The sequence below is a fragment of the Rhinopithecus roxellana genome, chromosome 7 (genome assembly GCF_007565055.1).
Source record: "Rhinopithecus roxellana isolate Shanxi Qingling chromosome 7, ASM756505v1, whole genome shotgun sequence".
In the NCBI taxonomy this organism is placed as follows: domain Eukaryota; kingdom Metazoa; phylum Chordata; class Mammalia; order Primates; family Cercopithecidae; genus Rhinopithecus; species Rhinopithecus roxellana.
In genome coordinates, this window is record NC_044555.1 from 108,120,946 (window position 1) to 108,193,034 (window position 72,089).

A 72,089-nucleotide genomic window follows, 5' to 3' on the forward strand; every position below is an offset into this window, starting at 1 on the left:
AGATTGTGCATCCAGTCCCCAAATTTTTACACTTAACTCCATTTGTATATGTATTGTGATAGTTAATATTGAATGTCAACTTGATTGGATTGAAGGATGCAAAATATTGTTTCTGGGTGTGTCTGTGTGGGTGTTGACAAAGGAGATTAACATTTGTGTCAGTGGACTGGGAGAGGCAGACCCACCCTTATACTGGCTAAAGGGTAAGCACCATCTTATCAGCTGCCACCACAGTTATAATAAAGCGGGCAGGAGAAGATGGAAGAGAAGACTTACTGAGTCTTCTGGCCTTTCATCTTTCTCCCATGCCGAATGCTTCCTGGCTTTGAACATCAGACTCTAATTTCTTCAGCTTTTGCACTCTTGGACTTACACCAGTGGTTTGTCAAGGGCTCTGAGGCCTTTGGCCACAGACTGAAGGCTGAAGGCTGCACTGTCGGCTTCCCTGATTTTGAGGTTTTGGGATTGGGACCGATCCACCGCTGGCTTCCTTGCTCCTCAACTTGCAGACAGCCTATAGTGGGACTTTACCTTGTGATCATGTAAGTCAATTCTCCTTAGTAAATTCTCCTTCATATAGACATATCTCCTATTTGTTCTGCTCCTCTAGAGAACCCTGATTAATACATGTATATATGTGAAAATGTTTGTGTTTCCGGAACTGGCCTTTTGAGGATTAATTCCCCAATTTAGTATTCAACTTGCCAGATAACACTTACTATGTGATGTCTATTTTATAATAATAATTATGCAAGAGTCAAAGTTTCTTTCAGAGAACAGTAAATTATTAATGTGTTTCTCAATAGTCCAGTGTATAAATATGCAGATTGTAGTCTGTTGAATTACTTTATTTCATAGTTTTTTCTTTGGTGACAAGCTGCTCTTACTAGAGAAATTTCTTTCTTTTGAGATAAAAAGAGCAATTGTTTTTTCAAGCCAATAGTAAAGAAAGCCTGTCCCCTTTCAAAATGTGTTTAATATATTTGCCATTTATATCTTGATGCAATGTATAATATATATTATAGCTGTACTCCCGAGCTTAGGTATTGGCATTAAATGGAAATAGCAATTGTATTAAGTAATGCTGTGGTCAACATCAGATTAGGTGAGCAAAAAGGAATGAAGCAATGAAATATTTTCAGCTATAATACTGACAAGGGTTTGAAGTCAATCTCTTCATATTAGTTAGATACAGTTTTCTTGTTTAATTTTCTTCTTGCCCCTTGAGCAATTACTGTATATTCCACAGGAGATAAATATCATAAACTGAGCTATGTGATGTGTAGCTATGGTGATGTGACATTTGAGATATAAATTAAAGGTGGAATTAATTGCTTAAATCAAGATTGTGTGCTTCTTCCACATTCCTCCTGGTCTCCTTCCCTAATCCACATTTGTTCACTGTTAACAAGATATTCTTTTTATGTTTATGGAAAAGCAGTAGGGCCTGATAGATATTGTTTTTCAGAAGTTTCAGAATGGAAATGACAAATTTGGCAAAGGAAAAGATCCAGAATTAACTGACAACATAGAAAAAGATCTGCATGTTTTATTCTCTAACTTCAAATAAGCTATCACAGAAGTGGTCATTTCAATTGCTAGTTGTGTAGAGCAGAGTTTCTCAACTTTATTATGCAAATGACTTACTTAAGTATTTATTTAAATGCAGATTTCTATTCAGTAGATCAGAAATAGGGCCTGAGATTCTGCATTTTTAACAAGCTCTGGGAGTGCTGATGCTGGTGGTCTATGGACCACACTTTAAGTAGTTTATAGCAGTGTATGATATCAGTTCCTTTTTATTTGTTGAGATTTGTTTTATGGCTCATAATATAATCTATCTTTGTGCATATCCTGTGGGCCCTTAAATAAAATGGGTATTCTGCTGTTGTTTGGTGGAGTGTTCTGTAAATTTCAATTAGATCTTGTGATGATGCTATTCAATTTTTCTATATTAATGGTAATCTTATGTCTAATTGTTCTATCAACTGTTGAGAGAGAGTTTTTAAGTCACCAATTATAATTATGTAGTTGCCTATTTTTCCTTCCAGTTCTATCAGTTTTTGCTTCAGATGTTTGGAGCTCTGTTTTTTGGTTCGTACTCTGAACCCCTAAAATCTGACACAGGTCTCAGTTAATTTAGAAAGTTTATTTTACCAAGGTTGAGGACACGCTGGTGACACAGCCTCAGGAGGTCCTGATGACATGTACTAAAGGTGGTAGGGACACAGCTTGGTTTTACATATTTTACTGAGACACGAGACATCAATCAGTATGTATAAGATAAACATTGGTTCAGTCTGGAAAGGTGGGACAACTCAAAGTCGGGGGAGGGGGCTTTCAGATCATAGTTAGATAAGAGACAAATGGTTGCATTCTTTTGGGCTTCTGATTAGCCTCTCCAAATGAGGCAATCAGATATGCATTTATCTCAGTGAGCAGAGGGGTGACTTTGAATAGAACGGGAGGCAGGTTTGCCCAAAGCAGTTCTCAGCTTGGCTTTTCCCCTTAGTTTAATGATTTTGGGGCCCCAAGATTTATTTTCCTTTCAGAGTAAAAACTTAGGATTGCTATTTCTTGTGGGATTGATCCTTTTATCATTGTATAGTGTTACCCTCTATCTCTGGTAATTTTCTTTGCTCTGAAATCTACTTTACATGATGTTAATGTATCCACATTATTTTCTTTTGATTAATGTTTGCATTATATACATTTTTCCATTATTTCACATGAAACTTGACAATATCATCATATTTGAAGTGAGTTTCTTGCAGACAGCATATGCAGTAGTTGGGTCAGAATTTTTAAACCCTTATGTCAATCTTTGTGTTTTAATTGGTGTATTCAAACCATTAGCATTTAAAGCAATTATTGATCCATTTATTCTTTGTTTTCAGTTTTTTTTCCTCTTTTTGGCTTCTTCATTTCCTTTTTCCAACTTCCTGTAAGTTTCTGTAACTTTTTTTTTAACAATTTTATTTTAACTTACTTATACTGTTTCCACATGAATCATTTTGTGTAATATTTTTAGTGGTTGCTCTAGATAATACATTATATATACACAACTTTTCAGTCTGCTGGTATCATAATTTTTCCAGTTTGAATGAAGTGTAGAAACTTCATCTCCTTTTACTATTCCCCATTTATAATTCAATAGCCTTAAATATTTTCTGTATATATATTTAGAGCCACACCATACAATGTTATAATTTCTTCAACATTTCATCATAATTTAGAAAACTCAAAAGAAGAAAAGTGTATTGTATTTACTTGTTTCCATTTGGTTCTGTATAAATTCTACTTATTTGATAAAATTTCTTGTTTTCATTTAAGGTCATTAATTATTGCTTGTTGAAGCACGGTTACAATGGCTGCTTTAATGTCTTCATCAGATAGCTAACCTCTCTGTAACCTCAGTGTTGGTGTTGTGGGAATCACAGGACAGGAGAGACCAATGGGTGGGACAGGAGGATTTTATTAGGTGACCACTGGCTCAGCAGATTAACATCCAAAGGCTAAGCCCTGAACAAAGACAGGGCCTGACTTTTATAATGCAATTGAAGGGGGTTAGCCAGTTAGTGGCACAAAGCCTGCAGGGCAGGCAAGCAAACTTACATATGAAGAACAAAGGCAGTTTATCAAACAGTGACAGGTGTTGCAACTCAGGAATGTCTTGTGACCTTTGCCATACTGCACAGATGGGAAAACAGGAACTTATAAAATCCTTACAAACTTGCAGAAATCGTTACAAAAATAGTTATGAGAGCAGAACAAAGAATAATAGTATGGGGAAATAATTCAAAAGGGGGAAACTGATAAGAATAACTTGTTTTTCTCATCCCTACTCCTGGAGCCCATTCCTTCCGGCCCCCAGCTCTGCTGATAGTGTTATCAAAGCCCCAACAGAGCCCTGCCTTGGAGTGAGTCAGCCCAGGATAGAAAACTTGTTTTCTTACTTGTTTTATTTTACATCTCCTGCTTCATTGGCATATATTGGTTTTATTTTTTTCATTTATTTCAAGATTCTTCTGTTCTTCAAATGCATGATTTTATCTTCAGACATTTACAATTTTGTACTGTGAGACTCTGGGCCTTTTTGAAATACTCTGCTTGCCTGGCTTTCACTAACACCTCTCCAGCAGAGAAAGGGAGTGTAACAGTGCAGTAAGGGAGTGCTTGTTACACCCTAGTGGGGTTGAAAGTCCTAGTTCTCTACTCAGTCTTCTCTGACATGATATGGTAGGAAGATTGTGGTGATTTGTTACACCCTGGTGAAGGTAATCTTTTTGCTTCGCCACTAGGTGTTTGTTGTCATGGATAATGTTGAGGTCACAGTTTCTTCCATGGTGTTTAGCTAAAGTGGAGCCATTGTGGCCAAAGAGTTTCTGGTCCTTCTGGGCTGCCTCTATCATAGCCTGTTGACCACAGAGAGCGGGGTTTTATCTTTGTTTTTTGTCTGCACTCATTGGCATGTCCAGATTGCTGGCTTCTTCAACTACACATCTACAATATACATGATGAAACTGAATTGCTGTATACAGAAGAATGAAACTGGACCTATATCTGTCACCATATACAAAAGTAAACTAAAGATAGATTAAATACTTACTTGTAAGACTTGAGACTATAAAAGTAAAAAAGGAAAAACCTAAGGAAATCTCTTCTGGGCATTGGTTTAGGCAAAATAATTCATGACTGAGACCTCAAAATCACAGGCAGCAAAAACCAAAAACCAAAAAAAAAAAAAAAAAAAAAAAAAAAAACAGGACTTAATTCTACTGAAAATCTTCTTGCGCAGCAAAATAAATAATCAACACAGTGGATAGATAACTTGCAGAATGGGAGGTATCTGACAGGCCACTAATATCCAGAATTAACAAAGAACTCAAACAACGCAAAAAAAATTCAAATAATCCCATTAAAAAGTACACAAAAGACATGAATGTACACTTTTCAAAAGAAGATATAGAAATGACCAACAGGCATATGAAAATATGCTCAACATTACTAATCATCAGAGAAATGCCAAATAAAGCCATGATGAAATATCGTGTTATGCCAGTCACAATGGCTGCTATTTAAAAGCAAAAAAAAAAAAAAAAAAAAAAAAACTGATGTTGGTGAGGATGAGGAAAAAATGGCATGCATATGCACCATTGGAGGGAATGTAAATAAGTACAACTTCTATGGAAAAGAGTATGGCGACTTCCCAAAGAACTAAAAATATAACTACCATCAGATCCAGCAATCACACTACTAGATATCTTCCCAAAGGAAGATAAATCATTATATCAAAAAGATACATGCACTCACATGTTTATCACAGCATTATTCACAATAGCAAATATATAGAATCAACTTAAGTGTTCATCAAGAGATGATTGCATAAAGAAAATGTGATACACAAACACACACACACAATTGTACACTCTTCAGTCATAGCAAAGAGTAAAATCATGTCTTTTGCATCAACATGGCTGAAACCGGAGGCATTTGTTTTCAGTGAAACAGCTCAGTTACAGAAGACAAATATTGCATCGTTCTCTCTTATAAGTAGGAGCTAAATAATGGGTCCAAATGGACATAGTTTGGAATGACAAACAACAGAGACTCAGAAGGGTACAGGGATAGGAGGCGGTTCATGATGAGAAATTACCTAATGGATACAGTGTACATGATTTGGGTGATGGAGTGATGGATAACCCTAAAAGCCCTAACTTTACTACTATGCAGTTCATGCATTAAAAACATTATATTTGTGTCCCATAAATATACACAATTAAAATTAAAAAAAAGAGAAAATCCAAATAACTTACCACTGTGTTCGCTGTATTGTTCTTTGGGTCCTGAAGTTTCTAACTGGTTTCTTCTCTTCACTTATGGGTTTTCTTATGTTTGCTAGATAGATGTGTGTGTGTGTGTGTGTGTGTGTGTGTGTGTGTGTGTGTGTGTGTTATATATATTATATGTCTTATGTATGTATTTATGTATGTATTATATATAATTTCTAGGATTGTTGTACTTAGCGCTTGAACTTAGGGAGGACTAGGGGAAAATTATTTTGGAAGTATAAATCCCTATTGTCCAATTTTATAGATGATGAAACAGAGACTAAGATAAGGTCAACAACTTCCCCAAGATCATATTGCAAAATAAGCAGAAGGGCTAGGCTTCTCTCCTTTTAATTTAGCTTAATCTATCTTCCTCAAACATTGTTATAAATATGTTATAATGCTTTACTTCTCTCTTAGGTTCTTCAGTTTTATCATCAATGAAAAATTTAGAAATAATATGTGTTGTCACACTTGCTTTTAGAACTACATGGGCTGCTTTTAAATGTCCAATTAGCCATGGATTGATTATTGCTGATTTAGAAAATTATAGTTTAAAAGTCTTGAAAGTTAATTTAATTTGATTTTGTGCAGTTCAATCAAACGTCAGGCTGAGTGCTGGTGTTTTAAACACTTTTTTAATCATTTTACTTTAATCATTAATTTTATGCATTGAATATTTTTATTTGCTATGGTTTCAAAGTAGAGATTCTTTAAGTAACTTCCACTAGTATATTTAAATTATGATTCTATTTATAAACTACACAGAACATTTTTTTGGAACAGGTACTACCTAATGGTGAGTTAATAACACCATTTTTCAAGCATGAAAGACAAGTCATTGTGCATTTCTCTTTGTGTGATGTGAAAGCCACTAAGGTGAGTATGATCTGTCATTTTCCAAATCAGTCCCACAAAGGAATTTTCCTCTACTTCCTTCTCAAAATACAGTTTGGATCCATTAATGTTTTAGATTTATAAACCTTATTTCTTGTCCTGCAGAGTAAAGAGTGAACTGTCATGTACCTGCAGAGAAAAGTATTTTGTGTAATAAAGTAGAAAGAACTGACCCTCAGTAGACTCGTCATTTCCCCATTCTCCACACTAAAGTTCCCTCACCTTTTAAGCAGCTATTTTAAGAATACATCAGACTATAACAACATTACCTAAGTACTAGTGAAGCTCAAAGTTATAAATAGGCTTAAGTAAAAATGTATATAAGATCATGGTAACTAGTGTATTATGAAAGGGTTATAATAAGAATGATATATTGAACCTCTCAGCCTTATAGTGGCCTTATAGGGCCTGGGATAGTCAAAGGCCCTAAACCGGTGACAATCTGGCTATAAGTGTCTGCATGTACCATGATGAAATAAAGCTTGGGAAGAACTGATTTAGATACATTCACAGAGGCCTCATACATTTATTTATTCATTTAACTTAGTTAATAAGCAAACTCTGAGGTAAGCAGTCAAATCTTATTTTAATATCTAAGGAGAAACTAGAGCACTTGAAGTAGGATACTAATATTTAAGGTTGTTGCCACGTTTTCATAACATATTGCTTAGTACCACTTTTACAGACAAACTAAAACACTAGAGGGGCAATATATAGTATTGGATAAACCAATATATAGTATTGGATAAACCTAGGGCTCTGGAGTAAGGCAGAGCTGGGATTAAGTTCTACCTTGGCCATTTACTAGCAGAATATAGTCTTTGAAGTTGTCTGTGTGATCTATGGTAAGTGATTCAACCTTGTTATGTCTCATCTACTAATCTCAAAGTGGTACTAATGGTAATAACACATATCACAGGTCACTTTAAGACTAAAGGAGTAATATGTGGTGAGCAATATGAATAGAACCCGGCACTTAATAAGTGTTCAATAAGTATTGCTAATAAATGAAACTATGATTTTAATTATTAGCTCAATTAGATAGAATATAAGGTAACTAACTGACCAATTTTATGGTTAGATGAGTAAACCCAGTCATTGTATTCTTTCAAAAAGCATGGCTTTTGTCATTAAGTGAGTGGAGTTGTGTGTTTGTGTTTTGGAAGTGGGTAGTAGAGGAGGGAGGTAACAATCACATCCCTTAACTCCTTTAAATTTTAACCAATTACATAGACACAAGGAGCCAGATTGATAAAAAAAAATTCCTTTTACAGAAAGCTGGATTGAATTCTACATTCAAGATCCTATGCATAAGTAACAAGTTTAGAATTGTTACAATTTCTATGTGGAACCAAGTTTAGTAAATTGGCTTTATATATTTATTATTAAAGTATATTCAACTGGAGGTGTTCTGTCATGGCTTATTAAATATCAGTTCCACTCAAAGGAAACAATTGCCACCTCAATATGAAAATGACATCCTTGGTTACATCTTGAAATCTTATCTTGAACAGGGCAAGGTAAAGATAAAGGAATAACCAACAACTACCCCCAATACTGTGACTTATTATTAAGTGTTTGCTCTGTTAATCTTGTGAGCTTGTGTTATTATCTGAATCTCCAAGAGTGAGCTTATTCAGTAATGTCTAACTCGTGGATACTTTACTTTAGAGAAATACAACTTTATACTGAGTTCAAGTTGGCCCTCTGTGTGGGTACCTCAACTCTCCTTAAATTCACTGTGTTGATTAAGCTTTCTCTAGGAAATAGTTGTATCTTTAGATGCTATGTCCCAGAGAGATTCCCTAATAAGAAAGACTGTATTTGGAAGACAATTGAATATAAGAAAGAACACATTTTTATGCACTGGCACCAAATCATAATAATCAGAACCCATGTGTACAAAGGGCAACTGTACATAGACAAATGCAGAATAATGTAATACTGTATTGGTGGTACATAAATCACATTTAGTTTTAGTGTACATAGTAAAAGACAAAAGTATTAAGAATAATTATAAACAAAAAAATTATGGATGGATATATACTATAAAAATAAGCAAATTCTGAGATGAATAACAGATTTTATGGGGGAAGAAGTAAAAGTGTAGAGTTTTGTATGCAGTTGAAGTTAAATTGTTATCACCCTAAAACAGACTGTTATAAGAAGTTTTATGGAAGCCTCATGGAAACCACAAAGAAGAAAAAAGAAACTATAGAAGATACAAATCAGATAAAGAGAAAGGAATAAAAGTATATCACTACAGAATATCATCAAGTCACAAAGAAAGACAGCAAGAAAGGAACAAAGGTGACAAAGCAGACATAAAATAACAAAATGCCAATAGTAAGTCCTTACCTATCAATAATTACTTTAAATGAAATGAACTAAACTCACTAATCAAAGGCATAAAGTTGCTGGATGGATATATAAAACAAGATTCAACTATATGATGTATAGAAGAGACTAACTTTAGATATAAAGACACATATCATGAAAATGAAGATATGGAAGATATTCCATGCAAATTATAACTGAAAGAGAGCATAAGTGGCTACATTTCTATGAGAAAAGAATTAGTCTTTGAATAAAAAACTGTCACAAAATACAAGAAAGTCATTACTTAATGATACAAGGGTCAATTCATCAGGAAGATAAAAGCAATTATAAATATATATGTACACAACATAAGAACACACACACACATATATATATAGCAAAAATTTACAGATCTGAGGATGTAAATAGCAGTATAATAATAGTAGGAGACTTCAATACCTCACTTTCAATAATGGATAGATCATATAGATAGAAAATCAATAAGAAAGCAGCATATTTGAACAACACTATAGGCCAAATGAACCTAAAAGACATATAAAAACATTCCACTAAACAACAGCAGAATGTACATTCTTCTTAAACGCACATAGACCTTTCTCCCAGATAAAAATCATATTTGGTCTCAAAACAACACTTAAAAATTTATGACAATTGAAATCATACCCTGTTTTTTTACAGTCACAATGGAATGAAACAATCAATAACAAAATAAAAATGAGATAGTTCACAACTACATAGAGATAAACAGCACACTCTTGAACAAGCATTGAGTCAAAGTAGAAATCAAAGAGAAATTAGAAAATATCATAGGCAGGGCGTGGTGGCTTATGCCTGTTATCCCAGCATTTTGGTAGGCGGAGGCAGGCGGCTCGCTTGAGCTCAGGATTTTCAGACTAGCCTGGGCAACATCTGTCCCCAAAATACAAAAATATTAGCCGGGCATGGTGGCAGGTGCCTGTGGTGTCATTTACTCAGAAGGGTGAAGTGGGAGGATCTCTTGAGCCTGGGAGGCAGAGGTTGCAGTGAGCGGCGATAGCACCACTGCACTCCAGCTTGGTTGACAGAGAGAGACGCTTTCCTAGTAAGAAACAGAAAAAAGAAAAAAATATATATATCTTTAACTAAATGTAAATGAAAACACAACATGCCTAAACTTATGATATTCAACAAAAGCAGTAATAACAGGGAAGTTTATAGCAACAAACACCCACATAAAAAAAAAGAAAAAAGATCCCAAATAAACAGCTTACATTTTAACCTCAAGCAACCAGAAAAACAAGTAAAAACTAAGCCCAAAGTCAATAGAAGGAAGAAAATAATTAAGATTAGCATAGAAATAAATTGAGAATGGAAAAATAATAGAAAAAAAATCAACAAAAATAGGAGTTCTTTTCATAAAAAGATAAGCAAAATCAAGAAACCCCTAGGTATGTTAGTAAGATAAACAGAGAAAACTCAAATATACAAAACCAGAAATGAAAGAGGAGATATTGCTAATGATATCACAGATAAAACAAAGATCATAGAGGACTTTTCTGAACAATTACATGCCTACCAATCAAGCGACCAATTCTTTAAGTTCTTAGATGCATACACATCATGAAGATTGAATTGAATTAAGAATAATGGAAAGTCTGAGCAAACAAATAACAAGGAGAAACAGTAATGAGAATCCTCCCAATAAAGAAAAGTCCAGGAGCAGATAGCTTAACAGGTGAATTCTACCAAATATTTAAAGAAGAATTAATACTAATCCTAAACTCTTCACAAAAATAGAATACATAACGCTTCCAAACTCATTTAACAAGGCCAGCATCACCCCAATACCAAACTAAGACAAAAACACCACAACAAAATGAACCAAAAATAGGCCAATAGACCTGATAAGCATGGATGCCAAAATTCTTAACAAAATAACACACCACATGCAACAGCACATTAAAAGAATCTCACAGTATGACCAAGTGGAATTTATCACTGGGATGCAAGGGTGCTTCAACACCTGCAAATTAATCAGTGTGACATATCACATCAACAGAATGAATGAGAAAATTACATGATCATATTAATAGGTGCAGAAAAAGCATTTGACAAAATTTAACAATTTTTATGAGAAAAACTCTGAGTCAACAAAGTATGCATGGAACTTAGCACAATACAAATTATTTATAAAAAACAAACAGCTAATATAATACTCATCAGTGAAAAGCTGAACACTTTCCCTCTAAGATCTGGATGAAGGAAAAGATGCCCATTCTCATCACTTCTAGTCTCATCACTTCTATAAGACTGGAAATCCTAGCCAGAGCAATTAGAGGAAAAAAGACATAAAAGATATCAAAACAGGAAAAGAATTAAAATTATTTCTTTACAGATGACATGATCTCATATGTAGAAAACCCTATAGAACCCACAGAGGGGAAAAATGTTAGAATTAATAAATTTGATTAAGTTTCAGAATATAAAATCAACATAAAAGTCATTTGCATTTGAATACACTAAAAACAAACTAAAAAGAAAATTGAGAAAACAATTCAATTTATTATACAATAGCATTAATAAGAATAATATGCTTAGAAAAATAACTAACCAAGGTGGTGAAAGACTTTTGCACTGAGAACTATAAAACATGAATGAAAGAAGTAAAACATAGCACAACTAAATAGATATACCATGCTCATAGATTGGAAGAATTGATGCTGTTAAAATGTTTATATAACTCAGCATATTCAGCAATCCCTCTTCTGGGTATATATCAAAAGAAAATGAAGTCAGCACTTCATATGTGTACACATGTATATAATGTTATATTTTTCAGCCTTAAGAATGAATTAGATCCTACCATTAAGAACAATGCTCTTGGAGGACATTATACTAAGTGAAATAAGCTGGAGACAGAAATAAAATTGCTGCATGATCTAACTTATATTTGGAATCTAAAACAAAGGGTAGAATAGTGGTTACCAGGGATAGGAGATAGGATAGGGAGATGCAGATGAAAGAGTAAAAAGTTGATATTATGTAAGATGAATAAATTTAGAGATATAATGTGCAACATGAGGAGTATAGTTAGTAATATTTTATTGTATCCTGGAAATTTGCTGATAAATTTGCTGTGTTTTTACCACACACAGAAAAATGGTAACTATGTGTGATGATAGATAATTTTATTGACTATATTTAATCATTTTACTTTGTATATGTATATCAAACTTACACATTGTATATTTAAATACATATACATCTATGTATATATACTTTAAAAGCATATATACTACCCAACTAATGTACAGAGTCGATGTAATCACAATCAAAATCCAAACAGCAAATTTCCTAATGTAGTAAAACAATTTTATCATTCATATGGAACCACATAAAAGATCCTGAACTGCCAAACCATCTTTGAAGAAGAAGGACAAAACTGGAGGCATCAAACTTCCCAATTTTGAAATATCATACACAGATACAGTGATAAAAAAAAAAGTATGGCTAGCATCAAAGCAAACATATAGATCAATAAAAAAATAGAGATATTAGAAATAGGCCTACTCACATGATAAACTAATTTTTGACAAGGGTGCCAGGAATATACACAATATGAAAAATGTAATATTGACAATAAATAGTGTTGGGAAAACTAGATATCCAGATGCAAAGGAATGAAATTGGGTCCTTATCTTACAGCATACACAAAAATTAACTCAAAACAGATTATATAATTAAATGTAAGACCCGTAAATAAAAAACATTTAGAAGTAAGCATAGGGAAAAGCTTCTTGTAATTGGCCTTATCAGTGATTTTTTGGATATGATCTTGTATACACCAAAGCACAAGAAAAAGAAGTAAAAATAAACAAGTGCAACTACATTAAAATAAAAATCTTCTGCACAGCCAAGAATATGATCAACAAAGTGAAAAGGTAACCTTTGAAATGGGAGAGAACATTTGCAAACCATATATCTGTTAAGGGGTTAATATCCAAAATACGTAAAAAACTTCTACAAGTTAACAACAATAAAACAAATAACCTGATTTAAAAATGTACAAAGGATTTGAATAAATACTTCTTTTAAAAAGACATACAAATGGCCAGCAAGTATATGAAAAGGTCATCAGAATGGTCAATTACCAGAGAAATGAAAACCAAAACCACAATGAAATATCACCTTACATCTGTTAGGATGGCTTTTATCCAAAAAATAAAAACATAAAAGATAAGTGTCGGCAAGGATATGAAGGAAAATGAACACTTGTACACAGTAAATGAGCATTTAAACTGGTACAGCCACTATGAAAAACAGTATGGAGTTTCCTCAAAAAATGAGAAATATAACCACTCTATGATCCAGCAATCCCACTTCTGGATAAATATCCAAAGAAACTGTAATTAGTATGTCAAAGGGACATAGGTACTCCCATGTTCACTGCAGCATTATTCACAATAGTCAAGACATAGAAGCAAGTAAAATATCTGTTAATGTGGATGAATAAAAAATGTGTTAAAGTACATAAACCTTTTAAAATACATCCTACAGCTCGATAATAGGAAGAAATTCCAGTGTTCTATAGCACTGTAGGATGACTATAGTTAACAATAATATGTTATAATTCAAATAGCTAGGAAGAAGGTATTAAATATTTCCAACAAAAATAAATAATAAAAGTTTGAAATGATGGGTACACTAATTGCTCTGATCTGATCACTAAACTTGTATGTATTGAAAAATTACTATGTACCTCATAAATATGTACAAGTGTTATGTATCAATTTAAAAACATATAAAATATTTTAAAATGTAGTATATACATAAAATGGAATGGTATTCTGTCTTTAAAAATAGAAAATTCTGGGGCTGGGCGCAGTGGCTCATGCCTGGAATCCCAGCACTTTTGGAGGCCGAGGCAGGTGGATCACCTAAGGTCAAGAGTTCGGGACCAGCCTGACCAACATGGAGAAAACCCGTCTCTACTAAAAAAAAAAAAAAAAAAAAAAAAAAAAAAAAAAAAATTAGCTGGCCATGGTGGCACATGCCTGTAATCCCAGCTACTCAGGAGGCTAGGGCAGGAGAATCGCTTGAACGCTGGAGGCAGAGGTTATGGTGAGATGGCGCCTTTGCACTCCAGTCTGGGCAACAAGAGCGAAATTCCATCTCAAAAAAAAAAATAATAAAAATAATAATGAATAAAAATTCTGCCATTTGCAAAAACATAGCTGAACCTGAAAGGCATTATGCTAAGTGAAATAAAAGGACACAAAAGGACAGATATGGACACAAAAGGACAGATATGACATAATACTACATATGCAGTTATTTCTGTTTGACTATAACCTATTTTATAAGTATCTTAATTTATTAGATTACCAATTGCTTTTTTACGTTTACTATATTTTTTAATCTCCCCTAGTCATTATCGTTTGCTGTGGTCTGCATTATCTCTGTCTTCGTTCCTTTATTATACTTACAAAAGTTTACGTATTTTATCGCCTCTTTTTACAGAAAAATACTTGAGTTTATTTATGGTGCCATATTTTTCTAGTTTGTAATACAATAATATCTCTAATTATTTCATTACTATTCTCTCCTACTCCCCAAAAAGTGATATCGCTATTTTCTAATTTATTGATTGAATAAGTACTTTATTTTTGATTTTCTTATTTTATAATAAAGGCATTTAGAATTATTTATTTTTCATTTGTCAGTAGCTATGGGCCAAATATAAGTTTACAAGTTTTGTAGTAATCATTTTCATTTATGTTTTTTATTTATAACTATTTCAAATATGTGGACAGTCACAGAGAGAATACAATAGTAAACACAATGGTTTATAAAATCTTCTTGTTATTCCATATTTATTTCAAATAGATTTTGCTTAAGAACTATGACCTTAGAGTTCAGCTGAGGTCCCATGCCTACCCTTGCCTAAGCTTAATTTTCATCCATGTATTTTCTTAATATAAATTTTATGTTTATCTTTCACATGTATGGCATCATACATTTACTATATGCTTAAATAGCTACACACAATATATAATGTTTTATACGTTTTTATAACTTTATATATTGTATCATTTTGTAAGTTTAGCAACTTTTTTCAGTTTATCTTTATTGATACATATGACTAATTTTTTCATTTTAGTGGAGATATACTATATTTTCATTAATGTACCACATTACAGTGGAGATACATTACATTTACATTAATGTACTTTTCATTTTAGAAATAACATCAATCAATAAAATTGAAATGGAATGAAAATTTTAGAAATAAGAACATCAATCAATAAAATTGATGTTCTTATTTCTAAAATGAAAATTCTTATTTATACTCCATATACACCTGTATAATAATTTCTTTAGGGTATATTTCTATACATGTAATTGAAGATTCCTAAGGTAAAATCATGATGAACTTCATGCAACTTTTACAAATTATTGTGATAACATATACTCTTACGAAAAGTGTATGAAAATTCTCATTTCTTATTTCTTCACATCCCTGTACCAAAGTCATGGTGCAGGGAGTATATTAAAATACTTTGCCAAGCTATGGATGTGAAATAATATTTCATTCTCTTGTATTTTGCATTCTCTTTGCTATTAATGAAGTTATCCACTATTTGTATGTTTATAGGCCATACAGCTTCTTCTGTGAATTACCTGTTCATACCTGTTTGCCTATTCTCTCTCTCTCCCTACAACAAACTAACCATTTCCATTGTACTTATTTTATAATGAAAATAAATAAGTGCTGGTGAAACAACCTCATCAAAAATGGGGCAAAGGACATGAACAGACACTTTTCCAAAGAAGACATACATGCAGCCAACAAGAATATGAAAAAATGCTCAATATTACTAATTATTAGAGAACTGCAAATCAAAACCACAAGGAGATACCATCTCACACCAGTCAGAATTACTATTACTAAAAAGTCAAATAATGACAGATGCTGACGAGGTTGTGGAGGAAAAAATACTTATACACTACTGGTGGGAATGTAAATTATTTCAGCCATTGCGGAAAGCAGTGTGGCAATTTTTCAAAGAACTCAAAGCAGAATTACGTTTGACCCAGCAATCTTATTAATGGGTATATTTGCAAAGTACTATAGATCATTCTGCCATAAAGACACATGCATGTATATGTTCATCATAGCTGTATTAACAATATCAAAGGCATGGAATAAACCTAAATGTCCATCAATTGTAGACTGGATAAAGAAAATGTGGTACATATACTTCATGGAATAGTATACAACCATGACAAAGAATAAGATCATGTCCTTTGCAGCAACATGGGTGGAGCTAGAGGCCGTTATTCTAAGCGAAGTAACACAGGAACGGAAAACCAAATACCACATGTTCTTATAAGTGGGAACTAAACAATGAGTACATATGGACACAAAGCAGAGAACAGCAGATGCTGGGGCCTACTTGAGGGTGAAGGGAGGGAAGAGGGTGAGTATTGGAAAACTATTTGGTACTCTGCTTTCCACCTGGATGATGGAATAATCTGTACATCGAACCCTCATGACACAAAATTTACCTGCATAACAAACCTGCACATGTATCCCTGAACCTAAAATATAAGTTATAAAAAGAAAAAAAAGTTTATTATGAAAGTTTCAGACAACATAAAAGTTTGTATGGAAAAGCATGAAAAATTCACTCAAGTCTGTACTATACAACTACTCTTGTGTTTAGTGACCTCTGGCTACTCCAAAGTGACTTGGTAGTCCATACCTGATTGTCTACCTCTACGATGGCTACCTGTTTTTCTCATACTCTGTCAAAAGTGAGACAGTTCATGTATTTCATCTCTCTTTGGTGAGACTTGTCACTTTGGAATTTTATTTTTATGGATGGTTGCCTTGTAAATCCAGGTCTCTGAAGGGCTCAGGAAAACTGAGAAATTCAAAGCTTATTTGGCTTTTTATCATTATTATTGGGGAACAATAATCTATCCAGTTTTTTATGCTCTAAATGAAAGCAGAAGTACTAATTGTCATTATTTTGGTTATGCCTTTATTGAGATAGCATTCACATATCTAAAATTCTCATTTAAAAGTGTGTCATTCCGTGTGTTTTAATATATTCACAGATTCATGCAGCCATCACTACCTTCGAATTCCAGAATATTTCTATCACCCCAAAAAGAAGCCCCCTACTCATTACCAGTTAGTCTCTATTGTCTGATAGCCCCATTGCTCTGGGAACCACTAATCTGTTGTTTATCTTTATAGATTTGCCTATTCTAGACATTTTACATAAATGGAATTATACAATGTGATATTTTGTGTTTGACTTCTTTCAACTAACATGTTTCCAAACATGTTTCCAAGGTTTATCTATTTTTTAGTATATATCAATACGTCATTCCGTTTTATGGCCAAATAATGTTCCATTATATAGATATACTACATTGTGTTTATACATTGATCAGGGATGAACATTCGTGCTGTTCCCATCTTTTGGCTTTTATAAATAATTCTGCTAAGAATATTTGTTTACAAGTTTTTGTGTGGACATATGTTTCCATTTCTCCTGGGTATGTACCTAGGAGTAGAATTGCCAGGTCAAGTAATAACTATGTATTTAACTTGCTTTGAAGATATTCCAGACTGGCTTTTGAAGTAGTTGCCCAACCTTTATTTTGGAGGATATTTTTTCATTTTATAAAGATCTAGGATGACAGCCTTTTTTTATCTTTTAACATTTTAGAGTTGCTCTTCCTTCTTTTGGTTACTATCAACTTACAGTATAATTTGAAGTTGGGTAATGTGATGCCTCCAGATTTTTTCTTTTTGCTTGGAATTGCTTTGGCCATTCCGGCCATTTTATGGTTCCATATGCAGTTTGAGAATTTTTTTTCCTAATTTTGTGCAAAATTATGTTGGCATTTTGAGGAATTGCATTGAATTTGTAGATTGGCTTGTACAGTATGGTCATTCTCTTGATATTGATTCTTCCAATCCATGCACACAGCATGTGTTTCTATTTGTTTGTGTCATCTGTAATTTCTTTCAGCTCCTTTGTTATGGAGAACTATACTTCCTTGGTAATTGCTTTCAGCAGTGTTTTGTAGTTCTCTTTGTGGAGAACTTCACCTCCTCGGTTAAGTATATTCCTAGGTATTTTATTCTTTTTTTTTTTTTTTAAGCTATTGAAAAGGGGATTGACTTATTGATTTGATTTGCAGCTTTGTTTTTGGTGGTGTGCAGCACTGCTACTGACATGTATGTATGTATGTATGTATGTATGTCTGTATTTATTTATTTATTTATTTATCATTTCAATACGGGTACAAGTGGTTTTAGATTACGTGGATTAATTTTATAGTGGTATTTGTCTGGGCTTTTAATGTACCCATCATCTGAATATTGTACATTGTACCCAATAGGTGAATTTTTAAATTTCTCACCCACTTTCCTCTCTTCTGAGTCTCTAATGCCTCTGAATGCCTTTGCATACTCATAGCTTAACTTCCACTTGTAAGTGCGAATATGCAGTATTTCATTTCTGTTCCTGCATTACTTCTCTTAAGATAATAGCCTCCAGTTCCACCCAAGATGCTGCAAAAGACAATTTTTTTTTTCAGTCTGAGTAGTATTCCATGGTATATATGTACCATACTTTCTTTACCCACTTGTTGGTTGGTCCACACTTAAATTGATTCCATATTTTGCAAGTTGTGAATTATGCTGTGGTAAACACATGAGTGCAGGTATATTTTTGATATAATGACTTATTTTCTTTTGGGTATATATCCAGTAATGGGATTGCTAGATTGAATGGTAGATATACATTTAGTTCATTGAGAAATCCCCATACTGTTTTCCATAGAGGTTATACTAATTTATATTCCCATCAACAGTGTGTTAAGTATTCCCTTTTCAGTGCATCTACACTAACATCTATTGTTTTTTGACTTTTTATTAATGGCCATTGTGAGTGGGGCAAGGTGGTATCCCATTGTGGTTTTAATTTGCAGTTCTTTGATTCTCAGTGATGAAAAGCTGTGTGTGTGTGTGTGTGTGTGTGTGTGTGTGTGTGTGTGTGTGTATATATATATGCACCAATTTTATATGTTCTTTGCAGTGCTTTGATTCTTAGTGATGAAGAGCTGTATATGTGTGTGTGTGTGTGTGTGTATATATATATATAGGCCAATTTTATATGTTCTTTTGAGAAATGTCTGTTTGTGTCACTTCCTCATTTTTAAATAAAATTATTATTTTCTTGCTTATTCATTTGAGTTCCTTGTATATTCTGAATATTAGTTCTTTGTCGGATGTATAGTTTGCAAGTATTTTCTTCCATTTTTTTAGATTGTCTATTTACTTGCTTATTTCTTTTGCTGTGCAGAAGCTTTATATTTTTATTTTTATTTTTATTTTGTTTTATTTTATTTTATTTTATTTATTTATTTATTTGAGATGGAGTCTAGCTCTGTCACCCAGGCTGGAGTGCCATGGCACAATCTTGGCTCACTGCAACCTCGGCTTCCTGGGTTCAAGTGATTCTCCTGCCTCAGCCTCCTGAGTACAGCTGGGATTACAGGCCCATGCCACCATGCCTGGCTAATTTTTGTATTTTTAGTAGAGACAGGATTGAACCATATTTATCAGGCTGGTCTCGAACTCCTGACCTTGTGATCCACCTGCCTCAGCCTCCCAAAGTGTTGGTATTACAGGCGTGAGCCATCGTGTCTGACCTTATTTGTTTTTTAATAATATCTTAACAGGTGTGAGATAATATCTCATTGTGGTTTTGATTTTTATTTCACGATGATTAGTGAGGTTGAGCATCTTTTCATATACTTGTTGGCCATTTGTATCTCATCTTTGAGAAAGTGTCCACTCAAATTTTTGCCCATTTTTAAATAAGGGTTGTTGGTTTTGTTGTTGAGTTATGAGTTCTTTATATACTCTGATTCTTAACCCCTAATCCAATACACTGTTTGCAAATATTTTCCTTTCTGCAGGTTGTCTTTTTACTTGATTGTTTCTTTTTCTGCACTGAAGTTTTTAAGTTAGAGTTATTCCCTTGTGTATATTTTTGCTTTTGTTACTCTGCATTTTTTTGTCATATTGAAGAAGTCATTGCCCATTCCAATGTCATAAGTCATAAGTCTTTTCCTTATGTTTTGTTTGTTTGTTTGTTTGTTTGTTTGTTTGTTTTTAGCATTATAGTTTTGGTACTTATACCTAGGTCTTTAATCTATTTTGAGTTAGTTTTTATATAATGTAAGAAAAGGGTTCAATTTCATTCTTTTGTATGTGGATATAGATTTCCCAATGCTATTTGTTGAAGAGACTATCCTTTCCTCATTGTGTATTCTTGGCATCTTTGTTGAAGATTAGTTGCTCATATATATTTGAGTTTATTTCTAAGCTCGCTATTTTATGGTATTGATTTTTATGTTTGTCTTCATGCTAGTACCACACTCACATTACTGTAGCTTTGTAATGTACTTTGAAATAAGGAAGTGTGAAACCTCCAGCTTTGTTCTTCTTTCTCAAGATTGTTTTGGTTATTTTGGATCATTAGAGAATGCATACACATTTTAGGATGATTTTTTTCTATTTCTGCAAAAGAAAAAGACCTTTGTGATTTTACACAGATTGCATAAATTTGTAGATTGCTTTAGTTAAGATGAATATTTTAACAATATTAAGACATCTAATCCATGAAAATAGTATGTATTTTTATTTATTGGTGTCTTCTTTAAATTAGTTTAGCAATGTTTTGTAGTTTATGATGTACAAATCTTTTGCTTCTTTGGTTATGTTTATTCCTAAATACAGGTGTTTTTTTTTTTTTTTTTGATGCCATTGTAAATGGAATTATTGCTGAATTTTCCATTTCTATTGTTCATTGTTAGTATAGAGAAACACAACGGATTTTTCAATGTCGATATTGTATCCTGTGACTTTGCTGAATTTGCTTATTAGCTCTAGCGAGTATTTTGTGAAATACTTAGGTTTTCTGCACATAAGAGCATGTCATATGCAAAAACAGATAAATTTATTTCTCCTTTTCCAATTTGTATTCCTTTTATTTCTCTTTGCTTCATAATTACTCTTGCTGTGAGTTCCAGTATTATGTTGAATGGAAGTTGTAAGAGAAAATATCATTGCCTTGTTTCACATCTTGGAGAAAAAGCTTTTAGTTTTTCACCATTGAGTATAATGTTAACTGTAGGCTTTTTGTATATGACTTTTATTATGTTGAGGTAATTTTTTTCTATTCCTAGCTTGTTGTGTTTTTCTTTTAACATGAAGAAGTGTCAAATTTTTTGAATGCTTTTTCTGCATCAATTGAGATGATCACATATTTTTCCTTTATTCTGTTAAAGTGGTGTATTACATTGATTGATTTTCGTATGTTAAAACATCCTTGTATCTCAGGGGTAAATCTCATTTGGTCACAATATATAATCCTTTTAATATGCAGTTGAATTTAATTTGATAACATTTTGCTGAGGATTTTGGCATCAATATTCATCAGGGATATTGGTCTGAAACTATTTTTCAATTTTTAAAATTCTATTTATAATTGGCAAATGATAATTATGTATTTATGAAGTAAAATATGATGTTTTGATGTATGTATACATTATAGAAAGATCCAATCAAGCTAATTAATATATCCATCACCTCACTAATTTTTCATTTTTTTGTGATGAGAACATTAAAATTCAATTCTAGCCACTTTGAAATGTACAATACAGTCCTGTAGTATCTTTGTCTGGCTTTGATGTTGGTAATGTTGGTCTCATAAAATGAGTTTGAAACTATGATTTCCACTTAAATATTTCGGAAGAGTTTAAAGGTTTGGCATTAATTTGTTTTTAGAATGTTTTTGTTTCAATAGCATTAGCGATACAAGGGATTTTTGGTTTCAGGGATGAATTGCACAGTGGTGAAGTCTGGGATTTTAGTGCACCCATCTTTACCTGTGTAGTGTACATTGTACCTAGTAGGTAGTTTTTCATCCCTCACCATCCTGCCTCTTTCCCCACTTCTGAGTCTTCTGTCTCCATTATACCACTCTATGATTTTTCATACCATATCTTAGTTCCCACTTATAAATAAGAACATGAGGTATTTGGATTTTCATTCCTCAGTTGCTCCACTTAGAATAAGGCCTCTGGTTCCATCCAAGTTGCTGAAAAAGACATTATTTTATTCTTTTTTATGGCTGAGTAGTATTTCATCGTGTATGGTGGGCATGCAAGTTGATTCTATATCTTTGCAATAGTGAATTGTGCTGTAATAAACATATGCTTGTAGGTGTCTTTTTCATATAATGACTTTTTTTGTGGAGGAGGTAGATAACCGGTAGTGGGCTTGCTTGATCAAATGGTAGATCTACTTTTAGTTTTTTGAGAAATCTCCATACTGTTTTCCACAGAGGTTATACTAATTTACATTCCCACCAGCAGTGTATAAGTGTTCCTTTTTCACCATATCCAGGCCAACACCTATTATTTTTTGACATTTTAATAATGGCCATTCTGGCTCAGGTATTGTCTCATTGTAGTTTCAATTTGCATTTTTCTGATGATTAGTGATATGGAGCATTTTTTCATATGTTCGTTGGCTGTTTGTATGTATTCTTTTGAGAAATGTCTACTCATTATTTGGAAACTTTTTAATAAGATTATTTGTTTTATTCTTGCTGATTCATTGAGCTTGTAGACTCAGGATATTAGTCCTTTATCAGATAATAACTGGCAAATATTTTCTCCCTTTCTGTGGGTTGTCTGTTTACTCTAATGAATATTTCTTTTGCTGTGCAGAAGGATTTTAGTTTAATTAGGTCCCATTTACTTATTTTTGCTTTTGTTGCATTTGCTTTTGAGGACTTTGTCATAAATTATTTGCCTAGGACAGTGTCCAGAAGAGTTTTTCCTAGGTTTTCTTCTAGAGTTTTTAGGGTTTTAGGTCTTAGATTTAAGTCTTTGATCCATCACGATTTAATTTTTGTATATAATGAGTTTAGGGTACCAATTTCATTCTTCTACATATGTCTATTGAGTTTTCCCAGCATTATTTGTTAAATAGGGTGTATTCCCCAATTTATGTTTTGTATGCTTTGTCAAAGATCAGTTGGTTGTAAGCATTCAGCTTTATTCCTGGGTTCTCTATCCTGTTCCTTTGGTCCATTAATCTACTTTTACACCAGAACCATGCTCTTTTGGTTACTATCGACTTGTAGTATAATTTGAAGTTGGGTAATGTGATGCCTCCAGATTTTTTTCTTTTTGCTTGGAATTGCTTTGGCCATTCCGGCCATTTTATGGTTCCATATGCAGTTTGAGAATGCTTTTTTCCTAATTTTGTGCAAAATTATGTTGGCATTTTGAGGAATTGCATTGAATTTGTAGATTGACTTGAGCAGTATGGTCATTTTCTTGATATTGATTCTTCCAATCCATGCACACAGCATGTGTTTCTATTTGTTTGTGTCATCTGTAATTTCTTTTCAGCTCCTTTGTTATGGAGAACTACCCATAACTACCTTGGTAATTGCTTTCAGCAGTGTTTTGTGGTTCTCTTTGTAGAGAACGTCACCTCCTTGGTTAAGTATATTCCTAGGTATTTTATTTTATTTTTTTTTAGCTATTGAAAAGGGGATTGAGTTATTGATTTGATTTGCAGCTTTGTTTTTGGTGGTGTATAGCACCGCTACTGGTTTGTGTACATTGTCTTTGTAACCTGAGACTTTACTGAATTCATTTATAAGACATAAGAGTCTCTTGTAGGAATCTTTAGGGTTTGCTAGGTATAAGACTATATCACTGGCAAACATAGTTTGACTTCCTCTTTTCCAATTTGGATGCCCTTTACTTCTTTTTCTTGCCTGGTTACTTTGAGTGGGACTTCCAGTATTATATTGAATAAAAGTGGAGAAAGTCAACATAATTGTCTTGCTCCAATTCTTAGGGGGAATACTTTTAACTTTCCACCATTAACTATGTTGTTGGCTGCCAGTTTGTCATATATGGCTTTTATAATTTATTTTATTTATTTATTTATTTTGAGACAGAGTCTCGCTCTGTCATCCAGGCTGGAGTGCAGTGGCACGATCTCGGCTCACTGCAACATCTGCCTCCCGAGTTAAAGTGATTCTCCTGCCTCAGCCTCCCGAGTAGCTGGGATTACAGGCACATGCCACTATGCCCGGCTAATTTTTGTATTTTTAGTAGAGACGGCGTTTCACCATGTTGGTCACTCGGGTCTCAAACTCCTGACCTCGTATTCCACACGCCTCAGTCTCCCAAAGTGCTAGGATTTACAGGTGTGAGCCACTGTGCCCAGCTGGCTTTTATAATTTTGAGATATATTGTTCTATGACCAGTTTGTTGAAGATTTTTATCATAAAGAGATGCCAGATTGTATTGAATGTTTTTCTTTGTGTATTGAGATTATCATATGGTTTTTGTTTTTAATTTTGTTTTCTGATGAATCACACTTATTGACTTTTATATGTTGAAACATCCCAGCATCCATGGGATAAACCTACTTGATCATGGTGAATTATATTTTGATATGCAGTTGAATTTGGTTTCCTAGTATTTTGTTGAGTATTTTTGCATCTATATTCGTCAGGAATATTGGTCTGTAGTTTTCTTTTTCTTTTTCTTTTTTTATTGTTGTTATGTTCTTTCCTGGCTTTATATCAAGGGAATACTGGCTTCATAGAATGAGTTACAGAGGAGTTTCTCCTTCTGAGTCTTTGGGAATATTTTCAGTAGAATTTGTACCCATTCTTGTTTGAATGTCTGGTAGAATGTGACTGAGAATCCATTTGGCCCTGGGTATTTTTTGTTGGAAGTTTATCTATGATGGATTCAATCTTGCTGCTTGTTATCAGTGTGTTCAGGATTTCTGTTTCTTCCTGATTCAAGTTAGGGGGTTGCATGTTTCCAGAAATTTACCTATTTTCTCTAGATTTTCTAGTTTGTGTGCATAGAGGGATTCATAGTAGTCTGGAATGATCCTTCATATTTCTGTGTGTCATGTGTAGTGTCATATATTTCTGTGTGTCAGGTGTAACTCTGTGTGTCAGGTGTAATGTCTCCATTTTCATTTCTAATTGAGTTTATTTGAATCTTCTTTCTACTTTTCTTGGTCAATCTAGCTAGTAGTGTATCAATTTTGTTTATTCAAATAACTACTTTTTGTTTTATTGATCTTTTTTATGTCTTGTATTAATTTCATGTAGTTCTGTTCTGACCTCTGTTATTTCTTTTCTTCTGCCAGCTTTGGGTTTGGTTTCTTCTTGTTTCACAAGTTCCTTGAGGTATAATGTTAGGTTTTCAATTTGTGATCTCAGACTTTTTGATGTAGGCACTTGACACTAAACTTTCCTCTTAGCATTGCTTTTTCCATGTCCCAGAAGTTTTGATACCTTGTGTCACAGTTATTATTCATTTTGAATTTTTTTTTCAAGTACTATTTTGATTTCATTGTTAACCCCAAAATCCTTCAGGAGCAGATTGTGTAATTTCCATGCATTTGTATAGTTTTGAGGTTCCTTTTGTATTTTATTTCTAGTTGTATTACACTGTGGTTTGAGAAATTACTTCATATATTTTTAATTTTTTAACTTATTGAGACTTGTTTTGTGGCTTATCATATGGCCTATCTTGGAGAACATTCTATGTGCTGATGAGAAGAATGTCTATTCTGGAGTTTTTGGGCAGAATGTTCTATAAATACCTGTTAGGTACATTTGTTCTAGGGTGATGTTTAAGTCTGGAGTTTCTTTGTTGGTTTTCTGCCTTGATAATTTGTCAAGTCCTGTCAGTAGAGTGTTGAATTCCCCCACTATTATTGTGTTGCTGTCTATTTCTTTTCTTAAGTCTTGCTTTACAAATCTGGTAGTAATTGCTTTACAAATCTGGGAACTCTGGAACTAGGTGCATATATATTTAAGATTGTTATACCTTCTTGTTAAATTTATCCTTTATCATTATATGATGACCGTCTTTGTCTTTTTGTTACTGTTAAAGTCTTTCTTATCTAAGAATAGCTACCTGTCCTTGCTTTTGATTTCCATTTGTGTGAAATATCTTTTTCTACCCTTTTACCTTGAGTCTACAAGAATCCTTATGAGTTGGGTGTATCTCCTGGAGATATAAGGTATTTGGTTTGCATTTTTTAAATCCATTCTTCCAATCTATTTTCTTTTAAGTGAAGAATCAACATTGATATTGAGATGTGAAGTACTATTCCAGTCATCATGTTGAATGTTACCTGGTGAGTTTGTTTTATTCATTGTGTTATTGTTTTGCAGGCCCTGTGAATTTTATGCTTTCAGGAGTTTCTATTCTAGTATGCCTTGACCTTTTATTTCAACATTTAGAACTCCTTTTGTATTTCTTGTAGGGCTGATGGGTAATGACAAATTTCCTCAGCATTTGCTTGTCTGAAATAGATTTTGTTTATCCTTCATTTATGAAGAGTAGTTTTGCTGAAAACAAAATTATTAGCTGGCAGTTGTTTTGTTTAAGGAAACTAAAGATAGGACCCTGCTCCCTTCAGGCTTGTAAGGTTTCTGCTGAGAAGTCTGCTGTTACTATGACACATTTTCATTTATAGGTTACTGGATTCCTTTGTCTCACTGCTCTTAAAATTATTTTCCTCAGATTGACTTTAGATAACCTAATGACTATATGCCTTGGCAGTGCCCTTTGTGCAGTGCATCTCCCAAGAGTTGCTTAAACTTCTTGAATTTGAATATCTAAATCTCTAGCAAGGCCATGGAAGTTTTCCAAAATTATTTCCTCAAATAGGTTTTCCAAACTTTTTGCTTTCTCTTCTCCTTCAGAAACCACTATAATCCTTAGGTTTGGCCATTTTACACTAACACATATTTCTTAGAAACTGTTATTTCCTTTAATTCTTTTTATTATTATTTTTTTATCTGGTTGGGTTCATTTGAAAGCCTTGTCTTCAAGCTCTAAAATTCTTTCTTGGTCTAATCTATTGTGAAAACTTTCCACTGCATTTTATAGTTTGCTAAATGTGTCTTTCATTTCTATAAGTTTTGATTGTTTTTCCTATTGTGAAAACTTTCCACTGCATTTTATAGTTCGTTAAATGTGTCTTTCATTTGTATAAGTTTTGATTGTTTTTCCTTCAAAATATCTATCTCTTTAGAAAATGTCTTATTTATATTCTGAATTTAAAAATTTTTTAGGTTGCTTTTCATGTTTCTATTGTATCTCCCTGAGTAGCTTAATAATCAACATTTTGAATTATTTATCTGGTATTTCAAAGGTTTCATCTTGGTTTGGGTATACTGATAGAGAATTAGAGTGATGTTTTTGGGGTGTTTTAGAACTATGCTTTTTCATATTGCCAGAATTATTAATCTGGTTTATTCTCACTTGGGTAGACTATTTCTTTTAATAAGTTTTAGATTTACTTTTAATTTACTATGTTTTGTTATTTTTTTGTTTTTGTCCTGCTTGAGGATATGACTTAAGTGTTTATAGTTTAATGTCACCTAGTTTCAGCTCTGGGTGCTTTCAGTGGCAAAGATTCTGTATGGGTTCCTTGGTTATAGAGAGTCATTGTGTGATAGCTTTCTCAGATGCTAGTTTTAGTAGCCATGTGCTGGATGTGTGTGCAGGTTCGCTTTCTCCTATGGGGCCTGTGACCACTGCCTGAGTTACCTGGCAGACTTCTTTGTGGTCCTTTCTAAGGTAGAATCAGAAAAGTCTTCCCTCCATCCCCACTGGAGACTGGGAGCACAGGTGAAGCATGTCCTGAGGTTTCTCCTTCTCATATATTTCCTTTAAGGCAGCGGTTTTCCTTCTGGCCCAGGGTGTGTCTGCTTTTTGTTTCTTATGAAGGTGCTTTTTCTGTGTAGGTAGTTGTTAATTTGGTGTCTTTGCAGAGAAAACAATCAGTGGAGCTTTCTCTTCCACCATTATGCTTCACCTCTAATCGAGTGTCCTTTTTTACATACCCTTTCTTACCTGGAGTTTTTGCATTTTTCTTTTTCTTTTTTTTTTTTAAAGACACCATATCACTGTAGCGTCCAAGCTGGAGTGCAGGGCCATGATCACTGCATTCTTTTTAATCTCTGTCGTTCCTATATGCAAAAGTCCTATTAGTTGTTTATAATGACTAATGCAACATACCTCATAATATGTATATTCAACATTTTGTATTTCTTCTTTTGTAAGTGACCATGCTTGCAAAAATGGTGTCTTTATTTTTTCTTAAGATTAATAATAGTAGGCTTGTTGTTTGACATATACATTGCATTTTTCCTACTTTGTTGGCCGTCTTTCATATATATGTGTGTATATATATATGCGTGTATATATATTAGATTGTTTTATTTAAAATTATTATTTAAAAAATTTTTGTGGATATTTAAGGTGTATATATTTATGGAGTACATTAGATGTTTTGATACATGAATGCAATGTAAAATAATCACATCACAGGGAATGGGATAGCTGTTCCCTCAAGCATTTATCCTTTGAGTTACCACAATCCAATTACATTCTTTAAGTTATTTTTAAATATATAATTTAGTTATTATTAACTATAGTTACCCTGTTGTGCTATCAAACAGTAGATCTTATTTATTCTTTCTTTTTTTTTCTATCCATTAACCTTGCCCACCTCCCTCCCAGGCCCTACTACCCTTCCCAGCCTCTGGTAACCATAAATCTATTCTCTATGTCCATGAGTTCAATTGTTTTGATTTTTAGATCCCACAAGTAAGTGAGAACATGCAATGTGTGTCTTTCTGTGCCTAGCTTACTTCACTTAATGTAATGATCTGTAGTTCCACCCATGTTGTTGCAAATTACTGGATCTCACTTTTTTTTTTTTATGGCTGAATAGTACTTTGTTGTGTATAGGTATCACATTTTCGTTATTTCTTGATGGATACTTAGGTTGCTTCTAAATCTTAGCTATTATAAACAGTGCTACAACAAAAACAGGAGTGCAGATATCTCTTTGATATACTTATTTCCTTTCTTCTGGGTATATACCCAGCAGTGAGATTGCAGGATCATATGGTAGCTCATTTTTTAGTTTTTTGAGGAACCTCCAAACTGTTCTCCATAGTGGTTGTACTAATTTAAATTCCCACCAAGAGTGTATAAGTGTTCCCTTTTCTCCACATCCTCACCAGCATTTGTTATTGCCTGTCTTTTGGATATAAGATATTTTAACTGGGGTGAGATAGTTTCTCATTGTAGTTTTGATTTCTATTTTTATGATGATCAGGATACTAAACACCTTTTTATATGTCTGTTTGCCATTTGTATGTCTTTTTTTTGAGAAACCTCTATTCAACATTTTGCTCATTTTTTATCAGATTATTAGATTTTTTCTTAAAGAGTTGTTTGAGCTACTTATATATTCTCGTTATTAATCCCTTGTTAGATGGGTAATTTGCAAATATTTTCTCTCATTCTGTGCATTGTCTCTTCACTTTGTTCATTGTTCCCTTTGCTGTGCAGGCACTTTTTAACTTGATGTAATTCCATTTGTACATGATTGCTTTGTTTGCCTGTGCTTGTGGGGTATTGCTCAACAAATCTTTGCCCAGATCAATGTCCTGGATGTTTTCCCCATTGTTTTCTTGTAATAGTTTCATAGTCTGAGGTCTTAGATTTAAGTCTTTATTCCATTTTGATTTGATTTTTGTATATGGTGCGAGATATGAGTGGGGTTTTATTCTTTTGCATATGGCTATCAGTTTTCCCAGCACAATTTATTGAAGAGAATGTCTTTTCCCCAGTGTATGTTCTTGGCACCTTTGTCAAATATGAGCTTGCTATAGGTGTTTGAATTTGTTTTGGGGTTCTCTATTTTGTTTCCTTGGTCTATGTGTCTGTTTTTATGCTAGTACCATGCCATTTTGGATACTATAGCTCTGTAGTATAATTTGAAGTCAGGTAATGTGATTTCTTCAGTTTTGTTCTTTTTTCACTAAGATAGCTTTGGCTATTCCGTATCTTTTGTGGTTACATATAAATTTTAGGATTTTTTTTTTTTATCTGTGAAAAATGTCAATGGTGTTTTAATAAGGATTGCATTTAATCTGTAGATTACTTTTGGTTGTATGGACATTTTAACAATATTGATTCTTCTAACCCATGAAGGTAAAATATTTTTCCTATTTTTTGCTATCCTCTTCAATTTCTTTCATCCAGTACTTTATAGTTTTCATTATAGAGCTATTTCATCTCTTTGGTTAATTCCTAATATTTAATTTCATGTGTGTCTACTGTAAATGGGATTACATTTTTATTTCTTTTTTTTTGATTGTTGACCATTGGCATATAGAAATACTACTAATTTTTGTATGTTAATTTTGTGTGCTGCAACTTTACTGAATGCATTCATCAGTTCTAGTAGTTTTCTTGTGGAGTCTTTAGGTTTTTCCAAATACAAGATCATATTATCAGCAAATGAAGATAATTTGACTTCTTCCTTTCCAAATTGTGTGGTCTTTATATCTTTTTCTTGTCTGATTGCTCTAGCTAGGATTTCCAGTACTATGGTGAATAACAGTGGTGACAGTGGGCATCCTTGTCATGTTTCAGATCTTAGAGGAAAGGGTTTCAGACTTCTGTATGCATCACCGCTATAATTGCACTGGGTTATACCTGAAGCCAGCACAGCACTGTGTCTCACTCAAGGCCTGCTATAACCACTCCCTGGCTATTGCCTACATTTCCTGAAGGCCCTGGAGCTCCATAATTAGCAGGTGATAAAGCCAGCCATGCCTGTTTCCTTCCCTTCAGGGTGGTGAGGTCCCACAAGCCTGGGCAGGATCAGAAGTGCTATCCAGGAATCAGAGACTAGAATCAAAAACCTTAGAAGTCTACCGGGTATTCTGTTGTATTGTGACTTAGCTGGCACTCAAACCACAAGACACAGTTCTTCCCACTCTTGGTTCTCCTTTCCAAAGGCAGGGGAGTCTCACCCATAGCCACTGCAACCTCTGGCCATGAGGAGGACTGCCAGATTATTGCCAATATTTATTTAAGGCCCAAATGGCTCTTAAGTCAGCTTGTAGTGAACACCGCCTGCAGTGGGACTTACCCTTCAGGGCAATGGGGTCCCCTCTGGCCCACAGCTGGTCCAGAAATGCCATCCAAGAGTCATGTCCTAGAATCAGGGACCTCAAAAACTTGCTTGGCACCATAACCAACACCCCTGGGGTGGTATTGGTTCCTAACATGCAAGACAACACCCTTTTTTACTTTTCCCTCTGCTTTTCTAACCGGAAGAGGTTTTGCTTTGTAGTTACCACAGCTGGTAAAGTGCTGAGTCTCATCTGAAGGCAGCATGTCTCAGTGGCTCACCAAGGCCCTTGATGTAATACTTGAGTATTACTGCTGGTTATTTAGGGCCCAAGGGCTCTTCAGTTAATGGGTATTGAAGGCTGGCAGGATTGGGTCTTTTTCTTTAAGGAATCAGCTTCTCTTTTGGCCCAGGGTGTGTCAAGAAATGTCATCTGGGAGCTAGCGCTGGGAACGTGGGCCTGGTAACTCTGACCAGTGCCCTTTCTTTCTGTGGCTGAGCTGGTATCCAAGATGCAAGACAAAGTCCTCCCCACTCCTCCCTCTCCTCTCCTCAAGCAGAAGGAAGTAATCTCTTTTGGAGCCATGAACTGTACAGCCTGAAATTAGGGGAGTGCTGATTCCAGCCCTCCCTTGGCTGCCTCATCTGGTACCTCAGTATGTCACATGTTCCCCCAGTCCACTGTCTTTAGGCCTAGTTCAACATTAGGAGTTGCCTGAGGGTTGCAGTCCTTATGGCCTACACTGTCTTTCAAGTTTACTTAGAGGCCAAGAGCACTTTGACTCTTGGTGGAGAGGTTTGCAAGCATTCGGATTCTGACCTCTGGTATCAGCAATTCCCCTCTGGCTGTGACTGGTTTCAATGCTCCCTTTCTGGGAGGGCATCAGCTGAATTTGGTCTGGTTTTCCTTTCTGCTCGAATGAGACAGTACTGAGTTCAATGCCTCACAATTACTGTGCTCTCCCTCCCCCATCACCCAGAGATATTCTCTGCTTCATGCCACTGCTTCCAGGAAGTGGGGGAGGGATGGCGTTGGTGATTCAGTACTGGCTTTTCTACTTCTTTAGTGCCTTTTTCAGCAATATGAAGTTCAAACCAGGTACTGTGAGTGCTCATCTGATTTTTAGTTTTCATGAAGGTATTTTTTTCTGTGTAGAGAGTTGTTTACTTGGTGTACTTGTGGGGGTGGGGAACCAACGATTGACTTTTCTATTCACCCATCTTGCTCCACTTCTTCTGATTGTATTTTTCCTACATATTCTTAACATTTCTTTTTAGTCCAATTTATCAATCATTACCAGTTATTTCTGATTTTAATATATTTCATATTTACAAGTGACTCTCTCAAATCATATCAGAAAGATCACCTAATTTTTTTCTAGCGTGTTTATGTTTTATTTTGTATTGAAATCTTTGAATGTTCTGGAGGTTGTTTTCATAGTAAGGATAGAAGCATTTCCTGTTTGTTGCTACATGACTACTTTTCTCCCTCAAAATCATTTGTTGCATACATTTATTTTTCTTTGTTGATTTGAAATTCTACAATTAACATACATAAACGTTTGGCATATCCTTAATTTTATTTCAAAAGCCTATACTGTTCTATTGATGTGTCTGTTCTCATACCAGTAATAATTTGTTTCAAGTAATGTCACTAAATAATACATTTTGATATTTGTCAGGACCAGTAGTTTTCTACTTTTCTCATTTGTTATCTGTTTTTTTTTGTTTTGTTTTTTTTTTTTTTTTTTATTATACTTTAAGTTCTAGGGTACATGTGCATAACATGCAGGTTTGTTACATATGTATATTTGTGTCATGTTGGTGTGCTGCACCCATCAACTCGTCAGCACCCATCAATTCATCATTTATATCATGTATAACTCCCCAGTGCAATCCCTCCCCTCCCACCTCCCCATGATAGGCCCCAGCGTGTGATGTTCCCCTTCCCGAGTCCAAGTGATCTCATTGTTCAGTTCCCACCTATGAGTGAGAACATGCGGTGTTTGGTTTTCTGTTCTTGTGATAGTTTGCTAAGAATGATGGTTTCCAGCTGCATCCATGTCCCTATAAAGGACGCAAACTCATCCTTTTTTATGGCTGCATAGTATTCCATGGTGTATATGTGCCACATTTTCTTTTTTTTTTTTTTTTTGCAATTAAGAGTGTAATTTATTGCTTGTGTCCTGTTTGTAGTTGTTGTTTTAGCCTTCCCCCATGTATTGTATCTTCTTACATTATTATTATTATTATTATTATTATTATTATTATTATTATTTTATTATACTTTAAGTTCTAGGGTACATGTGCATAACGTGCAGGTTTGTTACATATGTATACTTATGCCATGTTGGTGTGCTGCACCCATCAACTCGTCAGCACCCATCAATTCATCATTTATATCATGTATAACTCCCCAATGCAATCCCTCCCTCCTTCCCCCCCCCCACAATAGGCCCCAGTGTGTGATGTTCCCCTTCCCGAGTCCAAGTGATCTCATTGTTCAGTTCCCACCTATGAGTGAGAACATGCGGTGTTTGGTTTTCTCTTCTTGTGATAGTTTGCTAAGAATGATGGTTTCCAGCTGCATCCATGTCCCTACAAAGGACGCAAACTCATCCTTTTTTATGGCTGCATAGTATTCCATGGTGTATATGTGCCACATTTTCTTAATCCAGTCTGTCACAGATGGACATTTGGGTTGATTCCAAGTCTTTGCTATTCTGAATAGTGCTGCAATAAACATACGTGTGCATGTGTCTTTGTAGTAGAATAATTTATAATCCTTTGGGTATATACCTAGTAGTGGGATGGCTGGGTCATATGGTACATCTAGTTCTAGATCCTTGAGGAATTGCCATACTGTTTTCCATAATGGTTGAACTAGTTTACAATCCCACCAACAGTGTAAAAGTGTTCCTATTTCTCCACATCCTCTCCAACAACTGTTGTTTCCTGATTTTTTAATGATTGCCATTCTAACTGGTGTGAGATGGTATCTCATTGTGGTTTTGATTTGCATTTCTCTGATGGCAAGTGATGATGAGCATTTTTTCATGTGTCTGTTGGCTGTATGAATGTCTTCTTTTGAGAAATGTCTGTTCATATCCTTTGCCCACTTTTTGATGGGGTTGTTTGTTTTTTTCTTGTATATTTGTTTGAGTTCTTTGTAGATTCTGGATATTAGCCCTTTGTCAGATGAGTAGATTGCAAAAATTTTCTCCCATTCTGTAGGTTGGCTGGTCACTCTGATGGTAGTTTCTTTTGCTGTGCAGAAGCTCCTTAGTTTAATTAGATCCCCTTTGTCAATTTTGGCTTTTGCTGCCGTTGCTTTTGGTGTTTTAGACATGAAGTCCTTGCCCATGCCTATGTCCTGAATGGTACTACCTAGATTTTCTTCTAGGGTTTTTATGGTATTAGGTCTAACATTGAAGTCTCTAATCCATCTTGAATTAATCTTCGTATAAGGAGTAAGGAAAGGATCCAGTTTCAGCTTTCTCCTTATGGCTAGCCAATTTTCCCAGCACCATTTATTAAATAGGGAATCCTTTCCCCATTTCTTATTTCTCTCAGGTTTGTCAAAGATCACATGGCTGTAGATGTGTGGTATTATTTCTGAGGACTCTGTTCTGTTCCATTGGTCTATATCTCTGTTTTGGTACCAGTACCATGCTGTTTTGGTTACTGTAGCCTTGTAGTATAGTTTGAAGTCAGGTAGCGTGACGCCTCCAGCTTTGTCCTTTTGACTTAGGATTGTCTTGGCAATGCGGGCTCTTTTTTGGTTCCACATGAACTTTAAAGCATTTTTTTCCAATTCTGTGAAGAAACTCATTGGTAGCTTGATGGAGATGGCATTGAATCTATAAATAACCATGGGCAGTATGGCCATTTTCACGATATTGATTCTTCCTATCCATGAGCATGGTATGTTCTTCCATTTGTTTGTGTCCTCTTTGATTTCACTGAGCAGTGGTTTGTAGTTCTCCTTGAAGAGGTCCTTTACATCCCTTGTAAGTTGCATTCCTAGGTATTTTATTCTCTTTGAAGCAATTGTGAATGGAAGTTCATTCCTGATTTGGCTCTCTGCTTGTCTGTTACTGGTGTATAAGAATGCTTGTGATTTTTGCACATTAATTTTGTATCCTGAGACTTTGCTGAAGTTGCTTATCAGCTGAAGGAGATTTTGGGCTGAGACAATGGGGTTTTCTAAATATACAATCATGTCATCTGCAAACAGGGACAATTTGACTTCTTCTTTTCCTAACTGAATACCCTTGATTTCTTTCTCTTGCCTGATTGCCCTAGCCAGAACTTCCAACACTATGTTGAATAGGAGTGGTGAGAGAGGGCATCCCTGTCTTGTGCCAGTTTTCAAAGGGAATTTTTCCAGTTTTTGCCCATTCAGTATGATATTAGCTGTGGGTTTGTCATAAATAGCTCTTATTATTTTGAGGTACTTTCCATCAATACCGAATTTATTGAGCGTTTTTAGCATGAAGGGCTATTGGATTTTGTCAAAAGCCTTTTCTGCATCTATAATCATGTGGTTCTTGACTTTGGTTCTGTTTATATGCTGGATTACGTTATTATATGTCTCTGCATGTGAGATGGGTCTCCTGAATACAGCAGTCTGATGGGTCTTGAGTCTTTATCCAGTTTGCCAGTCTGTGTCTTTTAATTGGAGCATTTAGTCCATTTACATTTAAGGTTAATATTGTTATGTGTGAACTTGATCCTGCCATTATGATATTAACTGGTTATTTTGTTCATTAATTGATGCAGTTTCTTCCTAGCCTCAATGGTCATTACATTTTGGGATGTTTTTGCAATGGCTGGTACCGGTTGTTCCTTTCCATGTTTAGGGCTTCCTTCAGGGTCTCTTGTAAGGCAGGCCTAGTGGTGACAAAATCCCTAAGCATTTGCTTGTCTGTAAAGGATTTTATTCCTCCTTCACTGATGAAACTTAGTTTGGCTGGATATGAAATTCTGGGTTGAAAATTCCTTTCTTTAAGAATGTTGAATATTGGCCCCCACTCTCTTCTGCCTTGTAGAGTTTCTGCCGAGAGATCTGCTGTTAGTCTGATGGGCTTCCCTTTGTGGGTAACCCGACCTTTCTCTCTGGCTGCCCTTAAGATTTTTCCCTTCATTTCAACTTTGGAGAATCTGGCAATTATGTGTCTTGGAGTTGCTCTTCTCGAGGAGTATCTTTGTGGCGTTCTCTGTATTTCCTGAATTTGAATGTTGGCCTGCCCTACTAGGTTGGGGAAGTTCTCCTGGATGATATCCTGAAGAGTGTTTTCCAACTTGGATCCATTTTCCCCCTCACTTTCAGGCACCCCAAACAGACGTAGATTTGGTCTTTTTACATAATCCCATACTTCTTGCAGGCTTTGTTCATTTCTTTTTCTTCTTTTTTCTTTTGGTTTCTCTTCTCGCTTCATTTCATTCATTTGATCCTCAGTCGCTGATACTCTTTCTTCCAGTTGATCGAGTCGGTTACTGAAGCTTGTGCATTTGTCACGTATTTCTCGTGTCATGGTTTTCATCTCTGTCATTTCGTTTATGACCTTCTCTGCATTAATTAGTCTAGCTGTCAATTCTTCCACTCTTTTTTCAAGATTTTCAGTTTCTTGGCGCTGGGTACGTAATTCCTCCGTTAGCTCTGAGAAGTTTGATGGACTGAAGCCTTCTTCTCTCATGTCGTCAAAGTCATTCTCTGACCAGCTTTGATCCGTTGCTGGCGATGGGCTGCTCTCCTTTGCAGGGGGAGATGCGCTGTTATTTTTTGAATTTCCAGCTTTTCTGCCCTGCTTTTTCCCCATCTTTGTGGTTTTATCTGTCTCTGGTCTTTGATGATGGTGACGTACTGATGGGGTTTTGGTATAGGTGTCCTTCCTGTTTGATAGTTTTCCTTCTGACAGTCAGGACCCTCAGCTATAGGTCTGTTGGAGATTGCTTGAGGTCCACTCCAGATCCTGTTTGGCTGGGTATCAGCAGCAGAGGTTGCAGAAGATAGAATATTGCTGAACAGCAAGTGTACCTGTCTGATTCTTGCTTTGGAAGCTTCCTCTCAGGGGTGTACTCCACCCTGTGAGGTGTGGGGTGTCAGACTGCCCCTAGTGGGGGATGTCTCCCAGTTAGGCTACTCAGTGGTCAGTGACCCACTTGAGCAGGCAGTCTGTCCGTTCTCAGATCTCAACCTCCGTGTTGGGAGATCCACTGCTCTCTTCAAAGCTGTCAGACAGAGTCGTTCGCGTCTGCTCAGGCCTCTGCTCCTTCCCCTGTTGTTTTTTTAGCTGTGCCGTGCCCCCAGAGGTGGAGTCTATAGAGACAGGCAGGTTTCCTTGAGCTGCTGTGAGCTCCACCCAGTTCAAGCTTCCCAGCGGCTTTGTTTACCTACTTAAGCCTCAGCAATGGCGGGCGCCCCTCCCCCAGCCTCGCTGCTGCCTTGCGGTTAGATCGCCGCAGACTGCTGTGTTAGTAATGAGGGAGGCTCCGTGGGACCCTCCTGGCCAGGTGAGGGATATATTCTTCTGGTGTGCCCGTTTGCTTAAAGTGCGGTATTGGGGTGGGAGTTACCCGATTTTCCAGGTGTTGTGTGTCTCAGTTCCCCTGGCTAGGAAAAGGGATTCCCTTCCCCCTTGTGCTTCCCAGGTGAGGCGATGCCTCACCCTGCTTCAGCTCTCGCTGGTCAGGCTGCAGCAGCTGACCAGCACCGATTGTCCGGCACTCCCTAGTGAGCTGACACCAGTACCTCAGTTGAAAATGCAGAAATCCCCAGTCTTCTGTGTCACTTGCGCTGGGAGTTGGAGACTGGAGCTGTTCCTATTCGGTCATCTTGCAGACCATGTGTTCTTAATAGCTACACTGTAGTGGTTCTTGAATGTCACAGAGTAGAAAAACCAATCACCCTGTTTAGCAATGAATTTGATGTGTATTCTCCCCACTCCCCTATCTTTATCTATAATCATACAAGTTAACATTTTCGTTGATTTGTTTAAGCAAGCAAACAACCCCTACTCCAATGGTGATCATCCCCACTTCGATGCCTGTCTCTATCATATTATATACATACATCAAAATGCCAGTTTTTAGGTTCTCCACACTTCATGTGGATACAAAATCATCTTATATTCATTGCTTTTCACAATTTTTTTCCACAGAACTACTGTTTTAGGAACAAACCTTCCTGGATTATTGGACATAGTTATAACTATTTCTCTTTAAAATGATGCATAACTATACCATAATTTGTTGCCTATTCCCTTACAAAAGGAAAATATTTATCATTTGTTTTCATTTCAAAATAGTGTTGTGGTATACATTTCACCTACACTTCATTTAGGAAAGTTAGATTCCTAACAGTGGAAATGCTGAATAAAAAATGTGTATCTTAAGCTGGGTGTGTTCACTCACGCCTGTAATCCCAGTAATCTGGGAGGATGAGGAGGGCAGATCTCTTGAGGCCAGAAGTTTGAGACCAGCCTGGTCAACATTTATGGAGAAACACCATCTCTAAAAAAAAAAAAAAAAAAAAAAGAATACAAAAATTAGCTGGGCGTGGTGGCACACACCTGTAATCCCAGCTACTCTGGAAGCTGAGGCATGAGAATTGCTTGAACCCAGAAGGTGGAGGTTGCAGTGAGCTAAGATGATACCACTGCACTCCAGTTCTGTCTCAGAAAAGAAGAAAGAAGAAAGAAGGAAGGAAGGAAGGAAGGAAGGAAGGAAGGAAGGAAGGAAGGAAGGAAGGAAGGAAGGAAGGAAGGAAGGAAGGAAGGAAGGAAGGAAGGAAGGAAGGAAGGAAGGAAGGAAGGAAGGAAGGAGAAGGGAAGGGAAAGGAAGGGAAGATAATGTTTATTTTAATATTAATGTGCTAAAAATCACTTTACCAAAAGATTATAGCAATTCACACTCCCAGCAGTTTACTTGATACTGCCCATTTCTTCATATTTTGTTAAAACTATCAGTATTTTATTTTCTATTATTTCTAGTTTCGGGGATGAAACTTTGTGGCTATGACTTCAAAATACCATATAAGCAGAACCTAATAACTTCTAATTACCTATACAACTTCTACCCTTCTTTGATCTACCATCATGTCTTGTCTGGATTAATGCAATATCATCCTGACTGGTCATTCTGCTTATACCCTTATCTCCCTTCAGTTAATTATCAACATAGTAGTCAAAGTACATCAGTCAAAGCTTGTCCCTCCTGCTAAAAGTAAAAAGTAAGTCAAAGCTTGTCCTTTCTGCTCAAAATCTTAAAATGGCTTCTCATTTCACCCAATATCTGTTCACCTTTCCCCTAGCATTGTTATATATCCCACTTTATTTCCTACTACTCATCTTTCCTCTCTGTTTCAATCACACTGGCCTCCTTGCCATTCCTTGAACACAACAGGCACCTTTCCTTCTTGGAGTCTTTAGCCAAGCCTTTCCCTCAGCTTGGAATGCTCTTGTCCCAGATAGTCACATTGCTCAAACCCAAACTATTTCCTTCTTTGAGTTTTTTGCTCAAAGATAAGTGAGGGCTTCCTTGAACATCCTATTTCAAATTACAATCCTTGTCAATTAGTTTTTCTTCCTTGCTTTATTTTTTTTTTCTTCTTAGTACTTACTATTTAAAATACTAATGTTTTACTTTTATGTCTTGTTTGTATTTGTATTTTCCCTAGAACCTAAAGCTTTGTAAAGGCAGATATTATTGCTTGTTTGGGGCCCTAATATACCATACCCCTAGACTCTGAACTGGGTATATCACATAGTATGTGCTTTTAAAATATTTGTTGAATCAGTGCAAAAATTAGAAGTTGCAAGCACAAAGAAAGTATCAACTATGTTAAATGCCACAGAGCTATAAAGTAGAATAAGGACTCTGGAGTGTCTATTAGAGATTAATGGTGATCTTAGCAAGAAAAATTTTATTAGATGGATAAGGGTGGAAGTCATATTGCAATCAGATGAAGAAAGAGTAAGTGTGGAAGAGACAGTAAGAAGAATTTTAAAGATATTTGGCTGTGAAAAGGAGATGTCTTCTGTTTTGTATCCTAACTCCCTGCCCTTAGTCTTCTCCATTTTATATCTCCATATTATTTTGATCCCCTGCTTCCACAGCACCTTTCTAGCTTCAGCAATGAATACCCTTTTTCACTATAAACTTTACTGCTACATCTGGTTTTGTCTATTTCAAAATATGCTCTATTACCACAATTCAAAGAGAAAAATGTAAGATCCCCACTAGTCATACATTTATCTGCATATGAGCTATAACATAAAGATAAGTCTAAAAATCATATGCATAACAAACATAAAATTTCCTAAGAGAAAATCTAAATTTTAATAACTTGATGAGACTATCTCTACCACATCAGCTGAGTAGTAGCATATTTACTTATTTTTCCTCCTGAATTTATATTTTGTATAGAAGTGTAAAAACATGTAACCTGCTTTCAGGAAGAATTTCTCTGTTTTCCAAAAGAGAATGCTACTGCACTTATATGCTCTACTATGACTCTTGACAACAACCAATGAAGATTATTTCTTTATAAATTTCTGATTTGGTCATTAAAAGAATAGTTATTTCTAGAGGAAGGAGGTTGAAATGATTATCTTTTTTTTCCAGCTTTTGTATGCCCTTATTTCCTGACAATTCCAGGTAGAATATTTGTTTTCTGGAAAGACTGAGCAAGATGTATGCATTATTGCTTCAGGAGACTGTACAATGTTGGAATTTCAGGTTGACTGCTAGAAGTGGATTGATTATCTGGATGGAAACACGGCATGTTTTTCTGGTTACAGAATATATTAAGAAAATGAGAGCATCCCAAATGAGATAATGTAGAGTGGTCCAAGACGTTCGATTGGGCTGTCTCCAAAACTTATAAGAAGTGTATGGCAAACATCTTTTAATTTCCTTTGAAAGAGAAGATTAAGAGGGAAGAAACTAAACTGTGCTCTAATGACAATAGTTTAAAATATTATCATGCTAAAAATGACACAAAGGAACAATTCAAAAGAACTCAATGATTATTCTATAGGTATTATTATTATTTGAATAGCAATGTAAATTGTAACATTGGAGTTTGCAGAACTTTAAATCCAAATAATGAAAAATAAACCTTACATCTAATGTAAGCTGATGCCTAAATTTCAGCACAATATAGGACATGTTCTCAATTTCTCACGCTTACAGGCCAGTTACACTTTGTTTTATCTCTCATTAAATCTTTTATATCATTTTAAAACCTATTAATTTTTATGAAAATTGTCTGGATGAAACCAAAATGTTAAAGTTTCATATGCCTTATGCATTAAGCAGAAAATTTCCAATTCAGACTTTTCTCACAGATGTGTTTAAGCTGGCCTCTGCTCCTAGCAGGTACATTACCAAATGGAGAAGCAAGTATTAGTTTGAAGAAAAACTCTGTTACAGGATTTTTACAATTTATTGTTAAATTTGCATATAGAAAAATTTACTTTTCTGCTGTACTTTTATAGTAAAGATTTACCCCTACCCCAACTCCTGGCAACACACTGTTCTTGATCCCTATAGTTTTGTCTTTTCCAGAGTGACACATAAATTGAATCTTATGTAATCATATGTAAACTTTTGAACGTGGCTTATTGCCCTTAGCATACGTATTTGAGATCTATACATGTTGTTATGGGTATCAGTAGTTCAATTATTTTTATTACTGAGTAGTATTCCATCATATGGTTGTGCCAGTTTTACTATCTTCCACTTGAGACACATTTGAGTTGTTTCCAATTAGCCACTATTTTGAGTAAAGCTGCTATAAACACTTATGTACAGTTCATCGTGTGAATACACATTTTCATTTTTCTAGGGAAAATATCCAGGAGTCAGATTGCTGTGTCATATTGAAAGGGTATGTTTAATTTTATCACAAAGTGCCAAACTCATTTCTAGACTGGCTGCCCTACCATTTTGTATTCCTACCAGAAATGTAGGAGAGTTTCTGTACCATTAGATACTTGCCATTACTTGCTATTGTCAGTTTCATTTGTTTTTAATAGTTTCATATCCAACATATAAGACTTTTAGATGTCTTTTTTTATAATAATAATTTTATTTACTACATCATTATAATATTTTAAAATTAATGTGTATGTATCTGATAATACAAGTTCAACATAGAATTGAAAGAAGTGAACAAGTTAACAATCAAAAATGAGGTTTTAACACTTCTCTCTCACAGCTTGTCACACAGCCACACCAGTGAATCTTTAAAAAGTTTTGAAAGACACTATTAACCATCACCTATATGCCCAAACTCACACACACTTGTACAGACAGTATATACTAACAGAATACTTCTGTTTTTGAGTTCACATGGAAATTTTCCAAAAGTACACTATAATCTCATGTTTCCAAGCATATTAGTATAAAAATATTAAACTATGATTTCAATGCAGTATCACTAGCCTACATTGGTCAATGGACACTTGAAATGTAACTATTCAAATATGAAATTAATTAATAGAAAATAAAATCAATTTCTCACACTAGCCACATTTACACAGAAACGCAGAATATTTCCAGATTCACAGAAAATGCTCTATACAGTTTATCTAATATAGAGGTCAATAACTAAAAATTAGGAAACCTGTATAATTTTAACTCAGTAATACATTTCTTTTTTATTTATTTATTTATTTATTTTATTATTATTATGCTTTATAAATTCTAGAGTACATGTGCATAAAGTGCAGGTTTGTTACATATGTATACTTGTGCCATGTTGGTGTGCTGCACCCATCAACTTGTCAGCACCCATCAACTCGTCATTTACATCAGATGTAACTCCCAGTGCAATTCCTCCCCTCCCCCCTCCCCATGATAGGCCCCGGTGTGTGATGTTCCCCTTCCTGAGTCCACGTGATCTCATTGTTCAGTTCCCACCTATGAGTGAGAACATGCAGTGTTTGGTTTTCTGTTCTTGGGATAGTTTGCTGAGAATGATGGTTTCCAGCTGCATCCATGTCCCTACAAAGGATGCAAACTCATCCTTTTTTATGGCTGCATAGTATTCCATGGTGTATATATGCCACATTTTCTTAATCCAGTCTGTCACAGATGGACATTTGGGTTGATTCCAAGTCTTTGCTATTGTGAATAGTGCTGCAGTAAACATACGTGTGCATGTGTCTTTATAGCAGCATGATTTATAATCCTTTGGGTATATACCCAGTAATGGGATGGCTGGGTCATATGGTACTTCTAGTTCTCGATCCTAGAGGAATCGCCATACTGTTTTCCATAATGGTTGAACTAGTTTACAATCCCACCAGCAGTGTAAAAGTGTTCCTATTTCTCCACATCCTCTCCAGCACCTGTTGTTTACTGACTTTTTAATGATTCCCATTCTAACTGGTGTGAGATGGTATCTCATTATGGTTTTGATTTGCATTTCTCTGATGGCCAGTGATGATGAGCATTTTTTCATGTGTCTGTTGGCTGTATGAATGTCTTCTTTTGAGAAATGTCTGTTCATATCCTTTGCCCACTTTTTGATGGGGTTGTTTGTTTTTTTCTTGTATATTTGTTTGAGTTCTTTGTAGATTCTGGATATTAGCCCTTCGTCTGATGAGTAGATTGCAAAAATTTTCTCCCACTCTGTGGGTTGTCTATTCACTCTGATGGTAGTTTCTTTTGCTGTGCAGAAGCTCTTTAGTTTAATTAGATCCCATTTGTCAAGTTTGGATTTGTTGCCATTGCTTTTGGTGTTTTAGACATGAAGTCCTTGCCCATGCCTATGTCCTGAATGGTATTACCTAGGTTTTCTTCTAGAGTTTTTATGGTATTAGGTCTAACATTGAAGTCTCTAATCCATCTTGAATTAATCTTCGTATAAGGAGTAAGGAAAGGATCCAGTTTCAGCTTTCTCCTTATGGCTAGCCAATTTTCCCAGCACCATTTATTAAATAGGGAATCCTTTCCCCATTTCTTGTTTTTCTCAGGTTTGTCAAAGATCACATGGCTGTAGATGTGTGGTATTATTTCTGAGGGCTCTGTTCTGTTCCATTGGTCTCTATCTCTGTTTTGGTAGCAGTACCATGCTGTTTTGGTTACTGTAGCATTGTAGTATAGTTTGAAGTCAAGTAGCGTGACGCCTCCAGCTCTCTTCTTTTGACTTAGGATTGTCTTGGCAATGTGGGCTCTTTTTTGGTTCCACATGAACTTTAAAGCAGTTTTTTCCAATTCTGTGAAGAAACTCATTGGTAGCTTGATGGGGATGGCATTGAATCTATAAATGACCTTGGGCAGTTTGGCCATTTTCACGATATTGTTTCTTCCTATCCATGAGCATGGTATGTTCTTCCATTTGTTTATGTCCTCTTTGATTTCACTGAGCAGTGGTTTGTAGTTCTCCTTGAAGAGGTCCTTTACATCCCTTGTTAGTTGGATTCCTAAGTATTTTCTTCTGTTTGAAGCAATTGTGAATGGAAGTTCATTCATGATTTTGCTCTCTCTTTGTCTGTTACTGGTATATAAGAATGCTTGTGATTTTTGCACATTAATTTTGTATCCTGAGACTTTGCTGAAGTTGCTTATCAGGTTAAGGAGATTTTGGGCTGAGACAATGGGGTTTTCTAAATATACAATCATGTCACCTGCAAACAGGGACAATTTGACTTCTTCTTTTCCTAACTGAATACCCTTGATTTCTTTCTCTTGCCTGATTGCCGTAGCCAGAACTTCCAACACTATGTTGAATAGGAGTGGTGAGAGAGGGCATCCCTCTCTTGTGCCAGGTTACAAAGGGAATGCTCCCAGTTTTTGCCCATGATATTAGCTGTGGGTTTGTCATAAATAGCTCTTATTATTTTGAGATATGTTCCATGAATACCGAATTTGTTGAGCGTTCTTAGCATGAAGGCCTTTGAATTTTGTCAAAGGCCTTTTCTGCCTCTATTGAGATAGTCATGTGGTTTTTCTCTTTGGTTCTGGTTATATGCTGGATTAAGTTTTTTGATTTGCGTATGTTGAACCAGCCTTGCATCCCAGGGATGAAGCCCACTTGATCATGGTAGATAAGCTTTTGATGTGCTGCTGAATCCGGTTTGCCAGTATTGTATTGAGGATTTTTGCATCGATGTTCATCAGGGATATTGGTCTAAAATTCTCTTTTTTTGTTGTGTCTCTGCCAGGCTTTGGTATCAGGATGATGTTGGCCTCATAAAATGAGTTAGGGAGGATTCCTTCTTTCTCTGTAGATTGGAATATTTTCAGAAGGAATGGTACCAGCTCCTCCTTGTACCTCTAGTAGAATTCAGCTGTGAATCCATCTGGTCCTGGACTTTTTTTGGTGGGTAGGCTATTAATTGTTGCCTCAATTTCAGAGCCTGCTATTGGTCTATTCAGGGATTCATCTTCTTCCTGGTTTAGTCTTGGGAGAGTGTAAGTGTCCAGGAAATTATCCATTTCTTCTAGATTTTCTAGTTGATTTGCGTAGAGGTGTTTATAGTATTCTCTGATGGTAGTTTGTATTTCTGTGGGGTCGGTGGTGATATCCCCTTCATCATTTTTTATTGCGTCTATTTGATTCTTCTCTCTTTTCTTCTTTACTAGTCTTGCTAGCGGTCTGTCAATTTTGTTGATCTTTTCAAAAAACCAACTCCTGGATTCATTGATTTTTTGGAGGGTTTTTTGTGTCTCTATCTCCTTCAGTTCTGCTCTGATCTTAGTTATTTCTTGCCTTCTGCTAGCTTTTGAATGTGTTTGCTCTTGCTTCTCTAGTTCTTTTAATTGTGATGTTAGAGTGTCAATTTTAGATCTTTCCAGCTTTCTCTTGTGGGCATTTAGTGCTATAAATTTCCCTCTACACACTGTTTTAAATGTGTCCCAGAGATTCTGGTATGTTGTGTCTTTGTTCTCATTGGTTTCAAAGAACATATTTATTTCTGCCTTCATTTCATTATGTACCCAGTAGTTATTCAGGAGCAGGTTATTCAGTTTCCATGTAGTTGAGCGGTTTTGATTGAGTTTCTTAATCCTAAGTTCTAGTTTGATTGCACTGTGGTCTGGTAGATTGTTTGTTATAATTTCTGTTCTTGTGCATTTGCTGAGGAGTGCTTTACTTCCAATTATGTGGTCAATTTTGGAATAAGTGTGATGTGGTGCTGAGAAGAATGTATATTCTGATGATTCGGGGTGGAGAGTTCTATAGATGTCTATTAGGTCTGCTTGCTGCAGAGATGAGTTCAAATCCTGGATATCCTTGTTAACTTTCTGTCTCGTTGATCTGTCTAATGTTGACAGTGGGGTGTTGAAGTCTCCCATTATTATGGTATGGGAGTCTAAGTCTCTTTGTAAGTCTCTAAGGACTTGCTTTATGAATCTGAGTGCTCCTGTATTGGGTGCATATATATTTAGGAGAGTTAGGTCTTCCTGTTGAATTGATCCCTTTACCATTACGTAATGGCCTTCTTTGTCTCTTTTGATCTTTGATGTTTTTAAAGTCCGTTTTATCAGAGACTAGGATTACAACACCTGCTTTTTTTTGTTCTCCATTTGCTTGGTAGATCTTCCTCCATCCCTTTATTTTGAGCCTATGTATGTCTCTGCATGTGAGATGGGTCTCCTGAATACAGCAGACTGATGGGTCTTGACTCTTTATCCAGTTTGCCCGTTTAATTGGAGCATTTAATCCACTCATATTTAAGGTTAATATTGTTATGTGTGAACCTTATCCTGCCATTATGATATTAACTGGTTATTTTGCTCGTTAGATGATGCAGTTTCTTCCTAGCCTCGATGGTCTTTACATTTTGGCATGTTTTTGCAATGGCTGGTACCGGTTGTTCCTTTCCATGTTTAGTGCTTCCTTCAGTGTCTCTTGTAAGGCAGGCCTGGTGGTGACAATCTCTCTAAGCATTTGCTTATGTGTAAAGGATTTTATTTCTCCTTCACTTATGAAACTTAGTTTGGCTGGATATGAAATTCTGGGTTGAAAATTCTTTTCTTTAAGAATGTTGAATATTGGCCCCCACTCTCTTCTGCCTTGTAGAGTTTCTGCCAAGAGATCTGCTGTTAGTCTGATGGGCTTCCCTTTGTGGGTAACCCGACCTTTCTCTCTGGCTGCCCTTAAGATTTTTTTCCTTCATTTCAACTTTGGTGAATCTGGCAATTATGTGTCTTGGAGTTGCTCTTCTCGAGGAGTATCTTTGTGGCGTTCTCTGTATTTCCTGAATTTGAATGTTGGCCTGCCCTACTAGGTTGGGGAAGTTCTCCTGGATGATATCCTGAAGAGTGTTTTCCAACTTGGTTCCATTTTCCCCCTCACTTTCAGGCACCCCAAACAGACGTAGATTTGGTCTTTTTACATAATCCCATACTTCTTGCAGGCTTTGTTCATTTCTTTTTCTTCTTTTTGCTTAAAGTGCGGTATTGGGGTGGGAGTTACCCGATTTTCCAGGTGGTGTGTGTCTCAGTTCCCCTGGCTAGGAAAAGGGATTCCCTTCCCCCTTGCGCTTCCCAGGTGAGGCGATGCTTTGCCCTGCTTCAGCTCTCGCTGGTCGGGCTGCAGCAGCTGACCAGCACCGATTGTCCGGCACTCCCTAGTGAGATGTCCCCAGTACCTCAGTTGAAAATGCAGAAATCACCTGTCTTCTGTGTCGCTCGCGCTGGGAGCTGGAGACTGGAGCTGTTCGTATTCGGCCATCTTGTTCCTTTTAGATTTCTTACATGTTATATGTCTTATATTTTATACTTTTAGACTTTTATCCAAAATATCCATTTCTTCCTTTTGATAATATGTCGTAGTAGATTGGAAATGTGTGCCCTTAAATGTATGATGTGACCTTGATCACCTGAAAGCATATCAAAGAATCGGCTCCAGAAATTTACTTTTAATATAAAACATTTGGAAAGAAAAGCTGAATTAATAGTTGACAACAGTCGGATCGATGCACTAGTAAGATGGTAGATTGAGTGCAGTATACCAATTGTCCCTTTCCTCACCTCACTACCCATTAAAATCAGAAGCAAGATAACATTCCCTTCTCTAATTACCAGTATTTGCATTTTTAGTACCTCTAAAGATAGAAAAAAATAGAAGTTACATTTTAAAAATAAAGTAGCAAGGTTGTAATAATTGCACAACATAGTATTATTTACCTGAAAACCCCAATATATTGAAATGTAAATATATTAGAGAAAATAAAATTCTATATGGTTAGCTATAAGAAAAATGATTACAAAATTAATAGCTTTCATACAAGTTGACAGTAACTAAATGAAAAATATTATGGAAACAAATGATAACAACCCACAGGAGCAGCAAAAAGCTAATGAGATAAAACACAAAAACATAGTTTCTATTTAAATATAATGAAACTATATTTTTTTCAGTTAAACACTTGAAAAAAAAATCAGGGGCAATATTTACTTTTGGATGGAGGTGTTCAAATAGTAAATTGCATTCCTGTATTTCTCTATTGAAATTTCTATGGATTACAATTCGAAGTTTAACAAAGTGGGTTTAAAGTTGATATTTACCCTTTTATAATATTTTATAATTTATAATGTCTACTAGGAAAATATGACTTTTTATTACTGTAAGTGAAAGAACATCCCCACCTACTCTTAAAAAAAAACAGATAACAGGGGGCGGAGCAAGATGGCCGAATAGGAACAGCTCCAGTCTCCAACTCCCAGTGCGAGCGACACAGAAGACCGGTGATTTCTGCATTTTCAACTGAGGTACTGGGGTCAGCTCACTAGGGAGTGACGGACAATCGGTGCTGGTCAGCTGCTGCAGCCTAACCAGCGAGAGCTGAAGCAGGGCGAGGCATTGCCTCACCTGGGAAGCACAAGGGGGAAGGGAATCCCTTTTCCTAGCCAGGGGAACTGAGACACACAACACCTGGAAAATCGGGTAACTCCCACCCCAATACCGCACTTTAAGCAAACGGGCACACCAGAAGAATATATCCCTCACCTGGCCGGGAGGGTCCCACGCCCATGGAGCCTCCCTCATTGCTAACACAGCAGTCTGCGGCGATCTAACCGCAAGGCAGCAGCGAGGCTGGGGGAGGGGCGCCCGCCATTGCTGAGGCTTAAGTAGGTAAACAAAGCCGCTGGGAAGCTTGAACTGGGTGGAGCTCACAGCAGCTCAAGGAAACCTGCCTGTCTCTATAGACTCCACCTCTGGGGGCACGGCACAGCTAAAAAAACAACAGGGGAAGGAGCAGAGGCCTGAGCAGACGCGAACGACTCTGTCTGACAGCTTTGAAGAGAGCAGTGGATCTCCCAACACGGAGGTTGAGATCTGAGAACGGACAGACTGCCTGCTCAAGTGGGTCACTGACCACTGAGTAGCCTAACTGGGAGACATCCCCCACTAGGGGCAGTCTGACACCCCACACCTCACAGGGTGGAGTACACCCCTGAGAGGAAGCTTCCAAAGCAAGAATCAGACAGGTACACTTGCTGTTCAGCAATATTCTATCTTCTGCAACCTCTGCTGCTGATACCCAGGCAAACAGGGTCTGGAGTGGACCTCAAGCAATCTCCAACAGACCTATAGCTGAGGGTCCTGACTGTCAGAAGGAAAACTATCAAATAGGAAGGACACCTATACCAAAACCCCATCAGTACGTCACCATCATCAAAGACCAGAGACAGATAAAACCACAAAGATGGGGAAAAAGCAGGGCAGAAAAGCTGGAAATTCAAAAAATAACAGCGCATCTCGCCCTGCAAAGGAGAGCAGCCCATCGCCAGCAACGGATCAAAGCTGGTCAGAGAATGACTTTGACGAGAGGAGCGAAGAAGGCTTCAGTCCATCAAACTTCTCAGAGCTAACGGAGGAATTATGTACCCAGCGCAAAGAAACAAAAAATCTTAAAAAAAGAGTGGAAGAATTGACAGCTAGACTAATTAATGCAGAGAAGGTCATAAACGAAATGACAGAGATGAAAACCATGACACGAGAAATACATGACAAATGCACAAGCTTCAGTAACCGACTCGATCAACTGGAAGAAAGAGTATCAGCGATTGAGGATCAAATGAATGAAATGAAGCGAGAAGAGAAACCTAAAGAAAAAAGAAGAAAAAGAAATGAACAAAGCCTGCAAGAAGTATGGGATTATGTAAAAAGAACAAATCTACATCTGATTGGGGTGCCTGAAAGTGAGGGAGAAAATGGAACCAAGTTAGAAAACACTCTTCAGGGTATCATCCAGGAGAACTTCCCCAACCTAGTAGGGCAGGCCAACATTCAAATTCAGGAAATACAGAGAACGCCACAAAGATACTCCTCGAGAAGAGCAACTCCAAGACACATAATTGCCAGATTCACCAAAGTTGAAATGAAGGAAAAAATCTTAAGGGCAGCCAGAGAGAAAGGTCGGGTTACCCACAAAGGGAAGCCCATCAGACTAACAGCAGATCTCTCGGCAGAAACTCTACAAGGCAGAAGAGAGTGGGGGCCAATATTCAACATTCTTAAAGAAAGGAATTTTCAACCCAGCATTTCATATCCAGCCAAACTATGTTTCATAAGTGAAGGAGAAATAAAATCCTTTACAGACAAGCAAATGCTTAGAGATTTTGTCACAACCAGACCTGCCTTACAAGAGACCCTGAAGGAAGCCCTAAACATGGAAAGGAACAACCGGTACCAGCCATTGCAAAAACATGCCAAAATGTAAACACCATCGAGGCTAGGAAGAAACTGCATCAATTAACGAACAAAATAACCAGTTAATATCATAATGGCAGGATCAAGTTCACACATAACAATATTAACCTTAAATGTAAATGGACTAAATGCTCCAATTAAAAGACACAGACTGGCAAACTGGATAAAGAGTCAAGACCCATCAGTCTGCTGTATTCAGGAGACCCATCTCACATGCAGAGACATACATAGGCTCAAAATAAAGGGATGGAGGAAGATCTACCAAGCAAATGGAGAACAGAAAAAAGCAGGGGTTGCAATCCTAGTCTCTGATAAAATAGACTTTAAACCATCAAAGATCAAAAGAGACAAAGAAGGCCATTACGTAATGGTAGAGGGATCAATTCAACAGGAAGAGCTAACTATCCTAAATATATATGCACCCAACACAGGAGCACCCAGATTCATAAAGCAAGTCCTTAGAGACTTACAAAGAGACTTAGACTCCCATACAATAATAATGGGAGACTTCAAGACTCCACTGTCAACATTAGACAGATCAAGGAGACTGAAAGTTAACAAGGATATCCAGGAATTGAACTCATCTCTGCACCAAGCAGACCTAATAGACATCTATAGAACTCTCCACCACAAATCAACAGAATATACATTCTTCTCAGCACCACATCGCACTTATTCCAAAATTGACCACATAAATGGAAGTAAAGCACTCCTCAGCAAATGTACAAGAACAGATATTATAACAAACTGTCTCTCAGACCACAGTGCAATCAAACTAGAACTCAGGACTAAGAAACTCAATCAAAACCGCTGAACTACATGGAAACTGAATAACCTGCTCCTGAATGACTACTGGGTACATAACGAAATGAAAGCAGAAATAAAGATGTTCTTTGAAACCAATGAGAACAAAGATACAACATACCAGAATCTCTGGGACACATTTAAAACAGTGTGTAGAGGGAAATTTATAGCACTAAATGCCCACAAGAGAAAGCTGGAAAGATCTAAAATGGACACTCTAACATCACAATTAAAAGAACTAGAGAGGCAAGAGCAAACACATTCAAAAGCTAGCAGAAGGCAAGAAATAACTAAGATCAGAGCAGAACTGAAGGAGATAGAGACACAAAAACCCTCCAAAAAATCAATGAATCCAGGAGTTGGTTTTTTGAAAAGATCAACAAAATTGATAGACCGCTAGCAAGACTAATAAAGAAGAAAAGAGAGAGGAATCAAATAGATGCAATAAAAAATGATAAAGGGGATATCACCACCGACCCCACAGAAATACAGACTACCATCAGAGAATACTATAAACACCTCTACGCAAATCAACTAGAAAATCTAGAAGAAATGGATAATTTCCTGGACACTTACACTCTCCCAAGACTAAACCAGGAAGAAGTTGAATCCCTGAATAGACCAATAGCAGGCTCTGAAATTGAGGCAACAATTAATAGCCTACCCACCAAAAAAAGTCCAGGACCAGATGGATTCACAGCTGAATTCTACCAGAGGTACAAGGAGGAGCTGGTACCATCCCTTCTGAAACTATTCCAATCAATAGAAAAAGAGGGAATCCTCCCTAACTCATTTTATGAGGCCAACATCATCCTGATACCAAAGCCTGGCAGAGACACAACAAAAAAGGAGAATTTTAGACCAATATCCCTGATGAACATCGATGCAAAATCCTCAATAAAATACTGGCAAACCGGATTCAGCAGCACATCAAAAAGCTTATCCACCATGACCAAGTGGGCTTCATCCCTGGGATGCAAGGCTGGTTCAACATTCTCAAATCAATAAACGTAATCCAGCATATAAACAGAACCAAAGACAAGAACCACATGATTATCTCAATAGATGCAGAAAAGGCTTTTGACAAAATTCAACAGCCCTTCATGCTAAAAACGCTCAATAAATTTGGTATCGATGGAACGTACCTCAAAATAATAAGAGCTATTTATGACAAACCCACAGCTAATATCATACTGAATGGGCAAAAACTGGAAGCATTCCCTTTGAAAACTGGCACAAGACAGGGATGCGCTCTCTCACCACTCCTATTCAACATAATGTTGGAAGTTCTGGCTAGTGCAATCAGGCAAGAGAAAGAAATCAAGGGTATTCAGTTAGGAAAAGAAGAAGTCAAATTGTCCCTATTTGCAGATGATATGATTGTACATTTAGAAAACCCCATCGTCTCAGCCCAAAATCTCCTTAAGCTGATAAGCAACTTCAGCAAAGTCTCAGGATACAAAATTAATGTGCAAAAATCACAAGCATTCTTATACACCAGTAACAGACAAACAGAGAGCCAAATCAAGAATGAACTTCCATTCACAATTGCTTCAAAGAGAATAAAATACCTTGGAATCCAGCTTACAAGGGATGTAAAGGACCTCTTCAAGGAGAACTACAAACCACTGCTCAGTGAAATCAAAGAGGACACAAACAAATGGAAGAACATACCATGCTCATGGATAGGAAGAATCAATATCGTGAAAATGGCCATATTGCCCAAGGTTATTTATAGATTCAATGCCATCCCCATCAAGCTACCAATGAGTTTCTTCACAGAATTGGAAAAAACTGCTTTAAAGTTCATATGGAACCAAAAAAGAGCCCGCATTGCCAAGACAATCCTAAGTCAAAAGGGTAAAGCTGGAGGCGTCACGCTATCTGACTTCAAACTATACTACAAGGCTACAGTAACCAAAACAGCATGGTACTGGTACCAAAACAGAGCTATAGACCAATGGAACAGAACAGAGTCCTCAGAAATAATACCACACATCTACAGCCATCTGATCTTTGACAAACCTGAGAGAAATAAGAAATGGGGAAGGATTCCCTATTTAATAAATGGTGCTGGGAAAGTTGTCTAGCCATAAGTAGAAAGCTGAAACTGGATCCTTTCCTTACTCCTTATACGAAGATTAATTCAAGATGGATTAGAGACTTAAATGTTAGACCTAATACCATAAAAACCCTAGAAGAAAATCTAGGTAGTACCATTCAGGACATAGGCATGGGCAAGGACTTTATGTCTAAAACACCAAAAGCAATAGCAGCAAAAGCCAAAATTGACAAATGGGATCTAATTAAACTAAAGAGCTTCTGCACAGCAAAAGAAACTACCATCAGAGTGACCAGCCAACCTACAGAATGGGAGAAAATTTTTGCAATCTACTCATCTGACAGAGGGCTAATATCCAGAATCTACAAAGAACTCAAACAAATATACAAGAGAAAAAACAACCCCATCAAAAAGTGGGGAAAGGATATGAACAGACATTTCTCAAAAGAAGACATTCATACAGCCAACAGACACATGAAAAAATGCTCATCATCACTAGCCATCAGAGAAATGCAAATCAAAACCACAATGAGATACCATCTCACACCAGTTAGAACGGCAATCATTAAAAAATCAGGAAACAACAGTTGTTGGAGAGGATGTGGAGAAATAGGAACACTTTTACACTGTTGGTGGGATTGTAAACTAGTTCAACCATTATGGAAAACATTATGGCAATTCCTCAAGGATCTAGAACTAGATGTACCATATGACCCAGCCATCCCAATACTGGGTATATACCCAAAGGATTATATATTATTCTTCTACAAGGACACATGCACACGTATGTTTATTGCAGCACTATTCACAATAGCAAAGACTTGGAATCAACCCAAATGTCCATCAGTGACAGACTGGATTAAGAAAATGTGGCACATATACACCATGGAATACTATGCAGCCATAAAAAAGGACGAGTTTGCATCCTTTGTAGGGACATGGATGCAGCTGGAAACCATCATTCTTAGCAAACTATCACAAGAAGAGAAAACCAAACACCGCATGTTCTCACTCATAGGTGGGAACTGAACAATGAGATCACTTGGACTCGGGAAGTGGAACATCACATACTGGGGCATATCATTGGGAGGGGGGAAGGGGGAGGGATTGCATCGGGGGAGTTATAGATGATATAGATGATGAATTGATGGGTGCTGTCGAGTTGATGGGTGCAGCACACCAACATGGCACAAATACACATATGTAACAAACCTGCACGTTATGCACATGTACCCTAGAACTTATAGTATAATAAAAATAAATTAAAAAAAAAAGAACACATGGTCTGAACTATAACTATATGGTTTGAATCCTGGCTCCACTATTTACAGTGTTTTTGATATCAGTCAACTTTAGTACATGACTGAGAACCGCAGTTCCCTCATCAACAAAGTCGGGATAATTATACCTGCTGAATAAGGTGGTTGGAAAGGTTATATGAATTATAATAAGTTTAATGCTTAGAATATTCTCTGGTACAAAGTAATCATTCATATTAATGGCTACTGTAGAATAATAGGATTTATATGGATATCTCACTGGGACATGATATTTTAAAAGAAGCATATATGTAGAGATCCAGTTTATGTGTTGTGAATGGAAAATATCTGGGGCCCCTTCAAGCTGGGAACCCCTCAAGGCAAATCTGCCTCTCATTCAAAGTCTTCCCTCTGCTCACAGAGATAGATGCATATTCTGATTGCCTGTTTTGGAAAGACTTACCAGAAACTCAAAAGAATGCAACCATCTGTCTCTCATCTACCTGTGACCTGGAAGCCCCCAGTGGGAGAGGGGGGGCTTACTTTGAGTTGTCTCCACATTTCTGGACAGAACTAATGTACTTTTTACATATATTGATTGATGTCTCATGTTTCCCTAAAATGCATAAAACCAAGCTGTGCCCTGACCACCTTGTGCACATATCATCAGGACTTACTGAGGCTGCATCCTCAACCTTGGGAAAATAAACTTCCTAAATTAACTGAGACCTGGCTCAGATTTTTGGGGTTCACAGTATGTCATATTATTCAATAATTTACCATAAGAATAGGATTGTGTCAGCTTCTTTTATTATTTTTTCTAATTTAGAAAATGAGTATGTATTATTCAGAAAAAAAGCAAAAACATATTACAAATAATGTATGCCTGCTATCAGGGTAAATAAAGACAAATGACCTACAACTTACCATACAAACATATCTAAGGCCAAGTCCAAGATCTCAGCCAAATTCATTTCCACATCTCTTCAGCTATAACTAGAATGACTGTGTAATTGATTATCCAAGCAAGGGCACTTTTTAGAGAGAAATAGTGCTTTGGAATTACACCTAGACAACAGATATTAATAGAAACTTTAAATAAATCAGAACACATGGTCAGCCTAGCCCCAATATATTCTCCTTTGACATACCTGCATTCACTTACTATAGCCCACTATATCTATGCTTGCCTCAGATTCACAATGGCCACTAAGGACACCCTGATTGAGACCACCATCACTCCTCATTTGGATTATTCCAATAGCTTTCTAAAAGTCCTCCCTTCTTCTATCCTTGCTTCCATTCACTCATCACAGTAGCCAGAGTTATCATTTTAAGTATATGAAATCATATCATTTTTCTGCTGAGCTTTCTTCAATGACTTTCTATATCACTCAGAGTAAAACACAGACCTTGCAAAGATTCTTAACATGGCCTCCCTCTGATTGTTCCCTACCTCCACCTTGGGTCCCATTGCCTCACAACCTTATTTCCTACTATTTCTTCATCATTCATTTGGCTCCAGAAATACAGGTCCCTTTTCTGTTCTTCAAACATGACAGACATGCTGCTACCTCAGGTATTTTGCACTTTCTGTTTCCTCTGCTTGAAGTGTTCTTTTTGCTAATATCTATGGAGCTTGCCCCCTCATATATTTCAGTATTTTTCTCAAATGTCTTCTTCCTCCTTATGAAGCCTACATGACCACTTTATTTTAAATTTCAAGTCACTTGCCCCTCTGATGCTCATCATCCTTTTTCTGTTTAATTTTATTTCTTTATGTTCTCTTGCAATTCACTAGAATGTAAGCCCCTATGAAGTTAATAATTTTTGTCTTTTGTATTCACTGTTATATGCATAGTATCTAGAGAAGTGCCTTCCATGTAGTGAGTGCTTAGTACATATTTGTTGGTTGACAATGAAGACAAATTTCACCTGCTTCCTCAATTTTGTAAAGCACACACTTGTGCTTTACAGAAACTAACCTGTGTTCTTCTGGGGCCATGCCTAATGACATAATTTCTATGTACATATTGCCTGTCCATTTTGAAAAAGCTCATGAGCCTAGTAAGATCCAAAAGCTATATGTTATACCTATTTGCCTATTTGGAAAAGATAAAGAAACAATGGCAAGTGTTTAGAAACTTCATCTCTCACCTGCTTTTAAATAGGTGAGGTAAAAAAATGGGAGTCTGTTATCTGCACTGGTGCAGATCTTCATTTTACAGCCTCTAATTCCTCAAAGGAGTAATGGAGGATGACAGCAAGAGAAGAAGGATCTCCAGACTGAATTTTGTGTGAGGCTTTGCCAAGAACAGCATTTATCAGGGCAGTGCATACACCACATAAGGGTGGGGTGGGAGGGTTGGGCAATGTGTGATTTGTTGCCACCACCAAATTAACTCTGCTCAGTTGTGTTGTCTTTCCAATTTTATATCCTTGATTACACATTCATAAAACTGTCTCTTCTTTTGAGCATAAATACAACTGTTTTGAAAATATAATTGTGCATGTTTATCAAGCACCTAATTTGTTTTGCTTGCCAGTTACTAATTACATATGAAATATAAAGGAATTGCATGCCATATATTCTTTGTAACTACTGCAGGAAACATTTTTGGTAGATTCCAATCAACATTGAAGTCTCAGGAAGTAATAGCCTGGTGTTGAACAATCCTAATAAACTCTTATCAGCTCGAACATCCAGGAATGATCAATTAATGGTTTTAATTGCTCTTTATATTCATCTGCAAAATATGGCACAGCAAGAACATGTCCCATGTTTATTGTCATCTGAGTTTTCATGCTAGATACAAGTATTTTAGCCTAACTAACTCAGGGCCCTTAACTTTATCTATTGAGAGACTAAACTTCTTATGTCAGTATTCACGTTCATCATTTGATATCTAGATGTACGTTTCCCGGGGTTATCCTCACAGTTTAACACAAACTCTGTGGCTTAAAACAACAGAAATTCATCATCTCACCATTCTGGGGGCCAAAGTCCAAAATCAAGGTGTCAGTGGGGCCACATTTCTTCAAGAGGCTCTGGAAGAAAATCTTTCCTTGCCTCTTGCAAAATCTGGTGGCTGTCCAACATTCTTTGAAACTATTTGGGTTGTTCTCACTTCACACCAATCTCTGCTTCTTTCTTAACATCACCTTTTCCTCTGTGTGTGAGTCCAGACTCTCAAAACTTCCTCTACTGATTTCTTATAAGGATACATGCCATTGCATACACATATGCCAGATAATCCAGGATAAATTCCTCTCATGTCATTTGCCATATAAGGTCATATTTACCATTTTGGCATATAAAGTAATACTTACAAAATTCTAGGAATTAGGAAATGAATATATCTTTAAGCAATATTTTTTTCAACCTACCACACTGAAGCAGTGCCTGACACATAATAGAAATGTGATAAATCTACTGACTTGTAGGACTTGAGCAAGTTCTCTCTCACTCTTTCCCTCTCTCCCATCTTTACTAAAAGAGGATTGAATGGGATAATTTATCTGACTTGAAATAACAAAAGAGCAATGATAAAGAAAGAAAAACACATGAAATACAGATTAGGCCATGTACAGGCTTGAGTTTGTTGTGCTTCATTCCACATCTCAGTCACTCATTACAAGAGACATGTACATGTCTTTGTGTTTCTGAGTTGGCTTACTGTAGCTTACTGTCAGTCCTTTAAAGGCAGTAGAATATAATTTGATAGACTTAATTTACTAATTGTTTAAGAAATGGAAATGTCATTGTAAGTACATACGTGAAGTGGAGGAAATATCTGTAACAGAATACTTGCAATATATATGTACTAGTACAGGGCCCAACAGTTCTAACCATGAAGAACAATATTTTAATAGTTTTCTTCAAATATTATGAAACAAAACACTGTAAGGAAAGTAGACTATCACACCACAGAGAACACTTTTGATAGCTAAAATTCTAATCAAGCATAAATAGTTTGCAATAATTATTATTTCAACATTTATACTTGTAATAATTAAAAGGAAACATATCGCTTTAAAAAATGCATTTGATGAAATCTAAATGCCATCAAAATTTGATACCTGTTGTCATCTATTTTTAAAAATATGAGAACTCTTCTTTCAGAATTTCTTTATAGGGAATTTCTCCTTGAACTTAGGTTTTCATTCAACTACTCTGAAGATTTTTGTCCTAATTAAATATGTTTGCATTACAATCTTTTATTGGTGACCTCATCATTGCTCTCTGAAAAAAAATTTATTTTATTTATTGATTATTATTATTATTTCTTCAGACAGAGTTTCGTTTGTGTTGCCAAGGCTGGAGTGCAGTGGTGCAATCTCAGCTCACTGCAACCTCCGCCTCCTGGGATTAAACAATTCTCCTGCCTCAGCCTCTGGAGTAGCTGAGATTACAGGCATGCACCACCAGGCCTGGCTAATTTTTGTATTTTTAGTAAAGATGGGGTTTCACCATGTTGGTCAGGCTGGTCTCGACCTCCTGACCTCAGGTGATCCACCTGCCTTGGCCTCCCAAAGTGCTGGGATTACAGGCGTAAGCCACCGTGCCCAGCCAAAAAAAAAATAAGTATTTAAATAATAACATTTTAAAACTCCTATGACCATAAGATCCTAAGTGTTTAACCTTTGTTGGGTGTTATCATTACAATTATAATTATTATACAATTGCTCAAATAGCTTAAATATATTAAATGTTTAGTAAATATTATTAAACAAGCCAAGTAAGATTTTTTCGAAAATCCTTCCACAAATAAGATAGTAGGTATTTTACTTTCAATTCATGTGTTCGTGAATGTTTAATATTTATCATAAGAAAGAAAGAGGGTTTAATGGAAATTAGCAGCAAGAAGGAGAGGGTATTGGGACACTAGTAAGCATGGCCTTGCAAAAGATCTAATATGGATTCTATTTAAGTGTTCTTAATTTACAGAGGATTCACAATAAAATTCTGTTAATTTTAATCTAACAAGTACATGACAGGAATGAATAAATGAGCAGATAAGTCACTGAGGAAAGAGCAAGCAGGAGACTCATGCCCAAGTTTCAAAAATAAATGTAGATTTACAGTATTCAAAAATCTTTCACCAAAATGTAGTTTCTTATGAGTCTTAAGTCTTTAAAATATAAAATGCTACATTTCCAGACATATCCTTCACTAAAGATTTTTTTGTTTTGTTTTGTTTTGTTTGTTTTTTGTCACAAGTAAATGTGGAAGATTTTTCCTCCTTGAAATCATGCAATATTTTCAAGTGAGACACAATCCAAGGGGATTATGGGAGTAATTGCCAAGATCTTTTTTGTTAATAAGAATGGTGGCCAGGCGCGTTGGCTCATCCCTGGAAATCCTAGCACTTTGGAAGGCTGAGGTGAGCGGATCACCCGAGGGCAAGAGTTCGAGACCAGCATGGCCAACATGGTGAAATCCCGAGTCTACTAAAAATACAAAAATTAGCTGGGCATGGTGATGCATGCCTGTAATCTCAGCTATTCGGGAGGCTGAGGCAGGAGAGTCACTTGAACCCGGGAGGCGGAAGTTGCAGTGAGGCAAGATCGTGCCACTGTACTCCAGACTGGGCGACAGAGACAGACTGCTTTTCAAAAAAAAAAAAAAAAAAAAAAAAAAAAGAAATGGTGAAATTTTTAAAAGGATGGCAGGTCTGTATTATCCACGATGCCTTTACAGTTCTTAAATATTTTAATTATAAAATACATTATTAAGATACAAAGCTTTGCAAATGTTCGTAACTTGGATATAAAAGATACTACCACCTTTTATAATATAATTGTTTTCAATTTTCACTTTTCATTATTTTGGGTATATAATAGTTGTGAATATTTATGTTGCACATGCAATTTTTACAATATGGGAAAAATGTGTAATGATGAAATCAAGGTAATTATGGTATCCATCATCTTAAGCATTTATCATTTTTTAGGGACATTCCAATTCCAGCCTTTCAGTTATTGTAAAATATAAAATAAACTATTGTTAACTATAGTCAACCTATTCTGCTACCAGATACTAGATCTTATTCATTCTACCTTACTGTATTTTTTTTACCCATTAACCATTCACATTTAGCCCCCCACTTCTTGCTATGAATCCCAGATTCTCGCTGGTAACTATCATTCTACTCTTCATATCTATGAGTTCCATTTTATTTTTAGGTTCTCAATAAAATTGAAAACATGCGATGTTTCTCTTTCTGTACCTGGAGTATTTCATTTACCATAATGTCCTCCAGTTTTATCTGTGTTTTTCTATTTCTATTATGTGTCAGGCACTGCTTCAGTGTGGTAGGCTGAAAAAAATATTGCTTAAAGATATATTCATTTCCTAATTCCTAGAATCTTTCTTACACAGCATGACAGTCTAGGACACTTCCACCCAACTTTGTCCCCTCCCTTTCACCCAGGGTCAGACTTGCACTATGATCTGATGTCTCTTCCAACATTCTCTAGCTCACTCGCCATTTTCTTTCAAAGGCATTTCCCTAATAAAATTCTTGCATATTAAAAAAAGCAAAAGATTTGAAAACATATTTCTCAAAAGAAGACAAATAAATAGCTAAGAAGTCTATTTAAAAGTGCTCAACATCACTAATCATTAGATAAATACAAATAAAACCTGCAACGAGATATAATCTCACCCTAGTTAAAATGACTTTTATCCAAAACACAGGCATTAACAAATGCTGGTGAGGATGCAGAGAAAGGGGGACCCTTGTACACTGCTGGTGGGAATGTAAGTTAGTATAGCCGCTATGGAGGTTCTTCAAACAATTAAAAATAGAACTATGATACAATCCAGAAATCCTACTGCTAGGTATATATCTCAAATAAATTATACCAATTTATAAAAGAAATGTCTTCATTCCCATGTTCATTGCAGGAAAATTCACAGTAGCCAAGATAAGAAATCAACCTACATGTCCATCATGAACTAATGGGTAAAGAAAATGTGTGTGTGTGTGTATATATATATATATATATATATATATATATATATATATATATATATGTACAATGAAATACTACTCAGCCACAGTAAAGAATGAAATCCTGTCATTATTATCTGGGTTTTTATGGTTTTGGGTTTTAGATTTAAGTCTTTAATCCATCTTGAGTTAATTTTTATATAAAGTGTAAGGAAGGGGTCCTGTTTCAGTTTTCTGCATAAAGCTAGCCAGTTTTCCCAGCACCATTTATTGAATAGGAGATCCTTTCCCCATTACTTATTTTTGTCAGGTTTGTCAAAGATCAGATGGTTGTAGATGTGTGGTGTTATTTCTGAGGACTCTGTTTTGTTCCACTGGTCTATATGTCTCTTTTGGTACCAGTACCATGCTGTTTTGGTTACTGTAGCCTTGTAGTAGAGTTTGAAGTCAGGTAGCATGATGCCTCCAGCTTTGTTCTTTTGTTTATGATTGCCTCGGCTATATGGGGTCTTCTCTGATTCCAAATGAAATTTAAAGTGGTTTTTTCTAATTCTGTGAAGAATGTCAGTGGTTGTTTGATTGGAATAACATTTAATCTACAAATTATTTTGGGCAGTATGACCATTTTCACAATATTGATTCTTCCTATTCATGAACATGGAATGTTTTTCCATTTGTTTGTGTCCTCTCTTATTTCCTTGAGCAGCGATGTATGGTTATCCTTGAAGAGGTCCTTCACAGTTCTTGTTAGCTGTATTCCTAGATATTTCATTCTCTTTTTAGCAATTGTGATTGGGAGCTCATTTATGATTTGGCTTTTTGCTTCCCTATTGTTGGTATAAAGAAATGCTTGTGATTTTTGCACCTTGATTTTGTATCCTGAGACTTTGCTGAAGTTGCTTATCAGTTTAAGGAGCTTTTGGATTGAGATGGTGAGGCTTTCTAAATATGAAATCATGTCATCTGCAAACAGGGACAATTTGACTTCTTCTCTTCCTATTTAAAAACCATTTATTTCTTTCTCTTGCCTGATTGGCCTGGCCAGAACTTCCCATACTATGTTGAATAGGAGTGGTAAGACAGGGCATCCTTGTCTTGTAGCAGTTGTCAAAGGGAATGCTTCCAGCTTTTGCCTATTCAATATGATATTGGCTCTGAGTTTGTCATAAATAGCTGTTATTATTTTGAGATATGTTCCATCAATACCTAGTTTATTGAGAGTTTTTAACATGAAGCGATGTTGAATTTTATCAAAGGACTTTTCTGTATCTATTGAGATAATCATGTGGTTTTTGTCCTTGGTTCTGTTTATGTGATGGAATACATTTATTGATTTGTGTATGTTGAAGCAACCTTACATCCCAGGTATAAAGTCAATTTCATCGTGGTGGTACGTTTTTTGATGTGCTGCTGGATTTGGTTTGCCAGTGTTTTCATTGAAGATTTTTGCATCAATATTCATCAGGCATACTGGCCTGAAGTTTCTTTTTTTGTTGGGTCTCTTTCTTGTTTTGGTATCAGGATGAGGCTGGCTTCATAAAATGAGTCAGGGAGGAGTCCCTCTTTTTCAATTGTTTGGAGTAGTTTCTGAGGAAATGGTAGTAGCTCATCTTTGTACTTCTGGCAGAATTTACCTGTGAATTTGTCTGGTCCTGGGCTTTTTTTGATTGGTAGACTATTAATTACTTCCTCAATTTCAGTTTGATACTGGTCTATTCAGGGATTTGACTTCTTCCTGGTTGTCTTTGGAGGGTGTATGTGTCCAGAAATTTATCCATTTCTTCTAGATTTTTAGTTTAGTTGCATAGAGATGTTTATAGTATTTCCTGCTGGTAGTTTGTATTTCTGTGGGGTCAGTGGTAATTTCCCATTATTATTTTTTATTGTGTCTATCTGATTCTTCTCTCTTCTTTATTAATCTAGCTATTGGTCTATCTATTTTGTTAATTTTTTCCAAAAATAAAAAAATAAAAGTTTCTGGATTCATTGAATTTTTGGAGGATTTTTTGTTTCTCTCTCTTCTTCAATTCTGCCCTTATGTTAGTTATTTTTTGTCTTCTGCTAAATTTTGGGTTTGTTTGCTCTTGCCTCTCTAGTGCTTTTAATTGTGATGTTAGGGTGTTGATTGACGATATTTCTAGCTTTCTGATATGGGCATTTAGTGCTATAAATTTCCCTCTTAGCACTGCTTTATCTGTGTCCCAGAGATTCTGTAATGTTGTCCCATTGTCTTCATTGGTTTCAAAGAAGTTCTTGATTTCTGCCATAATTTCATTATTTACCCAGGAGTCACTCAGGAGCAGGTTGTTCAATTTCCATGTAATTGTGTGGTTTTGAGTGAGTTTCTTAATCCTGAGTTTTAATTTGATTGCACTGTGGTCTGAGAGACTGGTGTAATTTCAGTTCTTTTGCATTTGCTGAGGAGTGTTTTATTTCGAATTATGTGGTCAATTTTAGAATAAGTACCATGTGGCACTGAAAAGAATGTATATTCTGTTGATTTAGAGTGGAGAGTTCTGTAAATGTTTATTAAGTTCACTTGATCCAGAGCTGAGTTAAAATTCTGAATAACCTTGTTAATTTTCTGTCTTATTGATCTGTCCAATATTGACAGTGGGGTGTTAAAATCCTCCACTATTATTGTGTGGGAGTGTAAGTCTCTTTGTAGGTCTCTAAGAAGTTGGTATAAATCTGGGTGCTCATATATTTAGAATAGTTAGCTCTTCTCACTGAATTGTTCCCTCTACCATTATGTAATGCCCTTTTTTGTCTTTTTAAAAAATCTTTGTTGATTTAAAATCTGTTTTGTCAGAGACTGGGATTGCAACCTGTTTGTTTGTTTTTCTTTTCATTTGATTGATAAATTTTCCTTTATCTGTTTATTTTGAGCAAATGTGTGTCTTTGCATGTGAGATGCGTCTCCTGAACACAGCATATTGATGGGTCTTGACTGTTTCTCCAATGTGCCAGTCTGTGTCTTTTAATTGGGGCATTTAGCCCATTTACATTTAAGGTTAGTATTGTTATGTGTGAATTTGATCCCATCATCATGATGCTATCTTGTTATTTTGCACACTAGTTGATGCGGTTTCTTCATAGTGTCATTGGTCTTTGTATTTTGGTGTGTTTTTGTAGTGGCTGGTACCAGTTTTATTCTTTCCACATTTGCTTCTTTTAGGAGCTCTTGCAAGCCAGGCCTGGTGGTAATAAAATCCCTCAGCATTTGCTTGTCTGGAAAGGATTTTATTTCTCCTTCGTTTATGAAGCTTAGTTTGGCTAGATATGAAATTCTGGGTTGAAAATTCTTTTCTTTAAGAATGTTGAATATTGGCCCCCACTCTCTTCTGGCCTGTAGAGTTTCTGCTAAGAGATTCTCTTTTAGTCTGATAGGCTTCCCTTTGTAGGTGACCTGGCCTTTCTCTCTGGTTGCCCTTAACATTTTTTCCTTCATTTTGACTTTGGAGAATCTGGTGATTATTTGTCTTGGGGTTGATCTTCTCATTGAGTATCTCAGTGGTGTTCTCTATATTTCCTGAATTCGCATATTGGCTTGGCTTACAAGGTTGGGGAACTTTTACTGGGTAATATCCTGAAGTGTGCCTTTCAGCTTGTTTCTATTCTTCCCGTCTCCTTCAGGTACTCCGATCAATCGTAGGTTCGGTCTTTTTACAAAGTCCCATATTTCTTGGAGGCTTTGTTCATTCCTTTTCATTTTTTTTTTCTCTAGTCTTGTCTGCATGCCTTACCTCAGCAAGGTGGTCTTCAAACTCTGATATCCTTTCTTCTGCTTGGTCAATTTGGATATTGATACTTGTGTATGTTTCACAAAGTTATTGTGCTGTGTTTTTCAGCTCCCATCAAGTCATTTATGTTTCTCTTTAAACTGGTTATTCTAGCTATCAGCTTTTCTAACCTTTTATCAAAGTTCTTAGCTTCTTAGCATTGGTTCAGAACATGGTCCTTTAGCTCAGCATAGTTTTTTATTACCATTACCCATCTTCTGAAGCCTACTTCTGTCAATTTGTCCATTTCATCCTCCGTCCAGTTCTGCACCCTTGCTGGAGAGATGCTGCAATCATTCAGAAGAGAAGAGGCAATCTGGCCTTTTGGGTTTTCCACATTTTTTGTTGATTCTTTCTCATCTTCATGAGTTTGTCCAGTTTTGATCTTTGAGGCTGCTGATCCTTTGATGGGTTTTTTTTGGGGGGTGCATTTTTTTGTTATTGTTGATGCTGTTGTTGTTGCTTTCTGTTTGTTTATTTTTCTTTCAATGGTCAGGTCCCTCTTCTGTAGAACTGCTGTGGTTTGCTGGGGGTTCACTTCAGGCTCTATTCATCTGGTTCACTCCCATGCCTGGAGATGTCACTCAAGGTGGCTGGAGGACAGCAAAGATGGGTGTCTGCTCCTTCTGCTGAGATACCTGACCTCGAGGAGCACCAAACTGGTGCCAGTAGGATCACTCCTGACAATCCCTGTTGGAGGATCTCACCCAATTGGGTGGCATGGGGAGCAGGACATGTTTAACAAAGTGCTTTGATTGACCCTTGCTGGAGGGGGTGTGCTTCGCTGGGGCGAAACTCACTTGTCTGGGCTGCCTGCATTCCTCTGAACTACCAGGAGGAAAGACTAAGTCTGCCAGTCCACAGAGACTGTGACCACTCCTTTCCCTAGGGGCTCAGGCCAAGGGAGATCCGGTTCTATTCCTGAGCCTCTGGCTGGAGTTATTGGAGTTCCTGCAGGGAAGCCCTGCCCAGTGAAGAAGCATGACTCAGCGTCAAGCCTGAAGAGGCCCTCTGACCACAGTTTGCCACAGCTGGTGTGTTGGGCTCGGGGGAACACATCTTGGTACCAAGCCCTGCAGCCTCCCTGGCTCCAGCAGGGCAAAAGCATGGCCTGGAGCTATAGAGATGGGTGCTGCCCTTCCCCAGTCCAGGAAGCTTAGCGTGTTAGGCAATTGTGAGTCCCAATGCTAGCTGCTGCCCTTCCCCCAATGAGCTCAAAGGGCTTAGACAGCAGGCAGCTGCACCTGTGGTGCTGGTCTCTGCTCCCCCAGAAAGCTCCGTAGGCTTAAGCAGATTCCAGCTGAGAGACTGTTGAGAATCTGCATGGCTCCGGGGTTGGGACATTAGGCCCCAGTGGCGTGGGTTCTCGAGCAGAATCTTCCTGTCCTTGGAAAAAGCATGGTTTCCCTGGCTGGGTACCATGCTCACTCACCTCCTCCCTTGGCTGGGGGCTGGGGTTGGGGGCTCCCTTTCCCTGTGTGGCTCTCAGGTGGGCCGCGGCACCACACTGCTCTTCCTTGCTCTCTGTGGATCATACGAGCCTCCTAGTCAGTTCTGATGCCAGAACCTAGATACTTTGGTTGCCAGTGCAGCATTCACACGTTAGCTATGGTTCTTTTCGATGGTAGCCTATGACAGCCGCTGTTTCTAGTTGGCTATCTTGACCCTGCCTCCTCCTGTGCTTTTTTTTAACCAGATTTTTTTTCCTATTGAGTTGTTTGAGCTCCTTATATATCCTGATTATAAATCACTTGTCTGATGGGTAGTTAGCAAATACTTTCATTCTGTCGGTTGTCTTATTACTTGGTTATTTCTTTTGTTCAGAAGCTTTTTAGCTTGATGTGATCTCATTTGTGCATTCTTGGGTTGGTTGCATGTGCTTTTGACATTTTACTCAAGAAATCATTGCCCAGATGAATATCCTGTAGTGTTTCCCCAATGTTTTTTTCCAACAGTTGCATAGTTTTAGGTCTAAGACTTTAATTTAGGACTATGTCTTTAATCAATGTTTTGATTTTTGCATATGGTGAGAGATGGGGTCTATTTTCATTTTTCTGCATATGGCAATCGAGTTTTCCCAGCACCATTTATTAAGTAGGGTTTCTTTAACACAGTGTATGTTTTGTGACTTTCATTGAAGATCAGTTGGTTGTAGGTATGTGACCTTATTTCTCGGTTTTGTATTCTTTTCGATTGGTCAATAGGTCTGTTTTTATGCCAGTACTATATTGATTTTGTTACTATAGCTTTGTCATGTAATTTAAAGGCAAGTGATGGAATGCCTCTAGTTTTGTTCTTTTTGTTCAGGATTACTTTGGCTATTTGGTGTGGTTCCATATACATTTTAGGATATTTCTTTCTGTGAATAATGTCATTAGTGTTATCATAAGCATTACATTGAATGTGTAAATAACTTTGCATACTATGAGCATTTAAACAATATTGATTCTTCCAATTAAATGAACTTGGAATATCTTTCCATTCTTTTGTGTTCTGCTCAGTTTCTTTTATCAATGTTTTATAGTTTTCATTGTGAAGATCTTTCACAATTTTGATTAAGTTTATTTCTAGTTATTTTATTGCGTTTGTAGCTATTGAAATGGGATTACTTTCTTGGTTTCTTTTTTCAGATGATTCACTATTGGCATATAGAAATGTAACTTGCTTTTGTATGTTGATTTCATATCCTGAATCTTTACTGGATTTGTTTATTACTTCTAATAGATTTTGATTGAGTCAAAGTTTTTCCAAATATAAGATTATAATATCTACAAAAAAGAATAATTTTACTTCTTCCTTTCCAATTTAGATGCTTTTTATTTCTTTCTCTCACCTAATTTCTCTGCATATGACTTCCAGTATGACATTAAATGAAAGTGATAATAGTGGACATGCTTGTCATGTTCCAGATAGAAGAGGAAAGGCTTTCAGGTTTTCCCCATTCAGAGTGATATTAGTTGTGGGTTTGTTGTATATGACTTTCAGCATGTTGAGGTATGTTCCTTCTATACTCAGGTTTTGAGAGCTTTATTATGAAGGATGTTGAATTTTATTGAGTGCCTTTTCATCATCAATTGATATGTTCATATGGTTTTTGTCCTTCATTCTTTTGATATGATATATGACATTTGTTGATTTGGGTATGTTGAACCATCCTTCCATTCCTGGGATGAATCCCACTTGATTATGATTCATGATCTTTTTAATGTAGTGTGGAATTTTGTTTGCTAGTATGTTGCTGAGGATTTTTGCATCAATTTCATCAGGGATATTGGCCTGTAGTTTTCTTTTGTTGTTGTTGTTGTTGTGTCTTAAAATAGTTTGAGTAGTATTGGTTTTAGTTTTTAATTAAATGCTTGGTAAGATTCAGCAGTGAGGGCATCAGGTCACGGGCTTCTCTTTGATGGGAGACTTTTTATTACTGATTCTGTCTCATTACTTATTACTGATGTATTTAGCTTTTGGATTTTTCCACAGTTTGATCTTGGTAGGTTGTATGTGTCTAGAAAGGTATTAATTCCTCCAAGTTTTCCAACTTATTGGCATACAGTTGTTTATAATAGTCTCTAATGATCCTTTGTGTGGCTGTGATATCAGTTGTAATGTCTCCTTTTTCGTTTTTGATTTTATGTGGGTCTTCTCTAATTTTGTTGATCTTTACAAAAAACAACTTTTCATTTTCTTGATTTTTGTGTGATTTCTTAAACCTCGATTTCATTTATTTCTGCTCTGATCTTTATTATTTCTTTTCTTATACCAATTTTGGGTTTGGGTTTCTCTTGCTTTTCTATTTTTTAAAGATCCAATGTTAGGACGATTGACTTTATTATTATTATTTTTTGCCTTTTGATGTAGATGTTCACTGCTATAAACGTTCCTTTTAGAACTGCCTTTGCTGTATCCCATATGTTTTGGCATTTTGTATTTTCATTTTCATTTGCTTTAATAATATTTAAATTTTCTTCTTAATTTCTTAATTGACCCAGTGGTCATTCAGGACTTTATTATTTAATTTCCATATGTTTGTGACATTTACGATGTTCCTCTTCTAACTAATTTCTAGTTTTATTCCATTGTATCAGAAATGATATTGTTTTCAATTTTTTTAAATCTGTTGAGACTTGTTTTGTGGCCTAACATATGGTCTGTCCTTGAGAATGTTTCATGTGCTGAACATAAGAATGTTTTCTGCAACTATTGGCTGAAATGTTCTGAAATGTCTGTTAGGTCTGTTTGGTCTATAGTGCAGATTAAATCTGATATTTCTGTTAATTTCTGTCTGGTTGATCTGTCCAATGCTGAAAGTGGGCTGTTTAATTCACTGAACTATTATTGTATTGGAGTCTATCTTTTTCTTTATCTCTAAAGAATATTTGCTTTCTATATTTGGGTACTCCAGTGTTGGGTGTAGAAATATTTTTAATTGTTATATCTTCTGGGCTAATTGACACCTTTATCATTATATAATGACCTTCTTTGTCTCTTTTTCCGGTTTTTATCTTAAAATCTATTTAATATTATATAAATAAATCCAATTCTGTTCTTTTTTGGTTTCCATTTGCATGGAATACATTTTCACATTGCTTTATATTTAGTCTCTTTGTCATTATAAATGAAGTAAGTTCCCTGTAAGCAGGATAATAGCTGGGTCTTGTTTGTTTTTTCAGTGCATTCAGCCACTGTATGGCTTTGACTGAAGAATTCAGTTTATTTACAGTCAATGTTTCTATTGATAAGAAAGTACTTAGTACTATCATTCTATTACTTGTTTTCTGATTGTTTTGTTTGTTCACTTTCCCTTCCTTCCTTCCTTCCTTCCTTCCTTCCTTCCTTCCTTCCTTCCTTCCTTCCTTCCTTCCTTCCTTCCTTCCTATCTCTCTTCCTTTATGAAAAGTGATTTTGTCTAGTAATATGATCTAGTTTCTTGCTTTTTAAGTTTTGTTTATCTGTTATAGGTTTTTGTTTTGTGGTTACCATGAGGTTTGTAAATGACATTTTATATCCAATTGTTTTAAACTGATGAAAACTTAACTCTGATTACAAAGCAAAAAACAAAAGTCAATAAGAATGCAAAGAGAAAACTAAAAAAAGCTCTACACTTTAACTTCATCACCCTCATTTTTGACTTTTTCTTGTCCCTTTTTATGTTTTTTTTTTTTTTTAAGTAAAATCTATTTCTTAAAATTTGTTGCAGTTATTTTTGATGGGGCTGCCTTTAAGTAGTCTTCCTTCTAAGGATTTACATACCACAACTACAATGTTAGATTATTCTGTATTTGTCTGTTTGCTTACTATTATCAGTGAATTTTATACCTTTTGATTTTTTTTTTTTTTTTTTTTTTTTTTTTTTGGTTTGTTTTCTGGCATTCTTTTCTTTCCAATTGAAGAATTTCTTTCGGTGTTTCTTGTAAGACAAGTGTGGTGTTGATTAAATCTCTCAGCTTTTGTTTTTCCATGAATCTTTATTTCTCCTTCATGTTTTCAGGATAATTTTGCTGGCTATAATATTGTGCGTTGGAAGTTGTTTCCTTCAGTACTTTGAATATGTCACCACATTCTCTCTTGTCCTCTAAATTTTCACTGAGAAATCTACTGCCATATGTATCAAAGTTCTTTGTATGCTATTTGCTTCTTTTCTCTTTCTGCTTTTAAGTTCCTTTCTTTATCCTTGAACTTTGAGAGTTTGATTAATATGTACCTTGAGGAAGTCATATTTGGGTTTAGTCTCTTGGTGTTCTATTACATTCTTGTACCTGGATATTCATATCTTTCTCTTGGTTTGGATCATTCTGCTATTATTTCTTTGAATAACCTTTCTACCTAGATCTCTGTCTTTTCATTCTCTTTTAGGCCAATAACTCTTAGATTTGCCCTTTTGAGACTATTTTCTAGGTCTTGTAGGTAACTTTCTTCTTTTTATCCTTTTGTTTCTCCTATCACTGTATATTTTCATATCACCTGCTTTCTAGCTCAGTGATTCTTTTTTATGCTTGATCTATTCTGCTGTTGAGAGACCCCAATACATTTTTCAATTGACTCTTTCAGCTCCAGAATTTCTGCTTGATTTTTAAAAAATTATTTCAATCTCTTTGTTAAATTTCTGTAACAGAATTCTGAATTCCTTCTCTATGTTATCTTGAAGTTCTTTCATGTTACTTAAGACAACCATTTTAAATTCTCTGTCTGAAAGGTCACATATTTCCTTCACTCTGATTGGTCACTGGTGTCTTAGTTACTTTAGCGAGGTCATGTTTTCCTGGATGTTCTTGATGATTATGGATGTTCCTTGGCATTAAAGAGTTAGGTATTTATTCTAATCTTCACAGTCTTGCTTCTATGATCCTTTTTGAGAAGACTTTTATTTTTATTTTCAAAGAAGGTTGAGTGTTGTGATCTAAACCT